The 62,698-nt window shown below is 32.8% G+C and overlaps 2 protein-coding genes across 2 annotated transcripts; one reads left to right on the forward strand and one right to left on the reverse strand.

Moving 5' to 3' along the window:
• Positions 1-15,297: 15,297 nt before the first annotated feature.
• Positions 15,298-24,615, reverse strand: LOC134697960 (heat shock 70 kDa protein 12A-like). Its single transcript, XM_063560245.1, has 7 exons — positions 24,490-24,615; positions 23,914-24,060; positions 22,109-22,417; positions 18,599-18,835; positions 17,766-17,933; positions 17,374-17,426; positions 15,298-16,600 (listed from the first exon to the last, which is right to left on the reverse strand). The coding sequence occupies exons 1-7, from the start codon at positions 24,613-24,615 to the stop codon at positions 15,691-15,693; spliced, it is 1,950 nt and encodes a 649-aa protein (XP_063416315.1). The 3' UTR covers positions 15,298-15,690.
• Positions 24,616-28,751: 4,136 nt separating this feature from the next.
• LOC134697961 (uncharacterized) lies at positions 28,752-57,682 on the forward strand. The gene is made up of 5 exons (XM_063560246.1): positions 28,752-28,760; positions 54,315-54,327; positions 55,630-55,768; positions 56,268-56,365; positions 57,597-57,682. Exons 1-5 carry the CDS (start codon positions 28,752-28,754, stop codon positions 57,671-57,673), a joined length of 336 nt encoding a protein of 111 aa, XP_063416316.1. The 3' UTR covers positions 57,674-57,682.
• Positions 57,683-62,698: the final 5,016 nt, after the last annotated feature.

Consider the following 62,698-nt stretch of genomic DNA (forward strand, 5'->3'; position numbering starts at 1 on the left):
TCTCGACATACTCAAATATTCCCTATCTAAATGTTCACCTGAAAAGCTTAATCTAGCTGCGAATTGTTCTTCCTTTAAGCGTAAAGTATTAAATTTAAACTTATTCAGGAATATGCCATATGACCAACTATCAAAATTTATGATGGTAAATTTATTGGATTTATTGGATATTCCAATCAACTCTATTTTAATATCTACGGAACTGATGATTGGGATAGAGGAAAATTTGATTCCACCTGTAGTTTATGTACACGCTCTTCGCTTACTGTGTCATTACCATCTTATGAATACAGCAGGATGTGCTATTCTCTCCGAGATCTACAATTGACTATAGAAAAAGACTATTTCATTGGACATGCGTATGGGAAATCTGTATCTTACAATATTTTAGGTATAACTTTTCAATTATTAGGAGATATAGAATCAGCAAGAAAGGCATTTATGCAATCCATACAAATTAGACCAAGACCCAATCAAAACAGTGCGTTCCGGAGACTCTCATTGATTAGTCCAAGGCAAATGAGATACAATTAAAAAAAAAGTCCTAAAAATGTGTTTATTTTAGTTTTCCTGTGCTATTGTCATTTTTTTTAATAAAAATCCTTGTTTCATATAATCTCCAATTGGTTTTGTTCCGTGCAAAAATAAGAAAAGAAGAAAAAACATATATTTTTATATTGTCACTCTGTTGGTTATCTAACACATGTAAATAAAGAATGTCTTAACAGATGATACACATGACTTATATTTTATTAAGCAAATATATCTTCATGTTAAAGACGATATGATATTAACAATAATTCAAACAGGATAGCTCTACAAAATTGGTTTTATGAAGTGAAGGCGAGCAAATTTCACTCGTTGGTGTTATATTGGATACAAATGTAAGGACTTCCATGGTCCATAGCTTCCATTTAGGATGGTATATTTGCTACATTAGACAAACTGACACATTCTGGTTGGTTCATTAAGTTGCGTATTGAGATATTCACGTGCCTCATAATGAAGGTGACACCCTTTGCGAGGGTGTTGTATCACCAAATGCTGGACTGGGATCTTTTTCCCATGCTTGAAGTGTAATCAAATATTGTTAAAGTGGCAATTACAATGTAAAACAGAAACTTTGGTAACATGAAAAAGGGGCGTAAGATACTAAATAAATTTCTGAACTGATAAGTCGTAGACAAACTACAACGCAAGAGTCGTGTAAACGTGAAAAAACTCATTTAATAGCATTTTTATTACTCAAAAGTATTTTCTTAATCACTTCATATTAATTTCTTGGTAGGGGTCTCGTTTAATAATTGACCGACAATAACAATAATAACAAAGCACTTATTGAAACCAAGATTAAGCAACACGAACCTTACCAAAAACGAGTGGGTTTCATGGGTTATTCAAATCTTTTTTTTTTTACAACAAACAATTAAGGCAGAAAACGAAAATTGAAAAAATCCGAAATCACATCTATAGAAATGTTTTTTTTTTAAGTATCCTGTTTGTATCTAATATCATTTAATAACTATTTCTACAATTTTAAACAGTTCACTCATGCACATTCAGGATCACTTTGGATTTATTAATATCTCATCGTATGTTTATGATACACAAAAGATTCTGAAAATCGATGGACGGAAACAAATAACAAACACACTTGTTAAATAGTCTTGCTTCAAAAAGCATTATGAAAAAAGTGATATGAAAAAAAAAAAAAAAATTTCGGCAGGTGAAAGAGCTTCAGTTATCACATCACAGGCCGAACATTGAACTTTGATGAGGTATTTTTAGTTCCTATTAAAGGGACCCGTAAAGATTTCCTATGCACATAATTAAATGTTTAAAATAACATTGTTGTGTGTCTTGTATAAATGTAGTTTTATAGAATATCAACTTGCTTGGCATGAGGTTAAAACATAAATCTGTTTCCTTACTTCCAAACATTAGATGAATGTTCAGCAAAGTTACTGGTGTCAAAAAATTGTTAATCGATTAGCTGCAAAGAAAAACTAAGTTTACCAAACAGATGGATGAGATAAGTATCAGTTGAATTAAAGGTTCTTGAACCAGGCAAAAGAAGGTACAATGAAACATGAAAACGTTAAATACAAACAAACACATTGATTTATCGAATTATCTACCTAATTCTATGTTAAGTTTTAAGTTTAGATTTTACCTAAATATCCATTCATGTATGCATACATTATGTATATTCGCGAAACAAAAATAATTTCAGTTCATATTTTACAAGTACATGTATGTCTACTGTAGCAGCCGAACAATGCTTTTCGAACTCATTTTGATTTTGTTTTCGCCCTACCTTTTCATCAAAACAGTTTCCCTGATATTCCTCTATTTAGAAACGCATCATTGCAAGGAATTTCGGATTTTGGTCGCGTCGAACATTTGTTCATAACACGCGGAACTCAGACTGTGATATTGATTTGGTTGAATTTTAAAAGAAGTGAAAGAAGCCTAATACGATTCTTTTCCATTAAAAATGGCTACTAGACGCCCGTATAGAAATGTTGGTTTCCTAATTAATGTTTATCACCGTGTTTTGATAGCCATGTAACGTGAACTTAAATCTGCCAGTTATATGTTAATGCATGTTTATATTAAGACAATGTTTCTACTTCAATGTAAACTTTCCATTGCTTTTCAAAAATAAGGCAGCCATCAATTGTAATATGGATGTCTATTCTATCTACTACTATGGATTTTTGTTTTCGTGGGTGTTAATTTTTGTGGATTTCGTTGTTTGCCTTTCTCTGCATCCATTTTTATTTGTAGTATTTGTATTTTTATCCAGCTGATGAGTTAAGCCTCTTTCAACCGGTTCTTTATAGTTCGTTCTTATGTTGTACTGTTACACCACTGTCCCAGGTTAGAGGGAGGGTTGGAATCCCACCAACATGTTTAACCCCGTCACATTCTCACTGATTGTGCCTGTCCCAAGTCAAGAGCCTGTAACTCAGTGATTGTCATTAAGTTATGTGTGACATATTTGTTTTCATTAATTTTTTGTTCATAAATTAGGACGTTGGTTTTCTTGTTTGTTTTATATGTGGTATGGTCGCTACATGTATACATGCACTTGCTTAACAATGTTTAAGGTCGATTTCTAACCGACACCGCTCATGTAATAACTCAAATATTCAGAAATAAATGTTTAAAACTAGCTATTTTTTTTATACTAACATCTTCTTTTCAAACACTTGTAAAAAAAAATATTTGTCCTTCCTCTTTAACCTTTTACACTCTATATAATTGGATCTTTAAGTTTTTAAATTTGTGTCATCAAAAAAGCGGACCTTAATTAAAGTTGTATAATAAAGTTTAACAGTATTAAATTCATTCACTTCGTAGCGTAGTCATTACTGTAAAACAAAAACCAAGCCAATATTTTAAAGTGCAGAAAACTGATAATAAATTTAATAATTTAAGAAAAATTCATAATTATATTTCTTTGACAAAATGTGACAGTTATTCAAAATAAATGATAAAACGTATTGGAAATGATGGCACATTTTGTAAAAACGCAATTCAACCACACAACAAACGATGAATATGTGGAAAATTAAATAAATTGAAGCAATTACATTCTCTTGAGGTCAATTTGATAAAAAGACAATTTTAAATGAAAATTCATCACGCTACACATGAATGAAAATTGAAACTTAATAACTCACATTAAATGGTATATAAGGAAAACTTAAACGCACTTGTTGCGCAGTAATAACGAAATATGTGTATAAAATGTTGAAATAGTTTCTAAATTTGACGAATGTAATAATCACGATCACATTTTATTCATTAAACAAGCAAGGATTCTACCAAATACATGTAAATCAATAGACCCTCCTTTATCCAACTAGCACTCATAACACAATTTCAAAATAACAAAAACAATTAACATAAGTAGTAAGCAAACAATAGAAATGATCAGTCTTGATACTTATACTGTGTCTAACTATACTTCAGACTACTCAGTATTGTTATTTAAAGATATGTGTCTTGTATCTATGATGAGTTTATTTACTTTCGGTCATCTTAAAAATGTTTCCACCTGCTTAGTTGACCTCAGATATCAGTATCAAATCAATGATCAAATCGAAATGTTATTTACTCAGTTAAATCGTAAATGAATATATGGTTCGTTTAAGTTTGCCGTCATAAACACGGATAAAAATGTTCATGTTTATCCGACATCTTCGGTTATTCGTATTACAATAAATACATTCTATTTATCTATAATCAAATTCAACGTCAATATCCAACTCTATGTCTTGGTTTGTATTTTAAAGCTTGCTTGAATGCTTGCTTTGCTGATTCGTTATCGCCTGACAATTTGAAAGTAAGTCCGAGTGTGCTATAAGAAACATATTTTTCATAAGAATGTCCTATGAAATAGTCTTCCTCTATAGTCAATTGTAGATCTCTGTTGGAATCTTGATATTTGCTGGTATTCTTGAGATGATAATGACATAAAAAACGAAGAAAATATGCATACACAACAGGCGGAACACGGTATATTCCTTCTCCTTCATCCGGTATTTCCTTTGGTTTTAATGCAATTAGGTCTATAGATATAGGAAGATGTGGTGTGAGTGCCAATGAGACAACTCTCTAGTTCATTTACCAGCATGAATTTACATAGCTTAGGAATTGACATTTTTTTAAATAGGTTCAGATTTAATAATCCAAGCTGGGTATGTGAAGCATTAATACCATGGTAAAGCTTTTCAGGTGAACATTTTGATAGAGAATACTGCAGTATGTCAATAGCTATATGGTACTGTTTTGTTCCATAGAAAAACGAAGCTAGCTTCCAGACACAGCATCATGATGTGTGTTTTGAAGTAGTGTGCTTAAGCGGGTAGTGTATCCTTTATAAGTAGATTTGTTACCGACTGTATATTCAAATGCATGAAACTGGTCACTTATACAAGAAAACTTTGACATAAAGTGCAAGTACATATATTTTATTTTTGAACTTTCAAAAGACAAAACTATATGCATGGCTTTTTTTCAAAATCAAATGTAGCCGTCTGACCATGATATGAAATAAATACAATTGGGGAGAATAATAGTTTATGAATGTCTACATGTGAACAATTTTTGTCTATGTTAATGCGAGATTTTGATACGTGAATGTTCGGGATTTGGTCTGAAAATAAGATACATTGCCATCCATAACTATTTAAAATCGTCAACTTTTTTAAGAGTATGACACGTGCGCTTTTGTTTATTTTATTCGGAAATAAATTATTTTCAGGAACAAAGTAATGCGGACTAACTAAGTATTCAACACAATAAATAAGTCTCCTAAAGCATCTCATAAAGCATGGTATTAAATTGTGAGGTTTCCATACTAACGGAGGTAATTCTTCACATATCCAGAACACAATTGTTTTCATGAAATATGAACAGAGCAGTTCTTTACAATTTAGGTCAATAGCTATAATGTCTTTGAGAAGAATTTTCATGAGAACATAACACAGTAACTGTGTATGTGTAAAAGAATATATAAGAAGTTTTTCTGCCACGGAAAAGGATATTCGCCATTCCAATTCTTCTTTTGAAGATCCTTTAATACCTATAGGTACAAAGAGAACGCCGTGTTGTATAATAGACTGCTTAACATCGGAACTTGGCCACGCGTTATTTGATCGTGTTATCCAATGTTTTGCTTGTGGCATCCATGACTTGCTTCGAAAACACAATGCAAGGTCTATTGTTTCATCTTTGTCGGACAAACATGGGCCATGAATATTCGGAAATCGTATGTCTGTCATTTGTTTTTTGAGTTTAAAGTTTGAGAGATAATAACCGTCTTCTATCTCCTCTATAAAGCATACAAAAAAAAATCGACCTGAAAAATACCGTAGACGTAACCTAATGAAACATGGCTGGGAATCTTCAGTGTCCATTTAAAAATACGTTATATTGGGTTTTCACAAACCTCAGCAAATTTGCAAACGTACATGAGATCTAAATCACTACCTCGCATTTCAAGACCTTCTTCATAACTACCACTTGTGATATATGTACAATTTCCTTTGCTCTTCAAACAGTCTTTGGCGTTGTTCATTATTCTGATTGTTTTTACGTGTTTTTCTGTTCCAATTATTTTATGACACAAATACTGATACAAAGCTCTTTTTGTGTTGATGATTCTGTAATAAAAATGAAAACAACACGTTTAATAATTTCTTGCGTCCGACGCGCTTTTCTGGATTTACCTTCATCAGGAACAATCTAAGCTACATTGAAGACTTGTTTGTGACCTTCTGCTGTTGTTTTTTTTTATTTGGTCGGGTTGTTGTCTCTTTGACACATTCCCCATTTCCATTCTCAATTTTAAGCCAAACATTTGAAATCCGAAAACAGATAAGTACTGAAAACCGTTGATAAGATTGAGTTCATGAATACAAGAAAAGCAAAAATACAAAAATACTAAACTCCAATGTAAATTCAAAACGAAAAGTCCCTAATCAAATGGCAAAAGATAAAATCGTCAAACGAATGGATAATAACTCTATTATCCTGGCTTGATACAGTCATTTTTTTGGTCAGAAAATGATGGATTTAACCTGGTTTTAAAGCTAGCTAATCCTCTCACTTGTATGACAGTGGCATCACATTTACAAATTTGCGTACAGAAAAAGATGATCACATGAGGACAGTACGTAATACATAATATACATATGTAATTCAGTTAGACTTTATGTTAAGTCCTATAAACTTCAGCAATAATTCCATTTTTATAAACATTCACTTTGGTTGTTACTACATTTAGCGAAATAAAAGAACGAAAACACTATAGGAATATGGCAAGAGGTGTCTAAAGCATATGATGTCGGTTCCATAGATGCTCTTAATTAACTCAATTATTAATTATTTCAAAATTCTGTGTTTTTTCATTAACAATTTAAGCAAATTAGGTCAATTTTGAACGACTCATACCTTAGCCCATACTTTTTATTATATTTTTGAAACCAGCATAGTAAAATCTTCATTTTGGCAAAGTATAAAAACATCTATTTGAGGAAATATACACTGATGATCTAGCTTGAAATAATATCTATAAGATGACTTTCGTGTATGATATAAGTCATTGAGACAGCTACCTTACGACAAATAAAACACTGAATGTAACTTAATTAATTAAAACATACGGTTTTAATTAATAAACACATGCTCGACAAAATATTTTGCTCTGAATAACACAATGTCATAACAATTAACCTAAGCCTCCCTGTAATATTTGTTTTCTTCATTTATATGAAAAGTTTTACAAATGATTCACATTCTTCTTTAAAAGCATAGTTCATCAACAGTTTCCGCTATTTTGCCATTCAAGATGACAGAAGACACCATATCCACCTGAAAGTATTTTTTTTCATATCAACAGTTTGTTAACTTACCTTCCAATTTTTTCAGCTTATATAACCATGGAAACCCGGAATAGCCTTCCTTGAAAACTGAATTGCAAAAAAAAACCATAAATCTCCAAGATTTGGGAGCGTACCTACTTCACATCATCTAATTTCACAAGAAGTTCGTAATACCTTATATACTGAATAATGTCAGTTGTTTAAATTATATGTCCGTCTACTCGTAGGTGTAGTTTCAATAATAAGAGAGTTAAATTCTTTAGAATTTGCCATTTCTTTCAAATCAAGGTTAGCCGGTAACATTTCAATAAAACCATATTTGTTTTTCTAATTTCAAACAATTTCCACGAAAAATGTTTTCTTTTAAAACATATATGTATATAACTATTTGCGTGGTTGTAGATTTTTTTAACAAAATAAATTTAACTGTCAACCTTTCTCATACATTTCAAAATACAGCTCAAATATCATTTAAATGCAATATGATTATGAATCACAATAGAATTTCTTCCTCGAGTAATACCGTCTTTTCTTGCACTTATTTTTAGATAGTAGTTTTCGTAAAATGACGCATTCAATTTTATTAAAGAAATTGGGTTTTATCAGATAAATTATTCCACAATTTATAGCAAATAATTCTGACGATCATTACAAATGTTTAGTGATCACTGGCTATTTTGCTCAATATTCTAAGCATTGATAAGATTATAAAACATAAAATTTGCTCTTGAATTTTGATATTTGAAATAGAGTTGAATTATATTACATAGTCATTTCTTGGCCTTTTATAGCGATATGGGCCTTGCATATTGTTGAAGGCCGTACGGTGACCAATAGTTGATAATTTCTGTGTCCTTTTGGTCGACTCTTGTGGAGAGTTGTCTCATTGGCAATCATACCACATCTTCTTTTTTATATTGTCTAATGGTCAATCATTTGAAGCAGAGCAGAGTTGTCTCATCGTCAATCATTTGAAACAGAGTTTTCTCGTCGTCAATCATACAAAATCTATTTTGTATTACATTTGATCTCGGGCTTTTTAATTGTACTTACGGTATCAACATCAGAAATACATTTTATTCCAGTGATTTTTTTCGCTTGAATCATATATTTTTGAAATACATTAGTTTCAATAACGATTATCTATAAAAGCTACACATTTATACAAGACACATGATCATTACAGGGGCGTAAACCAGAAATATTCATAAGAAGGGGGCACTTACTGCCTTAGAGGGAGCTTAGCAAGTCACCAAAGCTTCAGTGATTCCTTGCTGTACCCATATTTTGATTATTTTTTTGATTATGTCTGTTTAGTACACACATCATTGTGAATATAACGGAAGTTGATGAGACTGTCAACTAAGTCAGAGGTATAGGCTATAGAGCTATAAAACCAGGTTTAATCCCCCATTTTTACATTTGAAAATGACAATACCAAGTCAGGAATATGACAGTTCTTGTCCGTTTTTTATGTGTGTTTTCATTTGAATTTGCCATGTGATTTGGGACTTTCCGATTTGATTTTCCTCTGAGTTCAGTATTTTTGTGATTTTACTTTTTCCTTATATAATCAACCAAATGTTTCTCACCAAGAAGGGGAATGACCCCATAACCCATCTGTATCGGGCTCTGCATTTAATATTGACTAAAATACCTTTTATTTTATCCAATTAAAATTAAGGAAACAAAAAAATGATGTACCTTCATCAATGTTTTAATTTTGATTTTCATGTGTGTTTGTGCATTTTAAAATAAGGACACTTTCTTATGTTTTGTTTCCTCCTTTTTGTAATTATTAACAAACAATGATTTAAATGAATTTATTATGAAATATCAGAAAGTCCCCGGAGTGGTCCGTTTTTGTTCATTTGCATATTTTGAAATTATAAGGTTTTAAAAGGTATAAAGTCTTTTGCTTCGTTTTTTAAGCCGAACTTGGGTGATTAGAGGCATAACTGTATTAATTACTAAATTTAAAAAAAAAGTTTATTTGAAGTAAAGATTTTGTAATAGAGTTTATTTTTAATTGCATGTACATGTAATTAAAAGTAATGAACATCTCTGTCTGTGTCATTTTGTTCTTTTGTTGACAGTTGTCTCATTGACAATTTGACCACATCTTCTTTTTTATACTCATTGTAATTTTACCACCATAGACAGATCCAGGGGGCAGCCTCCTTTTTCGTGGGAAAAATATGGTTATTTAGGCCAACTTTAAAAATATCTTTGTTTCCCCTCCCCGACTGAAGTTATTAGGGTATGGGTAGGTAGGTGGGCACATTATTTTATTTTATTTCTTGATATAATTTTCCTACAAAATTCAACAGGTAAGATAAGTCCAGAAAAGTGGGTTTACATGTATGGTATGAAATCTACAAAAGCACACATTCTTCATGTGATAACAATTTTTAATGAAAGCAAGTTAAAAATCAAGCTTATTTCAAGTCTAATTTGGTGCATAACTCACAACTAAACAATTCCTGTGTTCACCAATTCATACCTTGATCATCAATTATGAGATTACAAAAAGATATGTTAATGACTTGGGAATTAAAATTCAATGAATACATTTTTTTTATAGAAGTGAACATAATTCAATTATGTTCAGTTATACCTGGATCATGCAGCTTGGTCACTTAATTCCTAAACAACAGATTTTTATGTTTTTTTCGAGTTCTAGAAAAAAACAAGGCTTTCACTTTTTCATGTTTTGTTGTTCCTAGGATACTTTGAGTATTTACAAATTCAACTGCTGCAGTTATAACGTAAAACGTGCCCTTTTGTAAATTTCATGCCATAAATTGAAAAATAAAAACACATTTAACTGGTCTTGTTTACACCAGAAATCAGGGAGGTTCCCTGGAAGCAGGGAATTCACGTATCCAACATTTTCTGACTTGTGCCCAACCTGTTCGAAGTCGAAAACAAAGTATTTCAAAGCACGATTCAGACCATTTTTACTCAAAGATTTTATCCTTTAAACAGGATCAGAGGTAAAAGATAAAGCCAATCAAGGTGCACTCAGTGGGTTGAAAGATGCTTCAGATTTTTTATTTTCAAATATCACATTTGCACACAACACAAGTCGTGTGGCAAGGCCATTATGTTTGTTTTCCTTGATTCCGAATCATATAGACGCTTCAATGCCTTGACTTAAAAAGTTTGTTGACTACAGCATCGGAAAGGTATAACAAAAAACCAAGGCACGTTTACTACAGCATCGGAAAGATGTCACAAAAAAACAACATAGATTTTTTTTTTTTAACAAGAATGGTCAATAAAATTTTTCGAGTCGCGGCGATTTTACCAGGTCGGTAGTTGGAGGGGGAACAAACAATATTTTAGTTGTGCCCTTATATAGAGAATAACTGAAGTATATACATTGTAACTGTAGCGGGTCCGCTCTTATGGCAGCTAGGACTGTCCCCCCCCCCCCTCACCCCCACCCAAACTTATAAAAAGTCCGCGTAAATTTACTCTTAATTAATTTAAATTTCGTGGAAGTATTTTCTTTCAAATTTTAAAATGTATTGCTTCCTGAATATGTTTTTATTCCAAGTCAGGAATAATCCATTCGTTTGATGTGTTTGAGCTTTTGATGTTGCCATTTGATTAAAGGGACTTTACGTTTTAAATAAACTAACGTTTGCGCCTGATGCGCGTTGGATTTTCCTCGGAGTTTGGTATTTTGTAATTTTACTTTTTTCTTACTTTCAAATATGGACAATTGTAAGAGCTCAATATTCTAAAAAGTTATGCTTTCAAAAATTCTCTATTTATAACGGTTTTCAAACTAATACATGTAGACAAAACTTGCATTTTACCCCTATAGTATAATCCTAGTCATGTTGGCCATCTTAATTTGTAGGCGAGGTCATCGGACACAGGTTTGAAACTAGTTATCCCAATAATGATTGTGACCACGTTTGATTAAATTTGGCCAGGCAGTTTTCAGAGGAGAAGAATTTGTAACAGTTGAGAGACCCCAAATGATGAGAAATGGACAAAGTGAGCTAAAATTAATTGATTTGTTTATTTTTTCATATGCAAATCACATTTGAAATAGTATTAATACTCATTCTACTAAAAATGCTATATAAATTTAAGGTAAAAATATTAAAAGTTTTTCTAGAGAGTTTATTTCTATGTCGATGACGTATGTCAAAACCACGTACTCACTGTTTTAAAAAGGATACTAGCTTATTTATCCCAATGTGTGATCTTGGGTTGAGTTTATAATTATGTAATTTTATCAATGTCATTTAAATTTATAAAGTGCATATTCTCTTTTATGAATAAATCAAAATAAACTTTTCTAATATAACTGTTATCAATACTTACGAAAATATTACACACTCTCAAAGACTTTGTAATAAGTGCAAAGTAAAGGATGATGAATCCCATTTCTTTGTATTGTGTCCAATAAATGATGTCACGTCTGTTTTAATACAATACAAACATTTTGCTGATAATAAAATGAAATATATTCGTAATCCAATTACTAGTCAGAAGGTGAAACTAACCGAGAGGGGAAGAAGATTATACATGGTTGATTGGGGGTATTTCGCCACCTAGAAGTCTTCCAGTTACCTAATATCAGAATGCTGCGATAAATCCAATGCCCAGTGTTTGAATTATACCACGGTCTCTCTCTATAAACGGTCTCTGTTGTTTAAAGAATCTGTGTAACTAACTAGTGTTGGGGAAATATATCACCTGTTTTAGAGAACAGGTTTTACCCCAAGCAAACATATACCGGTACCCTCGTTTCACAATATAGTCCCAAACTTCTACTTTATACCCGGTACATGTATATGGTAGAGTCCGCTTATTTGTTTAATTCCGCCTTTTCAATAATTGATTTGCGTGAGATATTTGCAACAGCACATTTGCAAAGAACATCAATCGTTCAATCAAAATATTCTTCGAGCCATGAAAAACTGTTGTTCTGATTTCGACTGATCACTTGCAAAAGGTAGACGGCGGTGACGACTACTGGAACAAGAACATACACCCTAGCACTTCTGACCGTCTAAGCTGAGCCCCGAGTTCGACAGGATTTGTGTATAAATTAGATTAAAACTAGTTCAAATGTAGTTCTCAGTGTAACTTATTGTAGTCTTTTGTTTTTCTCATCACTTTTTCCTTATTAACTTGAGGTTTCTGATGGTATCCTGGGTTACATCATTCCTATTTCAACCATTTTTACATTTATGAGTTATGCAAGGACTTGAGCATATCCTGACATTTTTTTCGGTACCATATGAAGAAGTGTAAACACAATCATAGGACTGGTACATTTGTAACTCACTGTAATCTCATTTGAATTGCTTTATGTCGGTATCTTTGTAGCCTACTCTTTATTTAGAATGGATTTTTCTCACTATTGAAGGCCTTACGGTTGTCTATAATGGCTTACATCTACTTCATTTTAAGGTTGCCACAAGAGAACATGCATATTTCAGACGATACCACGCCATAGACACATTAATTCGGATGGTTACCTCGCTTGCTCAAATTATAACACTGCCTTTTTCAGACACTATAGTATGACACCGAAAGGTCAGTGCTCTTTAACGCAAATGTGATCTGCTTAGCAGGGAAGCAGTAGATACATTGCAAAATAGTTGCCTTGTGTTCAGGGAAGCAGTAATACTAATGTCAAATGCAGACTTTTAAACGCTAGAAACAGGACACTTCTGGGAGTGATGAAAACTTAAGCCTGAAGTAACTTTGAATTATAGGTCTGAGCTCTAGACTTGCTGTAATAAAAAATTGGAGTACGGTTATCGTACCCAGACTCACAATTCAATCAATCAAAATACTGCATTGGGTGTGTCGAGCACAAAGTTTTAATCCGAGTACCGAGTAAATTTGTACGACCTTGGCCCTGATGTGACTCTTATGTTCAATGTCATAACCATGTAAAGAGGTTTGTGTTCAGTGCTGTAAGACTCATCGGGGAAATACCAGAAGGAAAAGGGGAGTAAAATTAGTTATATCATTGTAACATTTATTTTAAAACTGAAGAAACAAAATAAAATTAACAGTTTGAATTTCTTCACAAAGATTAACAAAAATACATTAACTAGAGGCTCTAAAGAGCCTGTGTCGCTCAACTTGGTCTTAGTGAATATTAAACAAAGGAAGAGGATAGATTCATGACAAAATTGTGTTTTGGTGATGGTGATGTGTTTGTACATCTTACTTTACTGAACATTCTTGCTGCTTAAAATTGTCTCTATCTATAATGAGCTTGGCCCAGTAGTTTCAGTGGAAAATGTTAGTAAAAATTTACAAAAATTGTTAAAAATTGACTATAAAGGACAATATATCCTTAGGGGGTCAATTGACCATTTCAGTCATGTTGACTTATTTGTAAATCTTACTTTGCTGAACATTATTGCTGTTTACAGTTTATCTCTATGTATAATAATATTTGAAAATAATAACCAAAAACAGCAAAATTTCCTTAAAACTAACAATTCAGAGTCATCAACCCAACAACAGGTTGTCCGATTCATCCGAAAATTTCGGAGCAGATAAATCTTGACCTGATAAACAATTTTACCCCATGTCAGATTTGATCTAAATGCTTTGGTTTTTATGTTTTAAGCCAAAAACTGCATTTTACCCCTATGTTCTATTTTTAGCCATGGCGGCCATCTTGGTTGGATGGCTGGGTCACTGGACACATTTATCAAACTACATACCCCAAAGATGATTGTGGCTAAGTTTGGATTAATTTAGCCCAGCAGTTTCAGAGGAGAAGATTTTTGTAAAAGATTACTAAGATTTACGAGAAATGGTTAAAAATTGACTATAAAGGGCAATAACTCCTAAAGGGGTCAACTGACCATTTCGATTATGTTGACTTATTTGTAAATCTTACTTTGCTGAACATTATTGCTGTTCATCTCTATCTATAATAATATTCAAGATAATAACCAAAAACAGCAAAATTTCCTTAAAATTACTAATTCTGGGGCAGCAACCCAACAACTGGTTATCCAATTTATCTGAAAATTTCAGGGCAGATAGATCTGGACCTGTTAAACAAATTAACCACATGTCACATTTGCTCTAAATGCTTTGGTTTTTGAGTTATAAGCCAAAAACTGCATTTTACACCTATGTTCTATTTTTAGCCATGGCGACCATCTTGGATGGTTGGCTGGGTCACCGGAAACATTTTTTAAACTAGATACCCCAATGATGATTGTGGCCAAGTTTGGTTTCATTTGGCCCAGAAGTTTCAGAGGAGAAGATTTTTGTAAAAGTTAACGCCGGACGACGACGGACGCCGGACGCCGGACGCCAAGTGATGAGAAAAGCTCACTTGGCCCTTTGGGCCAGGTGAGCTAAAAATGGTCTCGCCGTACCTTGACCTATAATGGTTTACTTTTATAAATTGTTACTTGGATGGAGAGTTGTTTCATTTGAACTCATACCACATCTTCCTATATCTATCAATGATAAATTCACAATTTACAATTATAGTTTTGTAGTTTAAATCTTGAAACAATATAGCACCTGAGATCACCCCTAGTTTTTGGTGGGGTTCGTATTGTTTATTCTTTAGTTTTCTATGTTGTGTCATGTGTACTATAATTGTTTGTCTGTTTGTCTTTTTCATTTTTAGCCCTGGCGTTGTCAGTTTATTTTAGATTACTGAGTTTGACTGTCCCTTTGGTATCTTTCGTCCCTCTTTTGTGGGGGAGGGGCTATAAAAGGCAAATAATGAGATTTTCTTCAAGACAATTTAACCAAGGATAAAGCAACGAGGATTACAATGTATTTTAACTTTGCATGGAGGCAGACTATTTGCAGGACATGGAGTATTCGCTTGACTAGTGTATTCGATAAATGTTTACTGAAACACCAAAACTTTGTAAAATCTTAATTTCTTTTATTTCTTTTATTTTACATTAAAGAACATTAACATAGTCATGATAGTTTGTCAATTAAAGCTCAGAATTCATTTTTGTTTCCAATTTTGAATTTCTACTCCATTCTGTTATTTTTAGTAAAAACTCACGGTATGTAAGTACTTACCGCGGAAACTTCATTGAGTCTCACAAAATAGAGGTAAGTCAAAGACAAGTCTCGGGACTTTTAGAATTATATATTTCATTGTGAAATTATCTCACTACATCAAACTAAAGTAAGCACGACTTTCCTTTCCCGTCTCTTCCTCGCGGACTATTCCTAATATTTCTGTACCGCTGGCGTTTAGCTTCAGAAAAATTTTACCAGCTTTTGAAATTTCCACGGAAAAAGTTCCTATCATTTAGCATTTTGGATCTGTCGTATATTTTGGCGATTTCAGTTCGCTTGCATAAAATTCAAAATGAGCATTTTTTTGTTCATTAACCAATGGGTAGTAATCGTGCTCCTGTTCAAATTCTCCAATTTTACAAGCCTTTCCAATTTCGATATGTTTATCAAAAACGTCATCAACCATGCGTTTACCACCATGTCCATGGATAGCTGAAATTTTGCTCTCGTCGTAAAGATCCGGATCATACGGTTTCTGCATGGCTACACCGTATGTATATTGTGATACCCTTTCCGTAATTGCCTGCGGTTCGAACCCATACAAAACTGCCCCTTTCAACACGGCTAGACCTGGGTCTTTCGGAACTATAATTGTAAGCTTTGGAAACTTCTCTTTTATGGTGTTTATAAGAACAGGTGATTCGGAATAACCACCAACAGCCAATACTGTTCTTATATTTTCTATTGTTGGTTTTTGAAACAGGTCTTCGAATACTCTCAGTACATTGTTAATTGAATAGTCGAAAAACTTGCGGAAAAGTTCATATTTCATTCTTAGTTTATCTTTGTTAATTGTGACTTTGCCATTGTAGGCCGAATCCAAGATAGCTTCCTCTAAAGTTTCATCTGTGTTGTCTTTAAACACTTCCATCCAGACAACAGGAATCCGGACAGTTATCATGGATTTCTCATCAACGGAGAATGATGTCTTCTTGTGTTCGAAAGCTGTCATAAAATCGAAATATTCGGAGGGATGCTTATCGCGAATCTCTTTTATTACCGGTCCACTTAATAGGGTCGTCAAAAATTTGTAGAATTCGGCATTGACTGTAATACCACCATAATGACCCCCGCAAGCCTGGTGTATTTCCTTCAGTGTATTCTGACCAGTTACTTCATGTACTGTTATATCTGTAGTACCACTTACAAAAAAGAATTAGTTTTAGTTAAGAGACCACATACCGGTATATATATCTACTAGCAACTATCTTTTTAGAAGACAGTTACTAGCTGTGGTCATTAAGGGAAAGCCATTTATTTTGCTTACAATACATGCATGTTCTGGATGAAATACCTAAACAATAAATTAGGGATCGCAACGAATACTCGAGTACGCCCTCGGAACGTCCAGTTCTCGAGTACAATTTTAGAACTCGGATACGAGCTCGTTTGTCTTTTAAAAATATTAAGGTATAATTTCCCATTAATTTTGTTCCCATTGACATATCCAATTTGTAAATCAACGCAAATGCAGTTCACCTCAAATCTTGAGTCATTCATTTAAATTCAGTACGTTAAAAATACCTCCACTGATTTCTGAAATCAGCCGTAACAATTATCTATAATCGCAAAACGTGTTTAGCTTAGGTTTTCTGATCTATGGTTGGGTTGTTGTCTCTTTGACATTTTCCCTGTCTCCATTTTCAAGTTTATTCAGCAGTTCTAACAATGCCTGTTCCTTCCGAGATGATTTGTTTCCATGGACAGGACTTCTTGTAACAAAACTTAGAAATAGACTTTAAATTTAATTTAGTAGTCATGTGAATATTTTGAGTTCTGCAGTAATACGTATATCTTTCGTTAATATGCCAAGCAGTGTCGTCTTATTATTATTTAGTTTATGAAAAGTTATAACAATGATACTGCATCCCAACAAAAATCAATACTTATCACCATACTTTTATGATATATATACTCGAGTACTCGCGAGTATCGTGACCTAGGATTAGCGGAAAATCTGAAATGGCACTGGAATATGAAGATATTTTAGAATTAAAGTGACAGAAATTTAGCCTTAAAGTTTCATCACGCCACCTACAGTCCTTTCAAAGGTTGTTCCTTGTTTCTTAGCGTGAAGGGAGCATGACACTCTCTCTACAAGAGGCATCGAAATTTACGTCCCAATCTGACCGGACGGGACTGCGAATAATCCGAATATATACATCCCGTACAGCAAAATGGATGACAGACTTCGGGAAAGATTTTACTGGCGGTCGGAAGAAGACCAAGGCATGGCCGTTCTTCTATATAATACCCCAAGCAACCCTCAAGGTTTTTAAATTAATGGCTCTAATATACTGATTTTACGGCTTTACCTCCTTGGTCGAAAACGATGTACTGTGATCCATTCTGCATTCCTGCAATAGCCTTTCCACCATCCTTTGTTGTCTCCACTGAAACGGGAACTTTTCGACAATACAACGATGCTGCCTCAGGTTCCAAAGCTAAAGTCAGCTGATCACCAGATATTCCTGCCTATAATTATAAAAATAAATTCAAAGTTGCTAGAAAGTATAGAAACATCTTTCTTATATCTTAATGTTGATGTTTTATTTGTTTTATTTTGTCATATGAGAAACTGTGTTGTCATATGAGAAACTGTGGTGTTGGTAGATCTTTTGTAGCTTCTTTTTTTTATTTTAGAATATAAGCTATCTAAATGGTTTGATAAGTTGACAGGGGCCACATGTGAAGCATGATCTGCTTACCCTTCCGGGGCACCTCAGATCCGGATCATCACCGGTTTTTGGTGGGATTCGTGTGGTTCAATCTTTAGTTTTCTACGTTGTGTTGTGTATACTGTTCTTTGGTGTTGTCAGTTTATTTTCGACTAATGAGTTTGAAAGTCTTTATAATATTTAAGTATATCTCGCCTAATTTCTTTTAAGAATTGAATGCTTCTTTTTTATAAATTTATTTGGGTGTAAGTAAAAGCGTTGACTGAACTACATTTTGTATGAAGCGCATAACAATTACTAAAAGAAGCATTTAGTACTTATAATAAGATTTTTTTAGCTAGGATCATGAAAGTTTTTTCTTTTATTTAGATGTACACTTTATTGTTGAAGCTAGTAACATCATAAACGTTACATTTCATATTTTAATGGTTAATTTCAGAAACACATGCGTGAAACCATTACCTTTGTTGCTGCGTCTTTCATAAACTGCTTTGCCTTTAAATCCCAGATAGCCGGTACTGTAATCACCCAATGAATATCATTGTTGTTTAAATACTCCTTATCGTCATTTCTGTCTTTGAAGTGGTTTAGTAAATGGTCCTTAAAGTATTTAATGACGGCGGCAAATACATCCACAGCTTTCATTCTGTTTCCAGCCTCCCTGCTGTCTTCTATGATCGTATCTTGTGTTAACTCATCCTTGTATAATTAAAAGAATTAAATGTTTATGTTGTATAAACTGTGAACTATAATCGAACAAAAATTTTAATTATGAATTGTAGTTTTCAAAATACTAACGATTTTCTACTCCAGGAATAGATTACCTTAGATATATAATCCAAACATTTTCGCAATGTTCGGTTCTCAATGCTTTTCAATTTTGTACTTTATTTAACTTTTTTTTTAACTTTTTTATCGGAGCAAAAAATTATCCTGATTGTAAGGTGCACAGCTTTCACTGCTTTCAAAATCTTTCTGATTGGTCCTGTTCTGGTTTGCTTACTACAATAAACTAACTATAAACTTAGTTATAATTGTTTTTACTAATAAAAATTAATAGTGATATAGAGGTGGAAGAAAACAAGACTTGTGTACTATAATAGATATATAATTACAGTAGATGTATGTTTCATTATTATACGTTATTTTGATTGGCTATCTGCACATCACGTGTTATTCCTTAAGCAATTGCATTACACAATAAAGCTAAAGATTCACATTCAGTCACGTCTCAGTCCTTACAGCTGAACGGACGTGCTGGGTCAGCTCTCCTTTACCCGCTATCTTCGATGAGGGTTTATTGCTAGATGGTCAACGACATACTACTAAGATGACAGAAACCAATCCATGCCGTACAGAGAGACGTAGTAGTTGGCGTACCCGCGTTAACATGCCTCCAAAACCATTGTCTATTATGGGGAGTGTCATGCCGATTAACGTCCGAGGGCTGTATCCTAGGCTGTTGGGTGATACGACCTTCATTTTCCTGCCTCACGGCTTGGGTCCTGATAACGCTTCCTGTCATCTTTAGAACTACGTCCACGATTCATCTACCAGTACTCCATCATCGAGGCTAGCGGGCTGCCAAGCTGACCAAACTGGCCCTGAAAGCAGCCGTTGTGAAGAAGTAAAATCCAAAATAGTCAACAAACCAAAAACAACTCACCAAAACCAAGATGGCGGCCTCCATTCGGCGTCCTTTGCTACCCGTTCCTGACCCACGGCACAAAATATTTAAATGCTCACCAATCGTCTTCGGGCACCGAGCCGACCGTGCGAGGGCTGAAAAGCCAGTCAAGGTCGTTAAACACTTCCATATATATATATAAAGCTAATCATTCAAGATAACACGAGGTCCCATAATAAAGTGCACTGGTGAATTAAATAAAAAATTGATAAAATTCGTGTTTTCATGATCTTAGGTAAAAAAGTAATTATAAGTATAATGCTTCTATTTGTAACTTTATAGGGTTGTAAAATCGTTGACCGTGTGCACATTTTTAGAAAGAAGCGCTTCCGCGCTTCATACAAAATGTACCTCGGTCAACGCTTTTACACCCCAATGAAGTTACAAAAAGAATTATTCAATTCTTAAAAAAAACTACTAAAAGAGTGGCAAGTTCTCCTGATAGAGGAGGGATTGGAACTGTGACCGTGTAATTTTAAACAATACTATTTTCTTACATTAGTTATATATGAATTCAAATTCTTTGATTCGTTGTTTTGTTATCATGCCGGTGTCCTATAGCCATTCTTCCCCCATGCCAACATTTCCGGGGGGAAATACTGGATCGATCCAATATTTCCCCCCGGAAAAATTGGCATGATCCAACTTTTCCCCTTCAGCGTTGTAAGGGGAAAACTAGGATCATGCCAATTTTTCCCCCGTGAGTAGCATGATAAGCTAAATTTTCCGCCTTGTAATATAATGTCGGCGACGTCACGATAAGATTTTTTAAATGATAGTAACTTTTTTCTCAGTTTATAGTTACCAAAGCTTCATCGTGTGAATATACATTTGATATGTATTTATATGTGCTTTTCTATGTTGTGATGTATAACATTGTTTCAGAAAAAGGGAGAAGGTTTGGCACCATTAAAACTTTTAACGGCCCTCTGCAAATGTATGCACCTGTTCTAAGTCACGAATCTTATGAACAGTAGTTGTCGTTTGTTTATGTAATTTTAAAATACGTGTTTCTCGTTTCTCGTTTTTATATAACTTTAATAGACAGTTGTTTTTCCCGTTTGAATGGTTTTACACTAGTAATTTTGGGGCCCTTTATAGCTTTTTGTTCGGTGTGAGCCAGGGCTCCGTATTGAAGGCCTATTGTGGTTTACTTTTATAAATTGTTATTTGGATGGAGAGTTGTCTCATTGTCACTCATATCACATTTTCGTATATCTATATACATATATATATATTTATTCACACGAAGCACATTTTGATCACATCCATTCTCTTTAGTGGACCCTTGGTATCATTGACCAAATAAATACAATTACTAGTACTTTAACCACTTCTGACCAGTCAGTAGTTTTTTCCTTGCTTGTGGACATATAGTTAGTCATTTAAAAATGTAAAAAGACTAGAGGTCACATATAAAGACTATTGAATAGAGAGACAGACTTGTTGACTCATAGACAGGCTGTACTGTGACCTATAGTTGTTAATGTTTGTGTCATTTTTGTCTTTTGTGGATAGTTGATTCATTGGCTGTAGAAAGATTTGTGTAAATGCAAATGAACAACAAATTTGTATATTTATAAATAAATCTAATTCTAACACTGTTCGGTTTAATTTCTAGACTCTATATACACATAGTGAAATCTATGATGGGGGAAAGATTGGCATGGGGGAAAAGTTACTATATGTATACGTATTGTCAACTTTCCGCAGGGGAAGAATCACAACGATCCAAAATTTCCCCGGGGAAAAACTGGCATGGGGGAAGAATGACTATATAACACCGGCTAACAAATTGGATCTTGTTATTTTAGTAGAATAGATGCTTAATATCATTAAAATTGGGTTTGGAAATAGGGAATATGTCAAAGAGACAACAACTCGACCAAATAGCAGATAACAGCTGAAGGTCACCAATGAGTATGCAATGCAGCGAGAAAATCCCGAACACGGTGGTGGGCCTCAGCTGGCCCTTAAATAAAAATGTGTACTATTTCAGTGATAATGAACCTCATAATAAACTCCAAAACATATACATTAACTAAAATTAATAAACATACAAGACTAACAAAGGCCATGGGCTCCTGACTTGGGACATACGAAAAAATACAGAGGGGTTAAACATGTTTTGCGAGATATCAACCCTCCCCTATACCTCTAGCCAATGTAGTAATATAAACAACCACACGGCAATACGCATGTAGTAAAACTTAGTTTAAAAGAAGTCTCGAGTCCGATGTCAGAATAGGTAACAAAAGAAACTAATTAGACTACAGTAAACTTACCTTATCTGTGTAGAGTTTCATTTTAAAGTGTTTATAGAAGTACCATTCTTTGAAGTCAATATTGTCAGAATGTTCGTGGTAATATTTCTCCGCCTCAAATCCGAAACTATGGAAGGTTTTATTAGGACGAAATAAAACGGACGTAGGTGCCTTGTAACTTAAGCCTCCTTCTCGTTCCCAGTGCGGACAATGTATTTTAGAGTTGTCACCTTTATTATTTTCAAATTCGTTCTTAGTTAAGCAGGCATATCCTGAATAGGTTGTCCCAAAGTCAATTGCAGCGACTAGAAGTTTATTTTTCTTTTTATTCTGAAAAATTGAAAATATGCATTTCTTGGATAGTCGAAAAGTTCAAAATCAAATATTTCACGATGTAAACTAAGATTTCTTGCACAGTAAAAAACTCAAATCGTCTGAAATTTTTAAAATGAAAACGATTCTTTTTTTATTTTAGTATCCAATTACCATAATCAGAAAACATTATGGAAGCTGTACTTTAAGGCATTGTTGGCCTAAAGTTTAAGTGTTCTATATACATGCTCGTTAAGTTATTTATAAGAAGGAGCAACCAGATGCTCCGCAGGTCGCAGCTTTATACGACCGCAGAGTTCGAACCCTGAACATTTGGGCAAGTATGGACACAACATTCAAGCTTGATACAGCTCTAAATTTGGATTGTGATTAAATAGTTGACACAACACAGGTGTCTGACACATAATGAATGTGGTCTAAGAACTTAAACTTAAAAACTTTAAATTGGACATTACCTATTATGGTCCAATATCCAAAATCAAAAAACATGGTTAGATTCAGCATATCAAAGAACCCCAAGAATTCAATTTTTGATGAAATCAAATAAAGTTCAATTTTGGACCCTTTAGACTTCAATGTGGACCAATTTGATAACCGGGCCCAAACATCAAAAATCTAAATACATGGTTAGATTAAGCATATATCAAAGAACCCCATATATACATTTTTTGTTGAAATCAAAGTTTAATTTTGGACCCCAATTTGGACCAATTTGAAAACTGGGCCCATAATCAAAAATCTAAATAAATGTTTAGATTCAGCATATCAAAGAACCCCAAGAATTCAATTTTTGTTGATATCAAACAAAGTTTAATTTTGGACCCCGATTTGGACCAACTTGAAAACTGGGCCAATAATAAAAAATCTAAGTACATGTTTAGATTCAGCTTATCAAAGAACCCCAAGGATTCAATTTTTGTTAAAATCAAACTTAGTTTAATTTTGGACCCTTTGGACCTTTCATTGATTTCTATTTACTTATACTAAAGTTATTGTGCGAAAACCAAGAATAATGCTTATTAGGGCCCTTTTTTGGCCCCTAATTCCTAAACTGTTGGGACCAAAACTTCCAAAATCAATCCCAACCTTCCTTTTGTGGTCATAAACCGTTTGTCAAAATTTCATAGATTTCTTTTTATTTATACTAAAGTTATAGTGCGAAAACCAAATGTCTTCGGACGACGACGACGCCATCGTGATACCAATATATATATATACAACCACAAAATTTTCAATGTTTGCGATCGTATAAAAACTTGTTGGATAGGAGATATAACACTATGCCTTTTAAATATATCGTGTTATTTTGAATTGTAATCTTGTGAACTGTCTAAATCCAGCTCTGTATATCGGGCACGTACAAATCAGTGTTCATATTACATTAATGCCCGATTTCGAGCTGGATTTAGACAGTTCACAAGATTACAATTCAAAATAACACGTTATATTTAAAAGGCATAGTGTTATATCTCCTATCCAACAAGTTTTTATACTTTTCTTTTTAGGCGAAACAAGATGGTGCCAATATTGTTAAAGACATTGAGGTAGGTCAGAAAAGAGAATGTAAGTTTATTTTCCTGACTTCCAGTGGTAAATAGTACATCAATGTCTTTAACAATATTGGCACCATCTTGTTTCGCCTAAAAAGAAAAGTATAAAATACAAATCAATATTTAATTTCTTTGTAATGATTCCTACTCAGGGGGAAAACAGTTAAAAATATTAGTATTTACATTGTTGTACTGATATGCAATATTTCAATACCGAATGCTTCAAAAGAAATAACATCCATTTGTAATTTTCATGTTGCACGTTTTTGTCACTGTCGTTAACTTTTATCAAGCATACATCTCAAATCATCAAATCAGAAATTGAAGAAAACAGTTAAAAAAAAAACATATTGTGTCTTTATTTTTTCATTTTTCACCAAAACCACTTCCACTTCAAAAAGTCATGAACGGTGGAAACAAATCCCACAAAAACTCAAAGGCAAACAAAACAAACAAAATAAACCTCCCAAAAAGCCTTTCTTTAGTTCATGAAAAAAAATCACATATAATTTCGATTACCTCAGAAGCTGATGTTCGGTTTCTCTTTGACAAGTCTGCACTGCGACTGCGTGGTGGGGGTGACTGATATTCAAAATCAAAACAGTACGAATGGTAGAATTTTATGTCAATTGATCCGTCAAACATAGCGTAAAGACAACCATTTTATAGCTTCCTTTAAATTACAAAGTTATAAAAAGCGTTTGTTAACGAGAAAAAAAGTACTATGTAAAACATCATGTTGTATTTTAATCACTGTTGAGTAAATCGGGGTAAGGAGATTAATTAGTAATGCGACATGGCTTATACTAAAACAGAGAAAGTTTTGAAATGTATGTGCTTATTTAATTTTAAAATCATGAAACAATAATTTGGGATCGAATTTTTTAGTTGTTTTTTTTTGTGCTGGTTGAACAACTATTTTAAATTGTCTTGACTTGTGATTCAGTGTGAAACAGACTGGGCGTTCACATTTGGAACATACATATCAGTGAGTTGAATTTTAATACAGCCCGTTTGTAAAGTTTTGAAATTACACAAAAAAAAAAGTCATCTTGTATAACAAAATATAAACGCAATAAACACTTCAAGAGAGATAACTCTACATACAATTTATAATGCCGCAGATATTTGTCTGAGAGTAAAACCAGTCACTGTAAAATGATAGAAGTGTGAAGATTTCAGTGGATAAGTAGATATAGGAAGATGTGGTGTGAGTGCCAATGAGACAATCCTTCATCCAAATAACAATTTTAAAAAAGTAAACCATTATAGGTCAATGTACGGCCTTCAAGACCCATTTATCCGTAATAGTTTAATCTTAATCAGACCAACACGATTCCTTAAAATACTCTTACCCTTCCACTCTTCTTTATCCTGTGGCGGATTCGGGGGTGGAGGGTGGAGGTTAGTGGTGTACGCACCCTTTTGACAACATACTAGTTCATGCTAAAATGTGTACTTCCTCATGATCTATTTCAATTATTGTCTATTTACATGTAGTAGCAGTCCAGTTAAGAATCAGGCAAATGCTGATACCTCCGTAGTGAAGGATATTCATCTGCTATAGTTTAATTGATCAACATGAGGCAGTATTAATATAAAGTTGCTTTTAATCTATAATGTTAGATATAAATAAGAAATATTTGAAAAGATGGATGCAAGAAGGGAAACTTGGTTACCACGACAACCGAATTATCAAATATTTTCAAGTTGGAAAATTGTCAACTAATATATCCCTAGACCAGGGTGATAGTATTAATTTGTTTCATCATACTATTTTAGTTGACTCTTGTCTAAAACAAATAAAACAAAAAAATATTTAGCCTAATACAGAATTTTCATGAAAACTTTCATTGATCATGGCTTCACGTTTTTTGCAAACAAAAGTACCTAGACACATGTATTTTTCTGATTCCTAGCCGATATAATTTAGTAAGTTAGTATTTAACTCTGCTCCGAAATCAAGCAAAAAAGAGGGTAACAAAGTACCAATTTTCAAATATTCTGTCTTGTCCAAACTGGAGTAAGTAAGTTCCGGACAAATAAAAACTCAAAACTATACCTCTGTTTTTTTGGAAGGCCTTTTCGAAAGTTCAGCAGACGTTGTTTTGTCAGGTGTTTTTGTCTTTTCACTGTGTTGTCTAGAGGTGGCTGTTGTTTTCGAATCATCCTGTGATGTTTTGGTTGGCGTTTAGGCAGCAGGTTTTTTGTCACTCCCCTTTAATAAATGGAAACAGTCACCTATATGAGTAATTGAAGCTTTTAACGGACACACCACACTCATTAACGAACTGAGAAACGAAACATACTCATAGATTAAGGCTATTCAAATATTATACCAGTTTGCAAAAAGGTCATTTGTGTACCCCTCTAAAAGTTGAAGTGGTTTTTAAGCACGTGGGCTTTTTTTATTACACGCAATCCAATCAGATGTGACTGCATATTTTTACAGCTCGGTTAGACAATCACAAAATCTCGCACACTATTTCTTATGACCACCTTTAACATGTTTAATATTTATATATAAAAAAGACGATGTGGTATGATTGCCAATGAGAAAACTCTCCACAAGAGACTAAATGACACAGAAATTATAGGTCACCGTACGGTCTTCAACGTTAATCAACGCCCATATTGCGCATAGTCAGCTACTAGTCATGATTTCGGTTTATATACATAAAATGTTTAATAATATATACAGTAAATAATATATATCCTTTGCCTTGAATGTTTTCTGGTGCCTTCTAATGGTTATCAACCCAATTATATATTTAAGTTAAAGTTTTACCCGTGGTGCTGGTGGTGCTGTACTAGGCCTCGACGGTTCCGCACTTGTCTGAAAAATAAAAGATTTCTAAATAATAGCATAAGGATATCGATTGATTGGTGTTTGCTTTACGCCGCCTTATCGCAAAAAGACCATATAGCGGTATAATATTGACGAGGAAGACATAAGTTATATACTCGTCCTAAACATGCATGAAATACTTGCCACTGGACGTTAAGCAACCAACACTCAATCATAAGTTGATATAAAAAGAATATATATATATATATATAGAAAACAAGAGAAGAAACATAGAACATAAAAGAAGATTAAATTTATAGGAACCTGATAACAAAAAAGATGTAATGATAATAAGACTATAAAAAATATAGCAATTGTTATCATAACAATAAATAATAACAATAACAATCATGCATAATTAAGGGATAAATGTAAGGTGTAATTTATAGTAGTTGCTTAATAATTTATGTCACAACCGAACATGATTTGTCATAGAGAGTTCGAAAGAGATGAAGAACTTGTCACCCATATTTTGTAAAGCACTGCAGCAATTTATGATTACTGGTCTTTTTGGTATATCTTTTAATGTTTTATGTCGTTGGATTTCAGTGTGCATGACATACAACTTTCTTTATCGGTTTAGAAAATTCAAAAGGCAAACAGTACACTCATATATTGATTTTCGTTTAATTAAGGGCATACGATACAGTTACAGGGAAGGCACTGACGTTGCTAACGTAATTTGTTATTTTCGCGACGTCAAACTTTGACATATCGGGAAAAGATGCATTTTTCGACTGATTTTTATCATTCAAACTGATTTAATTTGAAAACGAGTTCATGGACCGGGAGCATAGCTATAATCCGACAACCCTAAATTCCGACAGTCCAGTAGTCCGACAGTCCGACGGTTCGATATTCCGACAGTCCGACACAAAGCTCTTCTGCTGAGGGGAGGGGCTCGATCTTCTGCTGCAAAGGATATGGATATCGTCCTATATAAATTGAATACATTTTTGTAACTTCATTGGGGTGTAAAAGCGTTGACCAAAGTACATTTTGAATGTATGAAGCGCGGAATCTTCGCTCTCACCCCATATATATCTCGTATTAAGTCACTAACACACCATGTAACTAATAATATTGAAGGAGAGACACTATTATATGTCTCTGACGGATGTTTTGACGTTCTAGACTGTCTATACAACTCATGCACGGTCGGTAAAATGCTTTTACTTATATTTGAATTTCTAATCGGCCTTGTCTGGCTATACTGTCCATACACGGTCCGTTTCCAATGTTCAACATGTAGAAGTTTTTACCGACCTTGACCTTCTATGTAGTATGATATAAGATTATAATAAAAAAATAAAGTTAAGTAAGTAAAGGATTTAGTATAGATGAAAAAAGTATTTTTCAAATATTTTTATTTGTTAATTGTTCTAAGGTAAGAAAATAGTAAAAGTATTATTATGCTCCATATATGGTATTATGTTTTCTGATCTGTGCGTCTGTTTGTCCGTCTGTTCGTCCGTCTGTTCGTTCGCCCGTCTGTTCGTCCCCCTTTAAGTTAAAGTGTTGGTTAAAAATTTAGTCGAGGTAGTTTTTGATGAAGATGAAATCCAATCAACTTGAAACTGAGGAAACATGTTTTTTTATGATAGCCTATTGGAATATTTCTAGATTTAATGCCAAATTAGATATTTTACCTTATTTTTACAGTCCAGTGAACATAGAAAATGATAGTACTTGGGACACATTTTTGTTCTAATATGTTTTTGCATTCAATTTTTTCTAGATTTAATATGTTTAAAATTAAAAAAAAAAAACATAAAGTGAAGGAGTATATTGTGAAAGGTGAAATGAGTCAACTTATTATTTTAAAACAACTGTAAAAGACACAGTTATTAAAGACATAAAGCATAGGTATTGACTGTTAATCAACAGTGCGTGTGTTTGACACCAAAGCTGTCAAGTGAAGCCATGCACTGAAATGGGTCAGGTAAGTTGAGTTTACACAGCTAGTTAAATTCCTTGTCCAAAGAGAATTACGAATTTACCGGCATTTCAATAATTTATGAAATTAGTCTGAAGGCTTTGAATCTAGTGAAATCGGGTCATTTTAAGAATTCCCAGGATATTTATTTTTCTCAGGTCACACCCGCAGGATACGGGCCAGTTTACAGGTATGAAGACGTCTTACTGATAGATTTGACACATGATTTATTTGCGTAAAAAAAAATTACAATGTCTTTATAGGCATGTTTTTCAGAGACAAGTGACTGTGAGTCGGACTATCGGGCTGTCGGATTAAAGGACTGTCGGACTATCGGTCTGTCGGATTATAGGACTGTCGGACTATCGGGCTGTCGATTAAAGGACTGTCGGACTATCGGTCTGTCGGATTATAGGACTGTCGGATTATGGGTCTGACCCCCATGGACCCCTAGTTTTAAAAACGACATTTTGTTTCATTTTGCAGGGAGATTATGTGACCCAAATTTTATAAAACTGTAAATAGAGGATTTTTTTTAAATTTTGATAAACAGGCAGTAAAAAATGACGTTTTCTCCTCAATTCATGAATATAGATAAATATAAGTAATTTCTGAATATAAAATTGCATATTTTTCAGGATATTTTAAAAATACAGAAATTACCGATTATTTAACAAAAAACAATTTGTATTTATCTTTTATAACAAAAAAGTTATGTCTTTCTTTCGAAAAAGAAATTACGGCCACAATTCTGAATTTTGAGCAAATATACCTCATTTCGACCTCATTTTACTCAAAAAGTAGCACATGAAGGTATATTTTTTATTACATATTTGATTTAATCAGGTAAAAAATAGCCTATATGCAAATTTTCATGAACTTGTAAATACAGGATCAAAACTGTATCGTATGCCCTTAAGTACGTATAACAAAAATCAAAGAATTAAATGTTGTTTAAAATTAACTCATCTTTATAAGCTTTTTTTAATGTATAATTATCTCCGACCGTTTTAAACCCGATTATATATTTTTTTTACCATGTCCACACAAAATATCATTTAACTTGTCAAGATGACGTTCAATTATTTATTTAAAATAAAAAAAAAAAAAAATACCTTGAAGATTTAAATATACAGTCCTCCAAAAGTTAAGCACCACCTACTTTTATTGCATCGATTTTTTTTCAAATTTAAAAAATCAATTATTCCTCGAAAAACAGAAAAACAAGCATATAGCAATTTTGCTAATGTATACCATAAACAAACCACACAAAAGTCATATAATTTTGGTCACTTATGAAGGTTCTATGCATGTAGTTTTACCGTTCATAGAAATAGTGTAAATTACACAATTTAGAAATGGAATTTAAGTTTCACCTTGATTTTATTTTTTTACAAAAATTAATCACCCAATATCATTAAAATTTTCTACACATAATCTTTGGTATGTTCTGCAAATTTAATGTCAATATTTGAGTCAAAAGCATGTGTAACAACCTCATTTCCGGTACAGTTTCATAACACGACGTATCTTTCACGGTACAAGCCTTCAAAACTTTAGTTGGGGAAATCTGTTGCATTAAACAACAAATGCCACTTAAAATCGACAAACTTTTGTAAAGGTGAAACTCTGCGATTGAGATTTCCGACAATGGCATCTCAGACATGTTTGATAGGGTTTATGTATGGAGTCAAGGAAGGCCAAAAATTAGTGTAAATGGCTGGTTGCTCTTTGGACTCGGTTAAAATTCTTGCTCTGTGTGGTATAGCGTTGTTATTCAGGTACAAGGGTCTTGACAATGTTGACGCAAGTGGGGGATTATTAAAATGACGGACTACAATGTGTTAAGGCACCAAATCTCTGTATGTCTGTCCGTTTATGTTACCCTGCAAAATATGCATACCCAGCTTATAACGGTATAAGAAGCAACCCCGTACTGGAACACTACCAGCAATGAATGCAGTCCTTGTGCAAAAATTGTTTTTGGTCATAGGCCGTTTTTTCCCCTGCGAAATTCGTATTATGGCGTCTACTGGCAGGAAAGGAAACTGACTCCCATATGATCAATGAGTGTTTTGTCAGGTTCTTATGTTCAAGCATATATGGTCATTATCCCATTTAAACCTGACGGTCGAGTGCCTGCTTGAAGGTACAGGTCTCTATACACCACGACTTGCTCTTCGTTTGCCGCTATGAAGTCGACGGACCAATGTACGAACACTAACACGACCACCTGGAGAAACAGTGTATTTGTAAACGCACAGATGATCTCTGATAAAAGGTTGTTTGACTGGTTTATTGGAATTCAATCTTTTTGGTCGTAATGAATTTTCTTAGTGTATGTTAGGGGTAATTCATTACACCAAAAATTAATATTTTTTTTGGAATAGTTAAAAAAATATTGCCAGTTATATTTCGGTGGTGCTTAACTTTTGGCGGACTGTATATAATATGTTGTTGGTTTTTTTTAAGTAGTTTATACTATGAGATATATTCTTTGTATCGTAGTTGCATTCTCTTTACTTTTGATTAATTTCACTTCCTATAATTTTACTTTATACAAACATTTTTTAGGTCCCTCTTTAATTTCTTGTACACCATTTGTTTCTATGTTTTATTTATCTATGTTTTATTTATTTGTCTGTGTCATTATTGTCTTTTATTCATATTTTATTAAGCACCCCATGATTCCCTATTCCTTTTTTGTTGTTACTTTTTTTCCTTTAATTCTGCACGTTTTGTCCTTTATTCTCCGTAAACCCCATTACATGAGATACAATACTCCTGATTCAATATAAAAAATATAGGTATTACTCTGACCTTACATATTATACAACTGTAATCTTCTGACTTTATAACAAACTAATATAATCTATGTTTAGTATCTATGATGCAACTTCGTACACCTTTCAAATAGTCTTATGCACATCCTTTTACCTATTATTGTCTTTTTATATTCTTTTTATGTAATCAATATTGAAGTAGATCTGCATTGCACACGACAAATGATAGCTAATATCTTAACAAAACACTTTTAAAGATTTTAAATGCACATTTTATGTGTCAATATTGCGTGGGTAAGTATTAAACATTGATTGATAAGAAGGGTCCATTAACTAGGACTATAAGTACACCTCTGTCGATATCTTTAATTTTTGGATTCCACTGGATAAAACTATTTAAACTGGTTTGTTGTTGACACACACAGTGTCATTCTGCTTGAAGTTTGACCGATTTTGACATTTCGACGAGCGCTAAATTCGTATAAATACTGATAGACTGTATATTGAGAATTTACTTCATGTATATAGATATAAGAAGATGTGGTATTATATGAGTGCCAATGAGACAACTTTCCATCGAAGTCACAATCTATATATAGTAATCCTTTATAGTTCAAAGTCGGCCTTCAACACGGAGTCTTGGCTCACACCAAACAGCAAGCTATAAAGGACCCCAAAACTTGTAAAACCATTCAAACGGGAATATTTTACTATGTATAAAACTATATATATAATTATAGTTGACGGAAAATAATTGTCAGGAAAAATAAAAGTGTGTGTATTGGGTAGGGCAAGGATTCGTGTCTATTGTCTACTGTTCAGATGTCAATATCACTTGTTATTGGATTTTTTCCGTGTAAATACACGATATGTGTGGATGAAAGCAAATACTGTTTTGAGGGCTTCTTGTATTTATCTTGACTGTCATTGTCTACATGGGAAAGAATAACATAGATGGGGAACTGGATTTTATGCGTATACGGTTAATTTCGGTTTAAAGTAAGCTACCACTTTTTCGCTACGGAAATTCGGAAAAAAAATCTTTTAACTTTTTTGAAGTCTTGTTAAAAAACGTCTAGTAAATCTCCTGTAATTTTTAAGGATGCGCTCCAACCTCCCACCCCCTTTATTTCTTTTTTTCTTCTTCATTTTTACTCTCGTGTATGTTTGAAGTAATGTGATAATGATGATGATGAATGATGGCTGTTAAACGTCCAGAAACAAATTAATATGCATATTCAGGACGAGACTATGATAATAAATATGAATAAAATAACTCTGCTATAATCTAGACTGACACGCTGAGCATAATATTTAACGAGCTAGTTCACAAGGTATCAGTCCCTAATATCAGACTCCGAGCCGACCATTCTTTCCTCTTACTCCTTAATGTCGCGTGCTTAGAGGAGACTCAGCAAATACCAATTTTAAAGTCTGGTTAGACACTACCAGGATTTGAACACACAATTTCCCGTGATCGAGGCTAACATGCTACCACGTGAACTACGAGGCTGTATGTAGAACTGAGATTATGCCTTTAATTAAGTTAGTAAACTATAGTGTTTCAGTGTCAGGGTCATTAACTTTCTAGTGTATTATATTTTCTAAAGAAAAGGGACCTGTCTCATTCTTAACTGAAGAAAAGTCCGTTTAGGAAGCTTCTACACTGATGCATATGTAAATAGACAATAAGGAAATGAGGAATCTAATTGAAAAATTCAATCAATTGAAGAACCGAAAACAACATATTGTCATATCTATATATTATGCAAAAACGAACATCAATAAAACATTAAGATAAGTCGTTATTATAAGTGTTTCCTTGCAAATCTCAATATTTTAGACTGTTTAAAGAAGGGCAGTGACTTCTACAATTGGTCACTGGTCAAATGTGCATGTATAGTGACCAATGAGTGGTATTTGCAAAGAGTTTATCATTTGAATGTATCAATTCGAACAAGGAAACATTTCTTTATGATCAGATTGAGATTGAAAAGTTTATAATTAGTAGTACAAATGTACATTTATATAGATCCGTATCGAATGAATCCCCCTTTTTTATTTCCGGTTAAACCTTACCCAATTCTAGGTATCTTAACAGTGTATGAGCTGGTTACAGTTAATTTTGGTTAATAATTAATGTTTCAAATGAACAGAACACTGCTTTTCAAATTGAAGACAATATAAACAATAAATGTACAAAATGTACTTCATATGCTAACTCTAAACTATTTGGGAATGATCTCATTCTAGATAGCATTTAAGCAAGTATTTTATCACGTGATTTTTGAACTATAAAATAATATATATGTATAGATACATGAGATATTTGATAGTGCGCATTTCCTCATTCATTAAATTGTTAAGTGAATACGTTCATGTTATATTAAAAGTTTAAAAATAAATAGATCAAAAACTTTTTAAATGAATCTCAAACTTAAATGAAGGGTAAAAATAAGTTTTTTTTAAAAAGAAAAATATCCTACCCCTTTTTTATTCAGTTTTTGATCGCTTAAAATTAAGTCATTCTCCGAAAATAAATTTCTGAAATTGTACTTACCTATCACAGGCACTCGTTTCAGAATACCCCCCCCCCCCCCCCCCCCTATATACCTTTATAGAGGTTTTTTTTTTTGAGACGAGTGCCTGTGTTACCTATTGATAAAAAAAAGTCTTAGACTACATTTTTTTTTTAATTTCCGCTCACTGTATAAAGGGCACTATTATACCACTTCAAACTTCAAATGAGTTGGCAATAATCCTTGGGAAACGTTCGTGCGTTCGTCCGTCCGTCTGTCCTGCTTCAGGTTAAACTTTTTGGTCGAGGTAGTTTTTGATAAAGTTGACGCGTACACGTCCAATCAACTTGAAACTTAGTAAACATGTTCCCTATCTTTCTCATTTTAATGCCAAAATTAGAGATTTTATCCAATTTCAAGGTCCACTGAACATAGAAAATGATAGTGCGGATGGGGCATCCGTGTACTGGGGACACATTCTTGTTTTATATTTGGTTATTAGCTATAGATATTGTTATAAAACTAATCAAAAGTGACCCTAAAAAAGATGTATTTTATGTCTTTTCAAAAACAACTCATCTCCTTCACATATAATAAATAATTTCCGATCACGTTATTTTATGGACACAAAACATGAATTCATACAGTTCCCTGTTATAACCAGTACCCTTACAACTATATATAGCTAATACTGTTCTTATATTCTTCTCCATTGGACATTTGCAGGTACATGTACAATCATATGATATTTTACTTACGAATGCATTGAAATTGTGCATTTACGATCATTAATTTAGTGCATTATTTACTTTCTAATTATATCATTTGTATGTTTGTTTTGACTAAAATATTTACCGGACTGAGTGTCTCTAGGATTTTCACATGTGTTCAGAAATAAAAAACACATTACTTCCTTTTCTGTCTTAAAGATGTGATGAAGCAGTGTATGAAGGGTATATTATCAGTAGTATTATGTAATTGTTTGTACAAAACCTACCAGGAACATTTAATAATATATACGGTGTGCGTGAGAAATATAAGATAAATGAAGTACAATTCAAAATTATGCATTTTCATAACAATTCTTCTCGTTTGTGACTTTACATTTGCCCTCGGTGGTAAGTAAATGTAGATTCAACGCAATGGTCAAAAGTTTTATAGTTTTTGCATACCTATTATTTAAGTGGCTTGCTTGTTTGAAACAATTAATATACGACATTGCACTTAGTGTCACAATTATTGATTTAAATTTTGGCAGTGAAAGAAAAAGAAAATGATGAGAAACCAAAGGGTTCGAAACATGATGACAGTTTAAGGATGTTCGCTCTTCATGTTTTTTTAAGATTTTGTCATATATTCTGAATCCTCTGGGTAAGTCATGCAGGATCATTAAAAAAAATTGGCTGGTCACCAATATTTTCTTTTCAAAACTAATTGAGAATGCAACTTTTGTCGAGCCTCACATAGGTACAAAATGTATATTCTAATATGACGTGCTTCTTTAGCTTTGTAAAGAAACCATACTTTATTATCCAATAAAATTAGTTTGCACATGCGTATATTGACTACGGCAGAAAAATGAATTTCGTCAAAATGGTATGCATTTAATGTATTTCCTTAAATTAAAACACTTTCAAGCACTAAAATGATACACATTTTGTTACTAATACTTTAACAATGACAACAATGTGTTACAATTCGTAATTGAAAATAGTTGACCTAGATACAGCAACGTCCATGTTGGCTGTTCTAACTTCAAAACCCCTCCCCCTAAAAACACGTTTCATCTCTCCTGTTAAAAAGGCATGTCATTGTATATTAATTTCATTGAAACATATGTTCCGACGATAAAATATAAAATAAAGAATAGGTTACTATTACTGTTGTACTGAAATGACAAAATTGTTTCATATTTCTGATAAAATGGATTGACCCTAGCAGGGAATCGAACCCCATTCTCCTATAAAACAAAATAGGCGTAATTACCAATATACCACCAAGGTTTCCAATCCATTTTACAAATGCAACAAGATTGTCACCCAGTATTAATTTTAATCTCATGTATAAATACAGTATTTGAAATCGTCAGATGCACAAAGGCGTGCCCTTTGATCAACTTTAAAAGGTGTTGCCACCGCAAGTATAAATGGATTTCTGTCAAAGGGCCCCTCCTGCCAAGTCTCGAATGTCAGCACAACTTTATCAAGAAATCCTCTATCAGATATGAACATATTTACCAATGCTACACTATTAACCGGCGGAATATTTACGATTAATTTAGTAAATAAAGACCTACCCGATTCTCATTGTGCGTCCACCGCCATTGACGACTGACTTGAAAATGTGCGTGTCAGAAATTAACCTCAAAGGAAAAGACTGTTGAAATATAACTTTTCTGTCATATTGTGACACAAATATTGTTTTAGTTAATAAATTAATTATTAATATCTGTTTCAATTTTGAATTTTAGAAATTCATACAACTTTGCCAAATTAAACTGGTATGAACTAGTTGGATAAAAATCGAGAGGAAGGTTGATGGAATAGCCTACACAAATACCGTACACTTTATACACAGCGAACATAGATATTACCGTAATTGTCCTAATCAGAATCGAAATAATTGATGCCAGCTATACTTTATTGTAGTTTTAACATGGGTAGGCATTATATTCGTGTTATTTTAGCCCTCGCTATCGCTCTGGCAAAAATAATCACGAATATAATGCCTACCCATGTTAAAACTACAATAAAGTATAGCTGGCATCAATTATTTCTTAAGTGATCCGAGGATGGGGCGGCAACGTTAGCTAACTTCTTACAAGCTTTATATTTCATAAGGCAGAATACCTGGCTCCATCATACTTTGTATATACATGTAGATGCCTTATGTAATCAAGTTTGCGTCTGTCATATGTCCATTGCCCTTTACTCATTTTCTTGGTTCAGCCACTAAAATTTACTTGAAATAAAAGTAAGTTAATTTTTAATATTCTTAGTATCTCTCCTATGATGAGTAATAGAATAACTGTGTTTGGTATGTGCGTACATTGCAGTCCATTGCAAGGTCCGCATGCCCGTCAAACCATTTTTTCTTGGCCTCGACCTCATGTCATGGATCAGTAACAAGGTCAAGTTTTGCTGGTCAAGGCCATATCTCAGATACTATAAGCAATATGTCTACCATATGTGTTGTAAGGAAAGATTGTAAGGTGTATATGTCCAACTGACAGGTGTCATCTGACCTTGACCTCACTTTCATGGTTCAGTGGTTAATATTGTGTGCTTTGGTCCGTTTTTCTTATACTGTATGAAATAGATTAACTATATTTGGTGTATGAAAATATTTAACGATGTCAATCTGGCATGTTTTATTTGAATGTGACGCCATTTTTCGGTTCATTGTTCCCTACACCAAAAAATGAAAACTTAACAACGAGCAATGAACCGAAAAATGGCGTCACATTCAAATAAAACATGTCAGACTGACATCGTTAAATATTTTTATACACCAAATATAGTTTTGAAAATGCATAATTTTGAATTGTACTCCATCTATCTCGTATTTCACACGCACACCGTATATTTATATATATATAGCTGTTCCTAATAGGTTTTGTACAAACAATTACATAATATTACTGATAATGTACCATGTATTCCCAGTTGGGTTTATCCGACCTTTGCCTTAATTTTCTGGGATTTTGTTTGGTTTATGTGATAGTTGTAGTTAAGCTTATGATGGTATTTAGAACTATCTACATAATATCTATGGTTAGTAAAGAAGGCGAGACATTTCAGCATGTGCACTTTTGTTTTATATATAGATTAAAAACCATATTTGAAAATCTTATAAAATCCATGTTATTGTTTCATAGTTTTTTAAAGAAAAAAATGTCAATATTAAATGTATAGAAATTCTAGAGAGAATCATTGCCCGCCAATTTTTCACTGGCGAAAACAAGGACATCAACCCTTCTTTGTTTATGTTTTTTTTTAATTATTTATAACAGCCATATAAAAATTTAACGCCTGCTAGTTTAAAACAGAGTAGCAAACATCCTTCAACGGATACGTCACGGGAGAGATTTCTAAAACCTAAAGAACCATTGAGGCATCTCTTTGTTGTCACCAAATGCACTTCATGACAAATTTGGAACCTTTTTCCAACATTTCTTTTCCTGGAACCAATCTTAATCTCAAAATTCATACCAATCGATTGCATGTTCATATCATATCATTGGAATTATTTGTCAAGTTGATGTTGCTCTTATCTTGCTGAATATACATAGACCGTTTGCCACTGGACGGTATGTAAATCAAAAATCAATCCGTCTTCTGCTAAACTAAGTTATTGTTTTCTACTTGATTATCGCCAATTTAGTGCAAAATACTTTCAGTTAAAGAAATTGATGAGTTTTCGTCCATCGATCAGTCTATTGAAGAAGCGAATCGATAAAAACTTTTCTTATATTAACGAGCGATATTGTCTTATATCAACGAGTTGCATTGTGGGAAATTTCAGACGAATGTTAGCATTTGTAGGAAGAAAGGCAGATTTCTCGGTATAAAGTAATGACTCTTTTCTTAAAAACAGGGTAACAAAATTAACGCTTACATGAACTTAATATATCATTTCAAAAATGTTGCTTGACCCTATTAATAGTTAAAAGTTCAAGCAACATTTTTGAAATGATATATTAAGTTCATGTAACGGTTAATTTTGTTACAGATACGAAACTTTAGGGATGTTGATCCTCAAACATTAAGCCGGTCATGAACTGAGTTTGTGAATTATGTTTGCGGTTTTCTTGACATGCATTGTGACGTGTCAGCGTATTCATTTCATATTAGAAAACTATAGCAGTTATATTAGAAAAGTATCGCATTCATAATTTTTTTATATTAAAAAAAAAAATCGTTATGATATAAGACAAACATCGCATTGATATGATAAAATATAGCAGTATCTTTGACTTGTAGGTGCTTTTGGCTAAGCAAACAATTGCATTCATCTCAATTGCATTCCACTGAATTTGCTTCATGATATTTATTGTATGTGTACATTTACAAATGATAAATCGTGCATTTATGTTTCATTTATTCATTGATGGTACGAGCTACTGATCAAAACATAACGCCCAATCATTTCGGTAGACAGGAAGTGTTTGAGTTGTGAATCTAAAAAAGCATCACACAGTATAACTGACTTATATAAATCTTGAAATCAAATTTGAGAAATCATTGTATTGTAGTTCCTGAGAAAAATGCGACGACAATTTTCTACTAAACTGTCATGTAATGAGTAATGAATTTGAAAACGCATCACACGACATAGCCGACTTCAATAAACCTTTCAGAAATCCTTGTAATGTAGTTCATGAAAATTATGCAAAGAAGATATTTATGGGACGGACGGACGAACTGACGGATGGACGGTTAGACGGACGGACAGACAGAGATAAAACAGTATACCCCCACTTTTTCAAAGCGGCGGTCTAATGATTGGGTCAACATTCATGACATTACAATACTATTATGATATAATTATCTTTAAAGCCCTATAAGCCTCAGCCACCAAGACAAAATACAAAAAAAACAACTAACACATTGATATCAAATAAAAGTCGGTATCAAGACATGTACTCCATAATTCAAAAGAACTAACAATTTAATCATCACCCCCCTCCCCCCCCCCCCCCCCCCCCATAATAGTAAAGTTTTTTGTGTTAACATCGAAAAATTATCCTATTTATCTTACTTTTTAAAGTTCTTACATGTGTTCGAAATATGGTGAAAGAGTTCCTCCCTCAAATTATTATGAAGTGAGCATTCGATTAAAAAATGACTCTCATCCTCAACTTTATCAGCTGTACAATATGATTTTTTTTTATCTCGCATTTTCAATGAACCACCTTTCTTAAAATCAATTATATTTAAATATTTTTCTTCTTCTTGAAAACAATCCTTAAATGAAAAATAAGTGTCAAGTTTCAAACAAAACACATCATGCACTACGTTTTTAAAATTAGACAATTTGACAAAGACATGCACAAGCAGGACAAGAATGTCACACATTGTCTTAGATTTTTTACTAGTTTGTTATTGGCTTTCATACTGCACTCATTCTATTTGAAAAGTCAAAATGCGTTGACTGTATATTTCTGCGACAAAATTAATTTACATAAAACTCAGATGAGTGATACAAGGAGAGAAAGTGTTGCGACTAAAGAGGGCGGGTAGTGTTATCCAACTCCGATATATTTATTTATGTAGTTAAAAGTAGGGGAAAACCTCACTCCCCTGATACGCGAAAAGGGGGGAACCGAAGATCTAGTTAAGTCTTAGATGCATGATTTTTTTATTAGTTGTTAGTGGCTTTGAACTAGCTTTCAGATAAATGCGAGTACTCTCAGATCTGTTCCTAGTGTCTTTTTTGTTGACGGGATGTACAAGTACCCGGCCACGTCCACTTGTATTTTTGTTAAAGCCTTTTTCAACTGTTTTTTATAGTTCGTTCTTATGTTGTACTGTTATACCACTGTCGCAGGTTAAGCGAGGGTTGGGATCCCGCTAACATGTTAAACCCCATACATTATTTATGTACGTGCCTGTCCCAAGTCTGGAGCCTGTAATTGAGTGGTTGGCGTTTGTTTATGTGTTACATATTTGTTTTTCGTTCATATATTTATACAAATAAGGCCGTAAGTTTTCTCGTTTTAATTTGTTTTACATTTTCATATCGGGGCCTTTTATAGCTGACTATGCGGTATGAGCTTTGCTCATTGTTGAAGGCCGTACGGTGACCTACATTGTATAGTTGTAAATGTATGTGTGATGTTGGTCTCTTGTGGATAGTTGTGTCATTGACAATCGTACCACATCTTCTTTTTTTATAAAGAAGGTAAGATCAAGACACACATGCAAAAAATAGCGAAATAGAACAGCACAGACTGATATTTGACACACAAACAACGAAATATAAAGATAGATAAAGTACCTTGACACGTTAAACGAATATTGGACGAGGGTAAGGACTTAGCAGTTGCTATAGGCATGTGTATCCAATTTACTGAGACAAATATCCCGCATTGAAAGAATAATTATAATCAAGACGGACAACCACACATATCATAGAGAACGGATTTGGTCTTTTTAGAGAAAATTTACACACAAGAAAAACGCATTGTCGGAATAATGGGCTGTCGGAGTAATGGGTTGTCGGAATAGTGGGCTGTCGGAGTAATGGGCTGTCGGAATAGTGGGCTGTCGGAGTAATGGGCTGTCGGAATAATGGTTGTCGGACTAATGGGATGTCACCAACCGATCGTATAAATACGCGAACATTTCTTAGTGCAAAATGACAATCCGTATCGCTTGTTATAAATTCATTTCTTCAATGAATACTAAAAAAATTGTTTAGCAAACAAATAAATAAGATATAAATGTCTGTTGACGTTAGAAATGTGTACATATCTTTTCTATATTTATAAATTTAGATCAATCAGTGCTGTTTATTTGGTATTTTTATTGACGTAATCGTTCTTGTACCTTCAAACTGTCGTTACCGTGAAAACTTTAGAAGTGTGCTAGTTCATAGTGCACTTTACAAAAGATTCAGCACCCAAATGACGTTTTTAGAGGACTGCACAGCAGTTATTTATAAAGGGAAATTTTAAAGATTTATAGATATAAGAAGATGGTGCATGAGTTCGAATGAGACAACTTTCCATCAAAGTAATAATTTGTTTCAAATAAACCATTATAGATCAAAGTAGGGCCTTAAACACGGAGCCTTAGCTCACAGCGAACACCACGCTATATAGGAACCAAAAATTACTAGTGTTAAACCATTCAAACAGGAAAACCAACAGTCTAATTTGTATAAAAAAGGAGATTCAAAAGTTCAGGTCACATTTTGTCGAATCAATCTGAACGAGGACAGTATGATTCATCTTTGTCACAAGTTAGTTTCATTGTTATCAATAAAGAAAGTCTTCCATGCGTGCGTTGCGAGCATATCAGATATATATATTATTTCGTTGCGTTTATTATAAAATTTGCTAAATGTTATATATAGGAACAATAATTTTGATACTTAGCTAATTGATTACAACAAACCTCATCGGTACTGGCATTTTCTAATTTTGAAAATGGTGGATTGAACCTGGTTTTATAGCGCTAAACCTCTCACGTGTATGACAGTCTCATCAAATTCTGTCTTATTTTCAACGATGCGTGAACAGAACAGACATACTAGGTAAAATTGTCAAAATATGGGTACAGCAGTAAAATATTAATACTAATAAGTACTTATATTGATATAACAAAAACACCGCTATGATATTTTAAAAGTATCGCATTGATATTAGAACTAATAGCATTTGTTTTTTATGTATATAAGAAAACACAGCACTTCAAATTTTACACGGACATAAACGTTTGCTTCTTACTAACTTCTGAATGTATATTTAGACTCAATTGTTGTTTATAAGTTTTAAAGTTAGTATTTTCTTAATTTTTCGTTGCCAAAAACAACATTTTTCGCATGGAATGTCTGCATATTTACAATTGATATTAGACAATATCGCTATGTGATATAAGAAAAGTTTTTATCGATTCGCTTCTTCCATAGACTGATGATACAAACAAAACCGTGGTCAGCAATATATAACATAAATTTTATATAGAAAATAATACATGGCAAAATCCGTATCATATGTCGTATCATCCCGAGACATCAATATCAGCCCGAGGGCCCTTAGGCCCGAGGGATGATATTGGTCGAGGGTGATACGACATGTTATACGGATTTGGCCATGTATTATACGCTTTATCATATATTTCAACAGAAGAGTTTTATATTATATGAACTGTTTTCTGATCCATAGCACTGGGTTACCTTCAGTTCTGCTTTTGTCTTGTTTCAAAGCTTTAAAATAACTGCTCAATTATTTATACGAAGCACCTAGGTTACCTTACAATCTGTTGTTTTGAAAATATTTTGTTTATTTTTGTATTATCGAGTGTTTTGTATTTTTTATAGTTGCATTTAGTGTGCCAAAAAAATTGTTGTAAAAACTTGATGTTCTTGACGTTACATACCAAACAATGACGTCATTAATAAATTGACCTTTTTTTTTAATTTTTTTTTTAATATTTAAAAAAAAAAAAAAAATTTTAATAGAAAAAAAACTCTTAAGCAAAAAAAACCCCAAAAAAACTGACAAGTTTAAAAAAAAAAAAAAAAAAAAAAAGGTATGCGATACGGGTTTTACCATGCGATACGGGATATGCGATACGGGTTTAGCCATGCGATACGGGGTATGCGATACAGGGTAGGTGATACAGACTGGAAAAAAGAACCTTTATTAGATATACAAAATAGCTGTATTTTGTACTAAATATATGATAAAAACCAATATACAGCTAGTAATACGACTCTTAGATCTCTTTATCAACCGGGTCCACAAAGTTAATGACATCAAACGAACAAGAGCTCTCCCATTAGAACTTTATTCTAACTTACAAAAACTTTCAATCTAATCAAAATTAGTTCTCCGCACTTGCTCCAGTTCAATTTATGGTTCTCATTGTCATTTCGATCTTATACAAAACTAAAATCAAGAATTAGGATGGAGAAAAAACTATACATTTAAGTCCAACGTTAAATCGGCGGATAATAAAACATTCATAGGAAAACAAAATGTATAATTTTGTACTTGCTACGAAGCTAGAAAACCGAGTCCTTATTAGAGTTATTGCCCTTTTATGATGATTTTTTTTTACATTTTTTGCGTCTTTGCCTTATATCACAACAACTATAATAGATATTTGGAAACTTCATTAAACAAAAATTAGCAGCAAGACAAGATTTAAAAACAAGATAATCTAGAGGAAATGTTAACCTTTCTCGGCTGATGCGTATCCAGGGGGAGGGTTCCGGGGGTTTGAACCCCCCTTTTTTCTAACGATCAATGCATTTGAACGGGGACATATAGTTGGAACGCCACGCCCCCTTTTGTTCTGGGTTGGGAATCCCCTTTTAAAAATGGCTGCATCCGCCCCTGATCAGAGTACATTACATTTTCATATGCTTTATATTCATCTGATAGACAACAACATTTTTATTCGTATTTGTTAGGTGTTTTTTTGGCGAACGGAGGTTTCATTTTAAGTGTAACTATGATGGCTATGCGCGAAATATGCAGTGTTTTGGAGGATATAATATTCTTGATTAATCTTTGTTTATCATGATAAAATTTTCACTTCTTTCCAGGATAGAATATAAAGTATTTCAAAAATCGCCTCAACCTAAAGATCTCTAATTCAAGTACGGTGTGGTTTTGTTATACGTGCAGGTAAGAAGTGCGTTGAATTTATAACCGCATGTATATATATATCATATATGATATTATTATATTTTTTGCAAATTTGTCCATTTAAGTAATTCTTGTGATCAACGATAACATTTTGCGCTTTTAAGATTTGATGTAAGAGGAATATCAGTCCAGATCAATTTAGAAAATAATGAAAATAGAATATCACAAAGTTAACATGTTTGCCTATTGAAGTCGTCATTTTATGCCTCGTTCACACGTACATTTAATTCGAATTGAATTCGAATCGAATTCGCTAATCCCGTTCACACACTCTTCTTTTTTTTTAATTCGAATTGATTCGAATTATCTAATTCGCACTAGAAATACGCTTTTGTCAATATGAATTAAAAGTTAACGTCGTTTGGACAGTAAAGCGAATTTGACGCGCATTGTAATTCGAATTAGAATTGACGTAAGAACGTTAAACGTTTCGAATGCGAATTAAACTAATTACGTGTGAACTCAGCACTAAATAGCAGTACATTTTAATTTTATGTTTAATATTTTCATATTCAAAGACAGTGTTACTCTAGTTATTATGACTGTCTAGGTCATAAATGGGTGTTGTCCACATAGTTATAAATGTACTGGTTATAATATAGTTTGTTATAGCTGTACAACTTATTATACTTCAGGTTCATCAGGACCAAGTGCAATGAATTATGGGTAAATAAAATTATTCGAAAACGCTTTATAAAAAATTAGAATAGTAAAACAATTTCAATGGTAAAAGTGGAAGACCAATACCCGTCTTTGATATTACAGCAAATTAAAACCAGCAAACTCATAATTCGAGGACATCACGACAACTGACAAAAATGAAATTAAAACCCAAACATTTCACACTGGATACATAAAAAAAATCAAGTTGATTTTTTTCTCTATTGTGTTTTTTTTCATTGTTTTTTTTTTTATATATTTATGTTTATTACAGAACATGCCAGTAGTTTTATTTATATATTGTTCAATGAGTGAATTATTTTTGCGTAATGGGAACCCGATCTGTGAAAGCATATTTGTTTGTTTCTGAATCCTTGGTATTTATTCTAAATGTGATATATCGTTATGTAATGATTTATTTCATTGTATAGTGTTTGAAGTAAAAACTTAGCAACAAGAACCACAACAAAATGCGGAGGTGTTCTCAGGTGCTCTGGAAGGGATAGCAAATCCGACTTCGTAACGTTTCTTATATTGTACACACACAGTGATATGTCGAATTTTGTGATGACATTTAAAAAAAATCAGTATGAGATAGTGGACTTTATTATTATCTTAGTTTTCATTTTCTATATAAAATAAGAACATAATAATTTCACTATTTTTCAAATAGCCAGTAGCTAAATTTTCACAAAATTTCAAAATGCAGCCACGGGACTATATCGAAAGAAATATTGGAAGTGATCAATCAACTATGATCGTAATTTGAAACAAAAACCAGAAACCCAACAATATTTGATAAGAATGCAGTTCTAAACAAATGGCAACTCTACGACAGATCCATCCATTGGATCACTGATCAGTGAAGGTTTAACAACACATTTTACATTCAAAACTACTCTATATATCAGCACAACAAAGTTAAATCTGCAAAATTTAAATCTAAACATATATTATAGTACATGTCGGCAACACGTGATGGCGTCCACATTTTATTTTCGGAGGAATGAATTACTGTAATAAAACAAGTAAAATATTTAAAGAAAGATTAATAACGGGAAAAGAAGCAGGAGCCGTTATATTGTAGGATAACATTATTTGAATAATTACATGACTTTTTTTGTTCTTTTTTAGAAAAATAGTTGGAGGTTTAATAAGTTGACTCGTCGCGCCTATTGCTTTCAACACACAAGTTGAAAATGTTTTCTTAACTTCTGCGGAAGCTATGCTGAACTTAAAATATGTGATGAAGCTTTTTATGATTAAGCATGTGTTAAAGCTGTGCCACTAAATACGCTGTAATACGCAAATGTGCCACTTTGAGGTGTGAATTCTGACGAAGTGGTTCCGATAGTAATTTACGAGGTACTTTCTAATGTTGACTATTTTAATGAACAAACTTATTTGTACGTAATATATATATTTAGCACCCCTTGCTGTAATTAACTAGTGAAAATAACCAAAATAATGAATTCCTAAAATTAAACAAGACTTACCTTGGTTGAATCAGTATGATTGGAGTTTGATGAGTCACGAGACTCAATGAGGTATAACATGATATAATGATTGCTTAATGTTTTGGGAACATAAATAAGTCACACTTCTTACTTCATTGATATATGAAAATGCTTTGAACAAGAGAGATTTAAATGTTGATAGAGAATATCTTTAAAGTTCCAGAGAACAAGCTTAATACATCTATGCTGCTATGGTACATTTAGTTCTTGCTGAATTAATTTTTTCATGATTCCTCCAATTTACTACAATAAAAAAATAATGGCGAGTGAGAAATTAATAGAAAACAGAAAATTTCTGCATTGCCGCAAATTTCATTTTCCCGCAAGATTCACACAATTACAATTAAAATGGCGGGTGTAACTGTCAGTCCCATAGTGCTCTCCAAAAAGAAACATTTACAGTTGTTTCTAAGGGCTTGTTTTCCGACTAGAACACTCATTATGATACGTTTTTATTTTAGTTGCGGACACAATACCAGGAAATGAAGATAGCATAAAAGAAACAGAAATCCAACAACAAACTGGTTCTGAATCTCGATTAGAAAACGGAAATGTTTCTGACATACTAATACCAATTCGAGGCTCAATCGAACCAGGATATTCACCACCTCCTTACCAACATTAGATATAAATTATGACGAGCCAATAATAAAATAAAAATATTGGTGTTACTTATTTTAGGTATTTTTTTAGATATTTTTGTCATGTATAGCTCATGTAGCTCTTTAACGGTTTTTGGTACTTATACATCTTTGGATTTCAAATGTTTGGCTTTTAGCGTTCCTGATGAAGGTAAATCCAGAAAAGCGATTCGGACGCATATAATTATTAAACGTGTTGTTTTCAATTTTTTACATCTCCGGGTCAATATTTCTGCTGGTGGACTATCAGTCCCCGAGGGTACCATCAGCTCAGTAGTCAGTACTTCGGTGCTGACATGATTTATAAAACTTTACTAAAATTGTCCGTTTATCAATTTCGAAATTATTATGAAACTAAGGTTTCAACTCCCTCAGGCAAAGTTGACTTTTAAATTAGATGAATTTGGCTATTTATTTTAGTTTTTTTTGTCATATAGCTCTTCAACGGTTTTCGGTACTTATACAGCTTCGGATTTATAATGTTTGGCTTTAAGCGTTCCTGATGAAGGTAAATCCAGAAAAGCGTTTTGGACGCATAGATTTATTTAACGTGTTGTTTTCATTTTTTTTTTTATGTCTTCTTGATACTTGATAGCTAAAATTATCATTATAGCAATTTATTGGTCACTTTTACCGATTTAACGTTTCGCATATATCTTTTTTAATTTTGATTGTAATGAAAGTGTTTACATTCAATTTTCAGTATTATCTTCAACCTGTAAAATATATATGTGCGTTCAGTATTAGGATACTATACATATTTATGTAATAATATACATCATGTTTTGATTGCCTTTTCTTTATTATACTTCTAATACATATGAGGGAATGTTGACTTGCATATTGTACAGGTTAGGGGGAGGGTTGGGATCCCGCTTACATGTTTAACCCCGCCACATTATTTATGTATGTGCCTGTCCCAAGTCAGGAGCCTGTAATTCAGTGGTTGACGTTTGTTTAAGCGTTTCATAATTGTTTTTCGTTCATTTTTTTTTATTTAAATAAGGCCGTTAGTTTCTCGTTTGAATTGTTCTACATTGTCATATCGGGGCCTATTATAGCTGACTATGCGATATAGGCTTTGCTCATTGTTTAAGGCCGTACGGTGACATATAGTTGTTAATGTCTGTGTAATTTTGGTCTCTTGTGGACAGTTGTCTCATTGGCAATCATACATACCAAATCTTCTTTATTATATTGCATATTGGCAATTATTTTTCGAATAGAGCTTGATACTTTCTCTCTTCAATGGATTTTAACACATCTGGAATACGAACACCTTTGGATATAATTAACGATTTCACTGCCAGACAGAACGTGTCCAATGATAAAACTATAGCCAGCCATAGAAATGTGATAATTACTGAAATTAAGTTACAATGATACGTTTATATAAGTGAAATAAAGTTTAAGAAAATTAACCCACATAAGAAAAAACAATTTGAACAGAAAATGGTTAGTTTCATGTAATTTTACCCTTTATAAATTCGGTTCCATTAAAATGTAAGTCGAGTATAGTGATATGTGTATGCTAAACAGAAGCGATGCAATAACTCGGGGGACTGTTGCAAGGCAATTTTTGTTCTACCTTTCAAACATAAACTTCGCGTCCACTATTTACATTTTATGCATATTAAGGACGAGAACACATAAGCAATATATTTGTATAAATTGACCGGGATAATCGGCGAGAAGTTTGAAATAATTCTGGCAAAATGGAGTAGGACAGAATCTAACCTTGAAACAGGCCACCCATATACTCATTCGAAAGTTATCACAAAGGTTCCTTAACATTCAGAGAGCTTGCCACTATCTCTATAGCAGGCATCGGATTTAACATTGTCATTCTTACCGGACATGACCGGGTAAAACAAATTGTATTTTAATAAATACTATTAGCCCCCTCCCGCTTTTACACACAAACACACACAACATTGAGATGTTAATCAGTATGCGACAAAATCCCTCAAGACATCTTTTTGACCTTGCAAAAAACTTGTTGTTCACGTTGTCATTTGTACCGGAGACGTTGAAAGAAGAAGATTAGGACAGGTAATTATTTAAGACGAGTTGCAGGATTAGTCAAATAAAGTTTTGCTTCCCGACAGGTTGTCTTAACGGAACTAGTTCTAAGGTTTGGCGTTCCACATCTCTCACTATTGCAGTGAGTGTTTGCTGTTAAACCATACCTTAGTGCTACTCTGTTTTTTCAATAGTTTTATACATACATTTAAATAATATCTAATACGTCAAAAGTTTACAACAGTTGAAATAGCATCCATACAATCGTTTTAAAGGTATCAGCCCGGTTGCTTACATTAAGGTTTCAGCACAGTTTCATACCTTTTAGTTTGTAGCCCAGTTTGATAAATATATGTTGAGCCCCTTTCCTTACATTGAGTATTTTGACCAGCTCCATACATTTAGGTTTCAGACCAGATCCTCACATTGAGGTTTCAGACCAGATCCACACATTGAGGTTTCAGACTATAGTTCCAAACAATGGTTTGAATAGTTATCAAAGGTCCCAGGATTGTAATTTAATACGCCAGACGCGCGTTTCGTCTACATACAACTCATCAGTGATGCTCAGATCAGAATAGTTATAAAGGCAAACAAGTTCACAGTTGAAGAGCGTAGAGGACCTGAAATTCACAAAAGTTGTGCCAAATACGGCTAAAGTAATCTTTTCCTGGGATAAGAAAATCCTTAGTTTTCTTCGACAAATTCAAAGTTTTGTAACAGGAAATTTATAAAATGACCATATAATTGATATTCATGTCAACACCGAAGTGCTGACTACTAGGCTGGTGATACCCTCGGGGACGAAACGTCCACCAGCAGTGGCATCGACCCAGTGGTGTAAATAGTTATCAAAGGTACCAGGATTATAATCTAGTACGCCAGACGCGCGTTTCGTCTACATAGGACAAGTATATCGGTCTGAAAGGGTTTTAAACAGTTTTGATATATCAGGTTCGGATTAGGTTGATAGGTGTTGAAATTCGTTTCATGTAGTATTTGTATTATATACATGTAGATTGAGGTACGAAAACAATTCCCATGGCTGGTGTAAGAAACAGGACACAGATAAAGGAAAAGATGAAATAATTCTAAATGGTATGAACTAATCCCTTACGACAGTTAATAAGAATGGGACGGAACTATGAAGCAATACAACTAAGAAACAATTAGTATTATACTGTTACGAATTTTCCTTAACCGGCATGTTAAGTTAAACCCTTTTTAACTGATTTGTATGTTGTGCTGTTACACCACAGTCCCATGTTCGTAGGAGGGTTGGGATCCCGCTTACACATTTTCCCTTCACTTTGTGCATGTATATGCCTGTCCCTAGTCAGTGGTTGTCATTTGTTGATGTTTTACATATTTGTTTTTTCGTTCATTTTCTCTACATAAATAGGCCGTTAGTTTTCTCGTTTGAATAGGGTCACATTTGTCATTTCGGGGCTTTTTATTGCAGACTATGCGTTACGGGCTTTGTTCAATATTGAAGGCCGTATGATGACCAATAGGTGATAAAGTCTGTCTCATTTGGTCTCCTGTGAAGAGTTGTCTCATTGGCAATCATACCAAATTTTCTTTTTTTATATGTATATATTCATATATATGGGCAAGTTCACAGGTCAATGTCAGGGGCGGGGTAGGGTTATTTCCTTATTGAGCTACATGTATGACAAATTCATAGACTTTTAACATGTCCGTATCTCAACCTTGCATTGTTCCACCAGTCCTTGTTGTTATAATCCTTAACTCCGTAACTGCATCTAACATGTATGTGAAAATTTAACTGTTTTTCTGCAAAATTACGATGCACCTATTTATGTACACATATCAATATGTGAACTTTGTTTTAATGTCCAAATCAAAACCATTTTGTTTTACTTTGGGTGCCTACACATATATGTACAAAGAGGCTATACCACACTTGATCTATCAGAGTTACTACCGTATAGCGGGTTATTTTCGCGGACAGAACTAAATCGCCAAAATAAATTCCGCCAAATTAAAGGTGTACATACAAAGGTATTAATAAAAGTTTTTAATCCGCCAAAATAATAACCGCCAAATTATTTCGTATACCTTGTTCAATGAAAATCGCGAAATTTTACACCCGCGAAAATAACCCGCTATACGGTATAACAGGGATATTGAAATAATTTTGGCCACCTATGAGTTTTATATTGCAGGAGTTTATAGGGGATTATAACCATACATATTCACAAAAAGACTCCTGTTATTGTATTGATCAATTCAAAAGAATGTTCAATACATATTTTTGTCATGGATGTTGTCAATGATTTGTAGCTGTGGTGTCACTAGTGCAAAATGGCGGCATATTGCAAGCTTTATTTTTTCGTTATAGTCTGCGAAAAATGTTTAGTCGCTATACACAATAAAGTCTGCAATTTTCGGATACAAATACTTTTATATACACTGACATGTTTTCTCACTATAAGATATAGCATATTTAAGGCTGGACAGTTGTAGTGTTGAAAATTTAAGATTAAATGTTAAAATATAGTGGGCGAAATTAACGCTGGTATGTTATAATGCTACTACACATGTCTAAAACGATTGAAAGGTTCTGATTAACATACCAAAATTGTTTAATTTGTGGTGCTAAAATGAACATAAAACATGTCTGTTATCGATCGGCAATGGAAATATTTCGGATCATATGATTATTTGTACCATACACGTATTGTCCGGGTTGAATTAAACTATCCTTATTATGGTTATCATTATTAAATTGATCAAGAAATAAAGAGAATTCTACAAACAAGTGAGAATTATAGAAAATTAATAATTCTTGCATGTGCATTATCGACCCTTCGAAGCACCACATGTCGACTATGAAAGACTCCCAGAAATGTAAGTGAATAGTTAAACACGACAACTGCTTAACTCAGTAGGACGTATATTGATAGAGAAAAAACCTAAATGGTCTAAATAATAGGATCGCATCCGAACCGAATGAGTATCATATAAATTTTGTCCGACCATACATGTTAATTTGACCATATGGGGATACGTATATGATAATGACCATGGGCGTAATGTCTAAATATTGATACGGCATGAACAGAAATTAATTAGTCAGTTTATAATCCGAATCGTTTTTGGTAGTTGGCCAATAGCTTTATTGTAATAACACAATTCAAAAGGGACCATGAACACATGTATAATATGTCTTTGTATTTAAAACCCATATCGTTCGCATAAGATAAATGATTTCCAAATACTTTATTTATGGACACAAAACATGAATAATCCCTTGGATTGAATTTATATAGTTCTTTCTTAGAATTAATACAGCGATACAACTCTCCTAATATTCTTTCTCCACTACACAAAGACAACAGTAGTATACCGCTGTTCGAAATTCATAAATCGATTAAAAAAAAACCAAATCCAGATTACAAACCGAAACTGAGGGAAACACATCCAATATAAGAGGAGAACAACGTTACGACAACAACAGTAACCCAACACTATAATATCTGCTGGTACATGTTAATGGTATTTTACAGACTAATCAATTGTATTATCTTTTGCGTTATTTACGTTTTATTTACTATATTCATGTATAACATTTGTATGTTTGTTTTGCCCTAAATATTTACCGGACTTAATGTCTCTAGGATTTTTACATTTGTTCAGAAATGTCAAACCCATATTAACTTCCTTTTCTTTCTTTAAGATGTGATGAAACAGTGAATGCAGGGCATATTATCAGCAGTATTATGTAATTGTGTGTACAAAACCTACAAGGAACATTTAATTATAGACTTTCCGATTGGATTTTCCTCTGCGTTCAGTATTTTTGTGATTTTACTTTTTAATACTGTGGCCGCATCTTACGGTGTGCATGTGAAATGCAATATACATGGAGTACAATTCAAAATTATGCATTTTCGTAACAATTCTTTTCGTTTGTGACTTTACATTTGCCCTCGGTGGTAAGTTAATGTAGATTCAACGCAATGGTCAAAACTTTTATAGTTTTGACATACCAATTATATTAAGCGTTATGATGCACTTAGATTGTTACACCTTGTTCAAAGTCAATGTTGAAATTATAATTTGTACAAAAGTTTACCATAAATATATCGTGCACCAATGTTGTCACAGAAAAGGAAGAGGGAAAAGATGGAAAAGACAATACATACATCACTGGAATTTAAGTGATAACCGTTTACAGTCATTTTTCTCACATGTATTATGTTTTAGTCAATAGTTACTCAGCTGCAAGGTTTTTTTTATACCATTACATCATATTTAAATCGTAACGGTTCACTGGAATTGTCTAATCGCTTTGAAAATTGACGTTGAAAAATTCGGGATGATAATCGTAATTTCTTTGTCGGATAATAGTAACTGATTTCTTGTCCCAGCCACTTTAAAAAAATGTGTTTGATCTTTACAAGTGTTTTTTTTTGTGCAGTCAGTACATGGGATTAGATTTAACATTTTTAAGCAAAGAAACATACTGCTTTTAGGGGGATTAATAAGATCTTGATTCCTGAATGATTCAAAATTATCAAAATGGCATGTCCCTAGACGCCCTATTCAACATTCAATGTTTGCAAGAAATATAAACATAAGGGTCTTACAAAGAAGTTATGCTTTTATAACGGCAGTTTAATCGTTGGCAAAAAAAAGAGCACATCAAATGGACCAGAGTGATACCGTTTTTTTGTTAATGTCCACTACGAAACGGTTCAAATCTCCTTCAGCATCTGGGTTTAAAATTATGAAAAAAATATCAGTGTACAGCTTAATACGTGCTTTGATGAATAGAATCATTGTTGTTACTATTGCAATATAGGGATTGTGGGGAAAAAATAAAATATGTAAATATGTCCACTACAAAACTGTCACCTACGAAACAAGTATTGGAGATTTTGTATATTTTCAATTATATTCGTGCAAAACAAATAACACATTTACATACATACAAACATACATTATGAAAATGATATCATTTTAAAGAGTATTTAAGATTGCACTTTTTATTTTTTTATTTATAAACAGGTCTATAAAAGAGGTATTCAAAATAACTCTAGAAATAAAAATTTCGACAAGTTGATTTCTCATTTTTTTAGGTCTGAAATTCACTCTTTTATTGAAAACGCCCTTTTAACTGACAACACTATGCATAACCTTTTAGTATATACATGTACCTGTTAAGGATATTGAAATGAAGCAGCTGTCGAGTCAGGTATTGTGGAAAGTAGATATTTTAATTTCTTTCAAAGTGTCAATGTTATATGCGCGTTAAAGGCTTTTTTGTTTGGGAGAAAATACATGGGATTAGCAATATCCCATATCCCAAAAATGCAAAACTGTAGTTCCTAATTTCTCGTCAAACTGTCTCTGGCGAATACTAAACGTTTTTCCTACTTCATTATGGCATAATAGGGTATAGAATTGAATCAGCAGTGGCTTCCCAGGGGCAGAAATAGTACATATAGCCACCTGCAATAAATGATTTAAAACAATATTTACTACATTTACTATGTTTTTATTCAGGATAAAACAATGTCTTTTAACAGTCGTAATCACAAATCTGATGTAGGGTGACACATGCGTTTCGCCCGACAATTATTGCCATCTATCATAATTTCCTTTCAAATTGCCTCTTCGCATAATTCCCATATTTTGTGACATTCCTAGTTCTTGGAGTTTTCTGTATTTTAACATAGTTCGTGTTTTTCCCATTTCCAAATTTTTTGAAGCTTGTTCACCCTTCCAATTTTATGATATAATATTATGTAGCTGTATTCATTAGAACTATTAATAATATATGCACAAAAAGAAATGTCATAAGATGTTGAAACGTGATTACTTCATCACCATAATTTCGTCATGTGCTACCAGATATACGTTTTTAGTGTCAATATCAATAAAATACTATCCAGTTACGATAATCTTCTCATTTTTTAATACCATAATTACAATTATCTTTTTTCCGAGTAACTATTATCATCCCGAGTTTTTCAACGGCAAATTCCAAAGCGCTTAGACAATTCCAGTCCACCGTTACGATTCAAATATAATGTAATGGAATAGAAAAACCTTGCAGCTGAGTAACTATTGACTAAAACATACTACATGTGAGAAAAATGACTGTAAAGATTTCACCTATATCTGCCGTCGCCATATTGGGATAGTCATAATTCCAGTTACGATTATCACTTTAATACCAGTGACTGAAGTAGTGCCCAGGAAATTGGAATTGTTATGTTGCATGTATTAATAAAGCATTGGCCATGCTAAGAAATATTTTAATATTTGTTGTTTGTGAAAAACATTCAAAAATATAATGATAATTTGTTCTATTTTCAAGGAACGTGCACTCCTGGTTACTATGCTTATGTAAGTACTTGGGGATGTTGTCCTCATGGTTTCGATTGTACTGCAGCAAAATCCACTAAGACTTATCATTATCATACATCAACATCAGAGAAAAGTGCACCTACTGTTGGGTAAGCAAATTAAAAAAAGCCAAATCCATCTGAGGCCAACTTTGCATGAGGGGGTTGAAACCTCAGTTTCTTAATAATTTCGAAATTTATAAACGGGCAATCTATAAAAGATCGATTTATTCTCCTAAACGAAAAACAGGATTTTTAAATGAAAAATTATTCTCTGGCGCATCAACGTTCTTCTTAGACACTGGTGACGTTTTATAAAGTTTGAGTAGCAGCTTCAAGTCCTGATATATCGAAGGAATTTGGAATGTATATCCTGTATGCAGGTGAAGTTGGTAACATACTTTAATCGTATTAGTTGTTGATGTTTTGACTCATGAATCCTACAAATGTTCACAACTGCATTTTCCATTGAAAAATAGTATAACCAAAGAAAAGTAGTATAGCAGAAATAATAGAATCATATTTGCTTATTATTTTTTTTTATGTATTTATTTATATATTTATTGGTTAACGCAATATGCAAAATTATTTATTTGAAATCTATTTATAGACAAATAATTGGATACAGCATTAGTGGTGTAGTTGGCTTCATTTTCCTAGCTCTTTTTATGGTGACCGGCTATCTAAAGTGTACTAAACAGTCATGTGGTATGTTATACTTATCTAATATCTAAAATTATGAGACGAGCAAAGATCAATATAACATTGCTTTATTTCAGCATTATCAAATTTAACCATATTTTTATTTTTCCATGATACTTGATTTGATAAAAAGGATATGTCGATTAAACATCAACCTGACAGCAACCAAACAATAAAGATAATCAAAAGACATATAAACGGCAACATACAGTCTTCAAATATCGAAGTCTGTCTACACAATATGCCAACCTCCGAGTTTACCACCACTTCAAAAAAAGATGTCAATAATTTAGTTCTATTATTAGCACTAGTTTTGATCTCCAAATAACGAAAACATTTCAGATATGATACACAATTAATCGCATATATTAAATATGAAATTGCCAGTTTTGATGAACACTATTTATAAACTTAAAATAAGAAGATGTTATATGATCTCAACGAGTCACTAATTCTACAGATACATGGATATGTTTGTCATACATGTACATTTAATACACAAAGAACCAACCTGTTTTCATCGATAAAAATTTCCTACGATTCGAGACACATTTTTGTTTTTGTATACATGTATTTATCTAAAATATTATTTGGTTGGATATATTGAAACATTGAAAACTCATTTATTTGATCGGTTGTTCGAAAAAAATTGAAAACAGATTAAAATAATACCAAAATCTTCTTAAAAACGGAAAAAAATCACTTCTTTTAAGCTTTTGACTCACGTGAGGAGACATTCACAAACATTGACAGCACTCAGCAAACACTTTTTTCCTTGTAAAAAAAATCTTATTAATGGTTGGTCAAATAGTTACGTTTCTTGATATTGTTTGTAAACAGGCTTTAGCTCTTACGTGTTCAGGTTCTTCTGTGTCTTTTTCATTGCAGTCACACATTCCATATTGCCTGATAGAACCCGAACATTTCATTTTAAAAACGAAAGGTATCATTTGCGCCCATAATAAAAATCCACCTAATTGCACCAATTCTATAAATTTAGTTTTTAACTCTGACTCTGAAAATAGACTCTGATTTTTACGGTAACAGAAAAAAATATAATATAGCAATATGGGATGCATTGTTGAAGGGGTGTTTTATTATAAAATACGTATTGTTTTGTGTGAAATGTTTATACAAATGGAGATAAATAGAAGATGTAATATGACATTCAACAGAAGACCAAAGAAAAGATTGAACATTTTACACACCCATATCACTATACGATTCTTCTTTTCAGACAGACCAGGACAAGTTGGAGAAATGGACACACAGACTGGTGGTCAGAATAGTGCAACAACGTCAATGCGATATTAAAAAACAGTATCCAGATAGAAATTCTACTTTTTCTTGTGTACAATCATGGATTGAGGGCTTTTTTAACGATATAACTCGTCCAACTTCTTGACAAATGTTGACATCACGTATCGAATTTTCCCATTGTTGAAGGCCTTACGATTACCTATAGTTGTTGACTTTGTGTCATTTGGTCTCTTGTAGAGAGTTGTCTCATTGTCAATCATGTCCTATCTTTTTTTTTTATAATCCCAGTAAGGCTTCGCTTGTATTTATTTGATTTTCATAAGAAATGTTTTAATTTTTATTACGATTATTACAGTTTTACCATTGATTGTGTTCTCTCTAAATTTGTAATTCTAAAATTTAATTGTAACTTCTTGATTGTGTTTGTTTGTAATTATAAATTAAATTTCTAGTGTTATACTGAAGTGTTATTATTTTTTTTTATTTTTTTTATACCATTTGATATTCTGGGGGCAGGAGGATTTGTTTTGAATCGATTATTTATTTTCGTTAACTAAGAGGCAAGGTTATCTACTTTGTGCACTATTGAAGCAAGATTTTTCTTTTTCATTAAAGCAAAGGACTCTTATTATTTATTTTCACAGCTATATTTATTATATTCGGAAACATACACTTTTTAAATTTTTTGTTTGTTTGTTTGTTTGTTTGTTTGTGGAAAAAAAGATGAATCTATGAAGAATCTGGTGCCATCTCATACTGTCAATAAGACCTGCTGAGTTATTTATTGTCAATACATTGCAAGTCAGGTAATTAATTTTCAAACTACCTCAGAACAAGCTTTATTTTTGTGATTATCAAGGATGGGTTATTTATTTTCAAAATCCTCCTCTCCCCAGAATATTCAATAGGTTGTCCCCTCATAGATAAACAAACGACTTAATACATATTTTTTAAAAGTGTAAAAGGTTCCGGAAACTAACATTTGTATAAGAATCCTTTCGAAAAGGTTCATGTTAATTTTTGTAAATTTATTCTAGGTACTTAAAAACATCTGCTAGTTTAGGTGCTGAACTTGGTAGACAACCAATAGAAAAACAAATAAAAACACAGGCAATTCTTTATTGGGCTATATTAAAAACTAAAAAACATATACCCATTACTAAAACAAAGTTATACATTAAGTAAACACATTGAGTTTCGACCAAGCAATTTATACTTGGTCCACTTTTATCAAAGATTCTACACAAGATATAAACAGTTTAAACGAAAATAATTAGCTTTAACGTTAACTTTATAAAAATATTAAAGTCAAACAAGACCAAGAATTTTATCTAAGATTTCCAAATTTTGAAACTAGACGTTCATTTAAAAAAATAAGAATATTAAGTGACCATAATTTACTGATAGAGATAGGTAGATATCTCAGAATACCTCGAGACAATAGAAAATGTCCAACTTGTAAAACCTTAGAAGATGAACATCACTTTCTCCTCTACTTTCAAATTAATAATGTATTAGGTATAAAACTTTTTAATGACAGGGCAATAAATAATCATATGTTTCCAATTCTGTCTGATACTGAAAATCTAGTAGTGCTGTAAAAATCCTTCAAATATAAACCAAGTGAAAAAAATAGGTTCCTCTATAAAACAGTCTTTATATATATATATATATATATATATATATATATATATGTATGTGTTCAACTCAGTCACTTTGTTGTTGTTACTTTTGTTTTTGTCACAAATATAATTTTACTTACATGACAATAAAGAATTAATAATGTATATTAAGAGATGTGATGAAATTCAAGGTTTATTAGCTAAAACATTACAATTGATGTTTAAGAGGAGAAACATAAATTTATAACTTAGATTTTTAATTATAAGTGATCAGCAAAATATATACGATTTTTAAATCAATTCTACTTGTCTTTGTTTGAGGTAAATGTGTCTCATATGTCTCTTAAGGCAGGAATCTAATATAATTGTATGCAGATTTTATCTGATGTATAATATATTATGTATAATTTTAGATTGTGACACTGTTATAAACTAATTACTTACTTACTGTATGACAAATCTATAGACTTAAAGCAAGTCCCAATCTTAACCTTACATTGTCCCACCATTCCCGTTTTTGATGCAATCCTGTATCTGCATCTGAAATTCATATAAACATTTTACCTGTTTTCTGCAAGAATACGATGCTTTTTTATGTATACATATCCATATGTGAATTTTGATTTAACATCCAAATCAATATCTTTTTTCTTTTATTTGGGACATATTTATATGTACAAAGACACCACACTTGATCTTACAGTGATGCTATAACAGGGATATTAAAATAAAATTGGCCAAATAAGAGTTTTATATTGGAGGAGTTTGTCAGGGATTATTTCCATACAAATTCATACAAAGACTCCTGTTATTGTATGTTTGATATATTTTTTGGCATGGATGTTGTCGATAAATTGTAGCTGTAGTAGCACTAGTACAAAATGACAGCATATTGCACGCTTATTTTCGTTATGGTCTGTGCAAAATATTTGGTCTCTACACAATGAAGTCGGATAGTAATACTAAAAAATACACTGACATATTTTCTCTCTATTAAATATAGCATATTTAAGGCTGGACGGTTGTATTGTTCAACAATTTAGATTAAAGGTGGGAATATCGGTGGAATATTAATCATAATGGGCGAAAGTAACGCTGGTATGTTATAACGCTACTACGCATGTCTTAAACGATTGAAAGGTTTTGATAATAAACCAAAACAAAATTGGTTAATTTGCGGTGGTTCAATAAACATCAAAATAATGTTATCGATCGGCAATGGAGATTTTCCGGACCATACACGTATGGTCCGGGTTGTTAATTAGATGGAAATCGTAAAGGTATTTCATAAATTAAGAATTTAAAAAAAAATAACTAAAACAATCATTATTAAATGATTTAGAAATAAATTTGTTTTCAAACAAGGGAGAATTATAGTAAACATTATTCTTACATGATTGTCGACCTTTTGAAGCATCATATGTCGACTTTGAAAGATTCCCAGAAATGTCTAAGTCGAAACAAGACAATTGCTTAACTCATATGAACTTCAACCATCTTTATACTTTTAATTTTAATCCATGTTGGTATTGAAATTTGTTTAAATTTTTAAAATGTTTGGATTATTTCAATTTTTTCATTTTGTTTTATTTAGCGAGATATTGTTGCTTCTCAAATACTCAATCTTAAAGTAACATTGTTACTATAAAACTATAAAATCGTAATGAGCAATAAAGGTTACACATCAATTGAATGAAAATAAATTTATTTTCTGAAAAGTCTTTTACATGTACTAAGAAGAGAGGAAGAAAGACTCATGCTCTAAACATCGTGTTTTCACTTACGGACTAGAAAGTCGAAAAGATACAAGCACTTCTAATTAGGCTAAGGCTAGATGACAGATATATCAAGATTAGGACAATATGTTATCAGTAGTAATAGACGAAGGAATTCAATTAGTAACGTTTGCCTTTTGAGTTCTGAGAATGAAATGCATGTGCCTTGCATGGTATGAAGTTAGAACTCTTCGAAAAAATACATAATATATGGTCTCAATTTACATATGGTCCGGACCGTTATTTACCGAACAAATACAATACTCATATGAATTCACCATACGCGTATGATCGGACTATATAAGCATACACATACAGTAGTGAACATACACGTTTGGTCGAAATACTCATGATCCGCAACTATTGATTAATTAAACAAAACCATCTAGTTTATAAACCGATGTTTTTTGCATTGGCACATTAGCTAAATGTATAATATCGTAATAACACAATTCGCAAGGGACCCTCAAAAGGTTTATACTATGTTTTGTCATTCATTTAAAACCCATTTCGTTAACAAAAATTAAATGATTTACAATTGATAATGGACATAAAACTTGAAATTCCTTGTGATTGATAGATGGATAATTGGTTCATTAGGGTCAAGTGGCAAATATTTCGTTTCAAGCATATTCAGGACAATCCTTGGATTGAAATCATATAGTACCATGTTGGAACTAATACCTATACAAATGTGCTTATCTTTTTCTTCACTGTATTTGCGTTGGAACATGTACACTGGTATTTTACCGACAAATCAATAGATATATGTTTAGTCATGGTATAAGTATTTGAATATTGTGCATCTACAATCAATATTGCATTATTTAAGTTCTATATACCTTATACATATATTACATTTGTATGTTTGCTTTGGCTTAAATATTTACAGAATGTCTCTAGGATTTTTACATTTGTTCAGAAATTTACAACACACAATATCCTTTTCTTTGTTAAAGATATGATGAAACACTAGGATCATAGTACATTAGCAATTTTGCAATATCAGTATTATGTAATTGTTTGAATATTATGAAACCTACCACGATCATTTAAAATAGTTATACACATGCATCACGGTGTTCGTGTACTATAAGAGATAAATGGAGAACAATTCAAAATCGTACATTGTCATAGTAATTCTTCTCGTTTTTGACTTTACATTTGCCATCGATGGTAAGTAAATTCTACATGGTCAAAAGTTTTATAGTTTTTACATACCGATTATTGAAGTCGCGCGCTTGTTTTGAAACAATTAATATACGACTTTGCATTAATCGTTATGGTAATTTAAAGGCTTGTTGAGAAATAAATAAGCACTAATAATGAAAACAATTAGGTAAAGATTGATGAGTATGACGAAATATGATAAAAATCCGTTACCACTTTGGAGAGATGTCTGCATGTAAAAAATGACTTGTAGCAAGTCTTTGTTTGAACGAAACTGTCACGTTGCAAGAAAAATTTGCAGCCTTTATCCAACAAATCTTTTCCTGAAACCAAAATGAATTTGATACCCTTCATTCAGATCCAGGATAGCTTATGCATCTTATAAATGTTTTAAAAACTACAGACTTTATGTAGTAATACCTAGAAGAAAAACTAAGTCCATTTATAAGTAAAATACAGAAAAAAACAGGTACAAAATTTAAACAACATTTCCTTCCAGATACTAGTACTAG

This window comes from Mytilus trossulus, chromosome 14, assembly GCF_036588685.1.
Source record: "Mytilus trossulus isolate FHL-02 chromosome 14, PNRI_Mtr1.1.1.hap1, whole genome shotgun sequence".
Taxonomy (NCBI): Eukaryota; Metazoa; Mollusca; class Bivalvia; order Mytilida; family Mytilidae; genus Mytilus; species Mytilus trossulus.

Bases quoted from the DNA above. Each gene is read 5' to 3' on its own strand.
- LOC134697960 (XM_063560245.1), bottom strand. From the start codon at position 24,615: ATGTTTGACGGATCAATTGACATAAAATTCTACCATTCGTACTGTTTT. The intron at 24,061-24,489 runs GTAATCGAAATT...TTTTCTTTTTAG, and splicing joins ACCGAACATCAGCTTCTGAG to GCGAAACAAGATGGTGCCAA. The intron at 16,601-17,373 runs GTATATATATCA...CTTTTTTGTAAG, and splicing joins CGATACTCGCGAGTACTCGA to TGGTACTACAGATATAACAG.
- LOC134697961 (XM_063560246.1), top strand. The intron at 55,769-56,267 runs GTAAGCAAATTA...ATCTATTTATAG, and splicing joins AAAAGTGCACCTACTGTTGG to ACAAATAATTGGATACAGCA. The intron at 56,366-57,596 runs GTATGTTATACT...TCTTCTTTTCAG, and splicing joins GTGTACTAAACAGTCATGTG to ACAGACCAGGACAAGTTGGA.